Consider the following 51171-nt stretch of genomic DNA (forward strand, 5'->3'; position numbering starts at 1 on the left):
GAATTGTTGAGAAATAAGCATTAACCTCGGCAGCAAATGCACTAGCAAAAGAAAGCAGTGGGGGAAGTGAAGGCCAACGGCCCGTGGGCTGTTCTGGGCTCAGAGGAGAGTGAGGAGGGCACAGGATGCTGCCACTGCTCGTGGTGGCACAGCTCTGGCTCACAGCAGCTCCAGAACAAGGCAGAGGAATAAATGTCGTTGAGGCATTTGCAGAGATGCCTATCCAGAACCCTGGCAAGGTTGGTCAGTTCTTTTCAGTTAAAGCAGCACCTGAAACTCTCAGAGAAAAGACCCAGAAGCAACAGTAGTACATCCCTTTATTAACATTCCTGCTTCTCTTATCCAGAAATAGAAAAAAATAGTGGGTTTACTTAAACTGTGTGAAGAGTCGGGCCATCTCTGTTACCAGACGAGCTGCTGCGTTTTACTGTGGCATCTTGCCTGAAGTACCTTCAGTTGTTGCATTCTCTTAACCCTCCTGAGTTGCACATTAGTGTTATTTAATTTGCTCCCCAACCTCATCGTGTACCTGAGGAGCCTAGAACACACAAACACAGCCGCATATCCATGAGACCATGCTGCCCTTACACTTGCATTTGCAACCTTCCTCTTGGTTCACTTGTGTCAGCTGCCAGGGGTCCCAGCCCTGAAACATCCCCCTCCCTGGGCTGCCACAAGATGTTCTAGAAGAGTGGTAATATTTCAAATTCTTCTCCCACCTCATTCTTGACTAATGTCCTTACAGGCTGCTCTACTAAATTCTTTTGTTTCCCTCTTCCCTCCCTGAGGGCAGCTGTTGTCAGCCACTGTAAGAGCACATAAAATATCTTAAAATCACTGACCTTTGTGTCTCTGGGGTTGTCCCTGGGTGAGGGTTTCAGCTAGGGGTAACATCCCTGGGGATGGGAATAAGACTGCAAGAACAGACGTGCACACACTTACTGCTGAAATTGTGCAGTGGAGACGTAGCTCTGAGCTGTGACTCTGTCCATGTCCTCAGTAGATGGAGGCTTCTCATGGAGTCTTTCCTCCCCTTGCTGTAGCTTTGATAAACTCAGATGGCTCTATGCAACACCAGAGGGATTTAAAAAAAAAAAAAATCACAAAACTAGCCCCTGGGACACGTCCTGTGGGGAGGGGGCATGCATGCAGGAAAAGATACATGGCAGCTTTGGGGAGAAAAATGTTCTCCATCTGAAAGTTGATTTTCCTTCTGTCCTTTCCAAAAAAACAGGATTGAGGAATACATACTTCTTTTCAGAGTTGGGACTGCAAGCATGGTGGCTAGTAATGTTTACAGCTAGCCAAAGGGCCTTTCCCTCTCTTGTAGAAGTGATTTTTTTTTTTTTTTTTTTAAATAAATTTTTAGAAGTACTTGCACAGGCTTACCCCAGATACGGAACACCAAAGTCTGCTGGAAACCTTTTTGTAAAGTAAAAGGAAGCTACATAATCTTCCTTCTTGCTGTAGATGCAGCCTATGACCCAACAGATTGTTGTAAAATGTGTTTGTTTTCCATACAGCTGTTTCTGTTTAACATTTGGGCAAATGTCCAGCTCACAAGTTTATACCACTGCTAAGACACACTGACCTCACCCTGCTGCCAGCTCTGCTAGCGTAGTGTATGACCTTGCCTGAACAAGCTTTCATTTGATGTTTTGGGTGTAATTAGTGATTTTTCTTTATAGGTCTAGCTTTTGCTATTCCTGTGATGTTAAAAATAGTATCCTGTGGAGAAACAGCTTTTATAAGTAACAGTGGGGACAACTGTGACTCCTTTTGTATTATTCAACTTGGGAAATATAATCAGCAGTTTCTAAGAATATAGGAAAGAATAAAGCCTACCTTTTCACTAGCGCTGTTGCCATTGGAAAGCTCAGAACTATCCCTTTGAGTGGCTGAAAATTCCTTGCTTGTTGTTCACACGAATGAGGAGAGAGAGAAGTCCTGTGAGAAGAGGTCTGTGCTCGGTGCAGGGGGGTAACAGCAAAGGCCGAGATCTTACCTGTCCAAGCTCTCCTCTGCTGCATTTGTATCCATCTGCGGTTTCTTCAGCTTGAGCATGACAAGGACCTTATTGCAACCCTGAACGTAGACAGGGGAAGTTGGGCCTGTTAAAGGGCTTGTGTGTAACCAGAGACACTTTTGCACAAGAATTTGAATGCAAGGAACAAACTGTCAGCATAAGGCCTTGGCAGTTAAACACAAACCTCACCAGTCCATTGCTTTCTTTGCTCCCTTAGCTCAGAGAACTCACCCTGCTCTATCTCAAATTTGTCATGAAATCCCTGAAGGTAATAGCCAACCAAAGCCAGTAAGAGTTTCTGTTTTCAGGCATATTCCGTTTAATCTTACTGTAGTCCTGGGTAAGTAAGACTGAGCTTGGGTGGGGGCATCTAAGCTGTGCTGTTGCTGACCAGACCGCTGTATCCTGGCCAGGGACCTGCCTTCCTTCTCTGTAATGAAAGCCAGGTGCTGCAGAAGCAGCAGAACTTGTCTCTGCGCTGCTCATAAAACCCTACAGGGAGATTCCACGTAGATACAGCTGCCAGCCCTCCTCTGCCGCGCACTCAGGGCTGGCCAACTTGGAGCAGCACAGTCGGAAGGCGCAGGTCTCCCATCCCACGCCCAGCTCAAGCTGATTGATCTCCCTGGAGATGCTGAATTCCCCAGTTTAAGTCAGGTTTTGAGGCGGTCCCAGCAACAGGACTGCACGCAAACTGTCTGGCTTCAGCGTATGCGTTTGGCAAGTCATAGTTTCAAGCTGAACTGAAAAGGAAAGATTTGTTCCTCTTTGGTGCTCATTTCTGGCACGTAAAAATGGTATGAACTTTGTGGAGTTTTAAAGGTATGTATTTCTGCTTCTCTGCATGAGAAGATCTTAAGTTTCTCAGTTTGGAAGAGCAGCAACAGTAAGCTCTGAAGAAAGCTGATGATGGGATAGATCACAAACCAGGCTGGCCTTAAATAATGCTTTTAAAAAGGAGAAGGTAGGTCCCTTGCACCCGAACTCCTACGCTACGCTCAGCGTTAGGCGCTCCTGCAGGTTTGTGTTGTGGAAGGATGTCTGTACCTGCCAAATGTTTATTTAAAGTGAAAAATCAAATACTGCATGCTCTTAAGTGGTTACGGCCCAGCTGTTTAAGGCTCTTTGCTATTGATGTAGCTTAGAACTCCTTCTCTTATCTTGAATTAAATGAGGCACTGACAGAAGTGTTTACTTACCTGTCTGAAGAGGTCTCCGAGCTTAAGTTCTTGACTGGGTATCGCTTCAAAGGCTGCTTTGACTTCTGAATAGGTGTAATTTATAATAGCCAAAAACACGTTCTGCACAGAAAGGATGCAGTTAGATATTTGTTTCTGGAAACTGCGTTTATATTACGCTAGGGCTGTTGTTTTGGGGCTGTTCTATGCTAGGGTACCTAACTAATGGAACTGAAGGACTTTTCTGGGTGCAGATGTGCTTCTAATGCAGTTAAATTATCTGATAATCTTAGGGTCTTAGAGAATATTTTTGGGAGACAAATAATTTATTTCCTATCTGCAGTATCAACTAAAAGGCCCAGTTCTTTGGAGGTAACGCATTTCCTGTTGTCTACTTGTAGCTTTTTCAAATGGTGTTTCAATCTGAAGTAATTAATGAAACCATCAACCTAACTGATAAAGCCAACAGTCCCATCAAAGTCTCTCTTTAACCTTCCTACCTGACAAGGCTGACATTACAGAGTTTGGAAGAGCACCCAATTAAGTTTTCAGAAATTAAAATCTCAACAAATGGGTGGTTCAACAGAGCGAAAGGTGCAATGTGCTTGTTTTGTGGTCCAAAAGCCCCTTTCGTGGCTGTTTGGAGGAAGGGAGAGCAGCGCAGTGTCTTGCCCGCTGGGAACTCCTGCAAAAGGGTTCGGACTGTCGCTCTGCCCAGGTGTGCTGAGGGGCAGCCAGGGCCAGCCCACTGCCACCCTGGGGTGGAAAACACTGTCTCACAGCACTGTGCCACAGTTCTTCTCTACTGCTTAGGCAAAAGGGTAAGTATTTTAAGATGGTACCTACCAGCAACACGAAGAACACAAAGAATACAAATGTGATGAAGTAAATAGGTCCAAGGACTCTGTTTGCCGATTCTATGGTGTGAAAATTAAAATCTCCCAGCACAATACGAAACTGTGTAAAGCTGGGAGTAAAAAAAATACCAGAATGAGGTTGACTGGCTTCTCCTAAAGAGAAGTATTATAAACATTATTTTAAAAAAGCAATAGGTGCAATTGAGAGTGATTCACCATTACTTAAGTCACTGAAATCAAAAGGCAAGCCAGGATAATATAGCAATGGTAAATTGGGCATTTAGCATATATTTGTGAATTTGAAAGTACAAAGGAATTTTTAAGTGGCTTGTATGAGAAAATACTTTCATTTCGGATAAATTACCTGTTTGTTTTTTTTTTTTTTAACGTTATTTCCCTTCTGTTCAAGCTCCATGATCCCTTATCTTAGTACAGAAGGTAACAGTATAGGTCCCTATGTGCCCTTATAGGGGATTTTATTCCTAGCTAAGACAAATAAATACTTATTTCTCTGTATTGCAGCATCTTGGAACTATCTCACATTTTCCTGGTTTAGAAGTGCCTTAATTTTACATGAAAAGCTGATTTCAAACAACCTGGCACACTAAATCTCTCCAAAGTTGTAAGAAACATAGCCATGGGCCAAATGCACACTGCAGGTGACAGGTTAGGGTTGCTACAGGGTGTGAGGAGCTGGCACCTGGAATTGATCTGATGTTGCAACAGTGAGTGGCTGAAAAAATTCTGGGGAAGAAAGTAACAGAGCCAGCAGATGGGATCTGGGGACTCTTGGTTGGATGTTTTCTTAGAAGGGCAGCAATTCCTGTTTGCAAACGAGCTCAGCTTGTGCCTTGAGCCTCTTGGGCCTCAAGCAGTTCTGTGGTTTTCATGCTGGGGGCTGTGTCACCTACCCAGTGGCACATCTGCTGGGTAGTTTCCCATTCCAGCTTTTGAAAGAGGCCAGGCCTGCCCGACTGCCCAGGGGCCTGCTTACACACAGCCCAGTCGCATTGAGAGCTGTGGGGACTAACAGTTTATGCTTCCCTGACCTGCTTAATGTATGTGTGGTCTCTTCTGAACATATGAAGGCTTTTGGAAACAGATTGTAGAGCCAACAAAATTGGTTTTACTCTATGAAATAAGCTTAAGTGTTAGAGACCTTAAGTTCTGCTTAGCAGAAACTGGTTTGCACCTGCACCAACTGGGGGTTTTGTATCAAAAAGTTTAGAAAGTAGCATACATGCAGTTTTGGAAACTGGAAAACTCTTCAGCTTGTGACCCGAAGGCCAAATAGCCTAACTGGGCATAGGCAAAGAAAATGGTGAAGAATATGATGGCAAATCCAGTGAGGTCTTTGGCACAGCGAGATAAAGTGGAGGACAGCTGCGTCATGGTTTTGTTAAAGTTTACATATTTAAATATCTGCAAGAGAAAAGAACTTATTGTTATTGGGGGATCAAAATACATTGCAACTTCTGAACAGAATTTCTGGAATGTTGTATGTAATCATAATTTACAGGTTAAGTCTTACCTAGAAATAAGTTGCGTGGTATTTATCTGTAAGGAGAACTGGGATTGGGTGTGTTTCTGGAGAAGAACAATGTTCTGCAGGGCAGATACGCTCATGTGCCAAAGCTAATAGCGTGCAGACAGGACTTTGCTGGCTACAGGTACGTGTATCAGCTCTAGCAGAATCTGGGCCCTCGTCAAGGAGGCCGCAAGCCACCCCACCTTCCTGCGTCCGAGGATTCCCCAACGGGCTGAGCTGGTGAGGAGCTCTCTTTGGGTCTGAAACAAGGCCTGAACAAAAGCCTTGTTCAATGACGGTCATTAATTATAAACACAGTTGTGCTAGTAAATGAACAGTAATCAGTCTGAGGGGAGGGGGATGCAGGGTGGAGGTGCAGCTGGGGTACAGAATGGACATAACGAGGAAGACTGTCCACTGAACTGGTTAACAGCCCCTGCTCCCTAACAGCTTCTTCCTGCAGCCTTGGCCTTGGGAGGTGAGGGAAGGCCAAAAGCCCCTTTCGTTTAAAAGGACATGATTTTCCATGATAGCTTATGTTCAGGTATGTGGGGCATGACATAAAGTGTGATCTCTTCTGGCAGATGCGAGCACCTCCCCTGCCTGTTTCACAGCTGCTTTGTGCTGGGTGTTTTACAAAGCCCTTAGGGGAGAGTGGGCCTGTGCGCAGTGCGGGGCCAGGCAAAGCTGTGGGAGGTTTCACCCAGTCACCGGGAACACCGAGGCCACCCAGACCAAAGTCACTGATGTCTGCTGGGTGCAGACCCCAGCCCGGGCCAGCAGGGTCTAGCAGATTAGGGGCAGTGGCAAGCAGACATGCAGGACTGGTTTGGCCCCAGAGCACCTGGTTAGGAACAAAAGTAGCCACTAATCTTAGAGAAGTTGGCTACTCTGTCCAGAGGTCAGCAAATCTATTTGCAAGTAAGAATGAAATTAAAGGTGTCCCAGCAAAAAGCTCCTTCTGAATCAAGTTCAGACACATTTTGCCTTCCTCTGCAGTTAAAAAGTAGCAACTGTTTTCATAGCTTTTGGATACAAAAGCTATGAATAGCTTCACCTATTACAGCCATGCCGTCTGTATAGGTCAGGCTGTGACCTGGATAACATTGGGTCTAGGAAAAGACTGAGTCTGAGGAGGCTGTTTGGCCATGGTGATTTCCCAGCTGCTCCAATGCAGACAGCTGCCCCTATGCAAAGTCTTTTTTCAGATGGGCTTGGAATTTGTGTGACCCATGTTTATGAGAAGGAGGTAATTTTAAACTCTTCTGGAATCTTATAAACAAAATTCTCTTTTCAGCCCTACCTTTGCAATTCACCCATGAATATGTACAAGTGAACATTCATGCTATGCTTAGAAACATGATTCCTGAGTACAAAAAAAGGGAAAAAAAGCCCAAACCAGTACCTTTATCCAAGCAAAGAAGACATTGATAGCAACCATGTTGTTGTAACGGACTTGCCAGAATGCAAGGAAATAGAAGTCTGGATATACATGGTCATCAGACAGCAGCTCTTCCATTAGCAGGGACACTTCTACAGTGCGGTAGATGTTGAAGGCGATGGCAAGCACAGAGGTCTGAAGGAAAGCAGAAGCAAGTGAAACTGAAGCCCAGCTACAGCCCCTCTCTTCACCCTTGTCACTTTGCACAGGAAAGATTGTACCGGTTTCAAAAGGCCCTTGGTTAGATTTGAAGAACCTGAGCTTTTTGGATGTTTTGTCATAAGCTGTATATATGATAGTACTATTAGCCAAATCATTTGTAATTGTACTGTGGTAATTCTGGGTTTGTGCTATGTAACATGCTGCATACATTCTAATTTTACCGTGTTAGCTCTTTTATGCACTAGTGCTTCACTGCTCTGCAAAGATTAAGGCTAAAACAAACATGGTGGATAATGAGTAGACAGGATATGGAACCGCAGCAAGTTGGCAGCAAAGCTAGAAAAGAGTTTGAGTGTGCTGAACCATGGTGGGCTGTGTGGCTGCCTCAGTGTAGGACATTGGGTGACTGACTCTAACCAGACTTGGGCTGTCGTGGCTCGTTGGCTGTCTATCCAGCGCCAGCCTAGGCTGGCAAGCACAGAGGTGAAAGTCAAGGGGTAGCTCACCCCCAGTAGCAGCAATTCCAGCCAGTTCCAGGCACTTCTGAAATACTCCTTTTTCAGTTCTACCATTTTTATAGCTTCCTGGATTATGAATGTAATGATAAAGAGGCAAAAGACGATTTCACAAGAAGCCAGGAAGTAATCATAATATGTCACATATCTGAGGAGCTTCACAGAGTAGATATGTGAGGAGGTGAGGGCACCCCCAGTAGCAGGGAACTCTGCCACCAACCTGAAAAAAATGGGGAGACCGATGTTAGTTACCATCCCTTTAAATCACCTCAGCCCTTAATTTTCTAATATTAATTATTAAGACATTAATAGTATGTTACTGGAACTCCTACAGCTGTAAGATCTTCTTGTAAGGGCTACACTAAGTCCCCCATGTATTACATAGTAGGGAAGGTTGGGGGAAAAAAGAAGCTCTTGGGATACCCAAGCTATGGGTTGGTTAAAAGCCTTTAAAGAAACTGTGTCTCAAAGAGCAAACGTTCACCCTACCCTGGGTCTTTTCCTTCCACTAGCTGACAAGAGGACTAATAATCCAGTCTTTGACCTTGCAAAAGGCTATGAAATCTATTCCAACAGACAGCAGCAACCAGCTGTACAGACCAGACACCAACTATTCACAAAAAAAAAAAAAAAATTCTGCATCTGCTCCCTGGACTAACTGAATTTCTGCATTTTTATTGAACTACTGTCTTGCCAGCTGCTACCTGAGAAACATGGTTACAGAGGCCTGAGGTGACCAGCTTTTCCTTGTGTCCTCGGGGAAGCATCATGCCTCAGTAAACTGGATTACAGATGTACTAAAGGTAAGAACTCACTTGATTACACAGAAGAGGTTTAAGTTAGCGTTATATGTTGAGAAGTCGATAAATACAACCCTGGTTCCTCTAGTGAGCCAGCTGTTCTGCCTGAGAAATGCCAACTTCTCCATGCTCTCCTGCTTTGATCTAGGTAAGGTGAACATATATCCTCCATTGTTGTACAAGCTCATAGATCCCCAGTACCACGGGGATAGTGAGGAGGCCGAGGTGTATTTCCATCTGTCGGAAATGGGAAAACAAAGCTGTTCAGCTTAGGGAACCTGGACTGAAGGAAGCTTTAACTTTTATTTGATATAATCCTTGTTGTTGTGTTCTTCTGCATCCACAACTGACCATTTAAGTCAGACCTTTAAAAAACCACTTTTCTTTACATGGAGTATGCTTGAGACATACGACCTTAAAATATTCCCATTTCCCTTATTTGCTAAATACTCAGTACATTCACAAAACAGCAATTGGTTATGAATCTGGATTTCACCCAACGTGGGCCAGACAGTTTATCATCTTAAAAACTTTATAGGTAAATGAAATATTTCTGGTTTACATAGTTCATTATTACTGTGGCATGTTCACATGTTCTTTCATTGGGTTAAATGAATGCTAAATGAAGTGTGCGAAGCACGCCTTTTGGCTCTGTTTCCAGAGCATTTTAACATGACTCCAATTTATAAACATGGGATTTAAATTCAGGCCTCATATAATTGAGCATTTCTTCAGAGATGTTGGTGGAGATAGGCCCACTAACATGTGCTCCTGCTGAACTGGGCTCGCTGTTTCCAGTTCTTCCTGTCTCTCTGCTATAGATTTCCCATGCCAAATTCCCATCTATAGCGTTGGCACAAAACCAAATCCATGGTTTATTTCAATGTAAACAAGAGAAAAACTCAACTAATTGCATGCGTGGTTGTTACTAACTGAAGAATACTGGTATTAAGGATTCGGTTAGGTTTTCAAAAACATTTCTGAGCTGAAGGAGGATGACTTACTCGGATCCGTTCCCTAGGCCGAAGTCAGACCTGTCTTCAGCTCGATAATGATAGTCACTGTAACAGTCTTCTATAAAAGTATGGAAATATGGGTAGATGGCGCAAGAGTTGTTGCGTACTTTCAGCTGGCGAATCTGGGCTACGCCCAACAGCAAATTCTCATAGTAAATATAGCTCTTGTTCTGGGGGGTTAACGTTGCGTTGTTGTACCATTTGTCCCAGTAGAGTCCATCCAACAAGGGTCCCTCTGCAAACTATACATACAAGTTTCAAAAGTTTTAAATACCAACATTACCCCACTTTTTAGCATACAAATCTCTACAGGGTTCTCAAGTTACTTACAGCTAGAGTCTAAAGCTAGAATACAAACAATTCCCACCCATATGCTGTCTTATAAATACGATATATTTACATCTTTTCGCTATGAGACAATTCTATTCCCTATGCAATTCTATCAGAGATGTGTAATGGGATTAATTCAGGGTAAGACTATAACATACGTCTGTTTGGGTTTCATTGAAAAATTCTGCTGAATTCTAAACAAATATGTTTAAACACAAACATTATATGTTGTTTTAACAAAATCTGTTATCTTAATCTCTGAAGACCTGCTTTGGGATATTTCTGACTAGGCTTTTAGTCATCTGAATCTACATGAAGAAGTATTTTTTTTGAAGGAGTGGTAAAAAAATCCCTCTTTTTCTAGGTGTTTCTTAGATGCAGGTAAAGAGCATTAAATGTGTGGAGAACATTATTCTGAGTACAAAACAACATACCCCCACGGTCTGAGCATGTATTATGACCATTTCTAGTACATCAGCACGTACATTTTATAGCAAGGGCTCATTATTTTACAGACTTGCAATGACAGACACTGTGATAAGAGGGTGTGTGCAATTCTTCCAAATGAATTGTTATAACTAGGAATTTCCATTTTTAAGGAAGAGTAGGATGAGAAACTTTGCCTTCTGCTGTCACTTGGGCAATGCTGGTAATTTTTGGGAAGTCCTCCACCTAGTATTGGAAACAGAGATAAATGTTTTGCAATTGTCACTGAAATATGATGTAATGTAACAGCACACCAGGTGAACCAAATAGTGCATTTTCCTGGCTGTCCCAGTGGAAATCATAAATGCTTTTTTTTAACACCTGAAAGTCAAAAGAACTGTAAAGCTGAAATCTTTCTGGTTTTATTGAAGCTTTTTTCAGACCAAGCCTAATATTGATAATATGATGCGGCAATTAATTGGCCTATTGTTTTCCTCGACTGATTATTCGTAAGTATCAGTATCATTGTTTGTACCCAGAATTTCTCCAAACACATTTTAAGAAGTTATTTACCTTTCTTCAGCTGAAAGCACAGCTAGCACGTGGTTTTTAGGAGACTGTATTGCTTCGAATTAACACTTGTTTGCTCTCTCAGAAAACATATTTTTAATGAAAGCCTTACCCTCCAGAAATCAGCTCTGCTCCTGATATTGCTGAAACCGCTACTGTCATCCCCAGAGGAGGGCTCCAGGAAGACATAGGACATGACTCTGTTCAGGAAGTACCTTTCCATGTTCACCATGCCAAACGTCACTGGAAAGAAGGGGCAAAGAGGGGATGCTTGAAATCAGAGGATGCCCACAGCTTCTAACCTTGCTTCTCTGCTTCAGCTGTCGTTAAGTCACGCTGCTAGAAGGCAGCAGTCTGAGCAATTTCGACTGAAGTGACACTTTTGGGTGGAAGACAGGAGTAAATACTGAAAGAGGCACAGCCTGCACATTAATTATTTGTTAACAGCCACCTCAGTCATTTGATCGCTTACCTATACAGAGGTTTATCAGGAAAATGATGTAGATGACCAGCTCCCGCAGGGTTGTTTTCAGTTCCACCTCGCTGCTGTAACTGATCCGGGATTCCATGGCACCTGTGGGGGAAATGGCGGCGGGGGCTGAGAGGAGACAGAGGCCAGAGCCCTCCGTCCCCGGCGAGGCCCGCAGCCCCCTGCTGTCCCCCAGGGAGGCTGGGTGACGAGGCCCAGGCAGCACCGTGAGGCCCCGGGGTAACAGCAGCTGAGGGGGAGCCGGGGCCGAGCCCTGAGGGGAGCCAGGGCTGGGGCCTGAGGGGAGCCGGGGCCGGGGCCTGAGGGGAGCCAGGGCCGCCTCACTCACCTCTGCTGCTCAGCCGTGGGTCCACCGCGGGCTCCATAGTGGCCAGACTGGGCCGGGGCAGCTCCCGGCGCTCTCTGCTTTGAATCCCAACGGACCGAGCCTGTCCTGGTTTGGGCCAGGATAGAGGTAACTCCATGGGCTGAAAGGGAAGTAAACAACTGGCCACGTGGCAATTTGCTACCAGCTGAGTTCAAACCACAACAGCTTTTGGCGCCCAATGTGGGGCATGAAGTTTGAGATAATGACAGAATGGGTAACAATGTTGATTTCTTGTCTCCTTAAGATTTTATCACCTAATTTGCATTATGTATTTCCCATGCTGTTGCTCACAGTCCGTGAGAGTTGGGTTAAGATCTTGTTTTTGCTGTACTGTGTGATGCTCATCTATGACAGGGTGCTGTCATCGGCCCTGGGGCTATTTACAATTGTGTTTGAGGAATTCAGGAATTTCAGATACCTTTGGAATGCTGATATTAACATGGTCGTTTTATTGCTAGGAGCTAGTGTGTTCCTGCATGTGGTTCAGGTTTTGTTCAGGGTTAAGCAACTATTTAAGAGTATCACCTGGAAACCTACACCAAGATTGGAGAATTACGAGTGGATGGGAGTGTGGAGTAGCATGGGCAAGTACCTACAACAGTGGGCACCTCCAGTGTATTGGAACTTCACTCCTACACAAGTGCAGAATCCTGAAGAATTAGTAGAATATTTGGAAAAAGTATGTTGTCACCCAGGTAATTTCAGAGAGGCACAGCTCACTGCAACATGCTGGGGCTTAGCCCACGCTTACCGAGTGCTATTAAACACTGTTCAGCACCTTCAAGAGGAAGAGAAGGGCTCTGCACCTGGTAACCAAGTAACAGACAGTGCAACCACTCCAAAGTCCACAACGGAAACTGCAGCCACTACAACCCCGACCACAGGTGCTGCAGCTGAACCAGAGGATCAACCCATGACAGTGTCAGTTGCTCCCATACAGAAGAAGAAATACACAAGAAAATCCCCTCGCAGTGTACAGGGTGATGATGAACCAGGCCCATCACGAGAACAAGAGGAGGAGGCAGAGCCAGGGATAGTCACCCGATCCTTATCCCTGGGTGAGTTGCGAGACATGAGAAAAGATTTCAGTCGCCATCCAGGTGAGCAACTCGTTACCTGGCTGCTCCAGTGCTGGGATAGCGGGGCCAGCAGCGTGGAATTAGAGGGCAAGGAGGCAAGACAGCTAGGATCCCTGTCGAGGGAAGAGGGCATTGACAAAGCCATTGGAAAGAAGACACAAAATCTCAGTCTCTGGAGGCAACTCCTGTCAAGTGTGAGGGAGAGGTATCCCTTCAAGGAAGATTTTGTATGCCGTCCAAGTAAGTGGACCACTATGGAGAGAGATACTCAATACTTGAGGGAGCTAGCTGTGCAGGAAATGGTTTACTATGACCCAGATAATGCCCAGCTACCCACAGATCCAGATGAAGTCCAATGCACCCGTCCCATGTGGTGGAAGTTTATACGGAGCACACCCTCATCATATGCCAATGCATTAGCACTAATGGACTGGAGAGATGAAGAGGGACCAACTGTGGATGAACTGGCTCGCCGACTACGACAATATGAAGAGAGTCTCTCTTCCTCCCTTGTCGCGGCTGTGGAGAAATTATCTCAAGATTTCCAGCAATTTAAAGAGGACATGTCCTACTCCCCACCTGCACGGACTAGAATCTCGGCTATTAGGAGCAGTCGTTTCTCTACTCAAGGAAACTGGTACACACCACGGGGGAAGCTGTGGCATTGCCTGTGTGACTATGGAGAAGACATGAAGTAATGGGATGAAAAACCTACTTACCTCCTATAGAAGCAGGTATGTGAGTTGGAAGGAGGAACAAGTACAAAACAGGGTTCTTTTAGGAGAAATGCCGCTCTGGTTTCCAGTAATCAAGTGCCCAAACAGAGCAGAAAGGTTGACTTTGCTCATGATCCTATGAGAAGAACTTCTGACTTATATTCACAAGAAGTAAGTGATCAAGATGAGACTGAAATCCATGCACACCACACCAACCCATCTGTCATCAGTGGCTATTATGACCAACATTAGAGGGGACCTGCCTTCAGCCAGGTGGAGGACAGGGACAATCGAGTTTATTGGATTCAATGGCCTGGCATGTCTGACCCCTAGCAGTATAAGGCTCTAGTGGACACTGGTGCTCAATGCACCATAATGCTGTCAAATTTTAAAGGAGCAGAACCCATTTGTATTTCAGGAATGACAGGGGGGTCTCAACAGTTGACTGTATTGGAGGTTGAGGTGAGCCTAAGTGGAGAAGAGTGGGAAAAACACCCCATTGTGACTGGCGCAGGCGCCCCATGTATTCTTGGCATAGATTATCTCAGGAGAGGGTACTTCAAGGACCCAAAAGTGTATTGGTGGACTTTCAGTATAGCTGCCTTGGAAAGAGAAGAAATTAAGCAGCTGTCTGTGTTACCTGGTCTCTCAGAGGATCCTTCTGTTGTGGGATTGCTGAGGGTTGAAGAACAACAGGTGCCAATTGCCACTACAACAGTGCACCGACGGCAATATTGCACCAACCAAGACTCTGTAATCCCTATCCATAAACTAATTCATCAGCTAGAGAGCCATCAGCAGATGTTTTGGAAGGATGGCCCATAGACTGAGGGAATGATATCTATGAAACCTGAAAAAAAAAAAGGGGTGGTGATTCCTTAGAATGTATTTGGAACCTGAGCACGATGTCAATGGTATGGAATAAGGTGTGAAGTCAAGACGTTGTTTTTTCTGTTCTGGAAGATGCTCGTGGGGTTTGCTGACTAGCAGCAGGGTTACAGTGCACCCTCCGGGAGGAGTTGAGCCAGTTCCACCCTCACAAGTTTTCCTTTAGCAAGTCCAGTTGCAAAATCTTCATAGATTAAGTTTGTTGGAGTTTGGCAAAATCAGGTTCCATGGTATTTATTATTATTTTGAGCAAGGTGGCTGTGAATAGCAGCATGCAAATCACTTAGATGATTCAAATAAACAGCTTGTTGAGAGTCAACAGTCAGGTAAGTCACAGCCACTCCTTGCTTAAAGGAGCAACGAGGGAAAACATGGTCACCATAACACTTCAAATTATACAGGGCAGCTTTTGGGTCAAGTGTACAAGGAGAAAACACATTGATGTTGCCTCACTGACATGTTTCAGTGGTAAGGGTGTGTCAGCACCTTGTTTACACTAAATAGGTTATAGCTATCAGATGACAAATAGTGGGGGGAGCAGACAGGGGTGGGGACCAGGGGCAGACTAAGTAGGGTAAGAATCCATCTTGGCCAGGCTACAGCTGATGCCAGACACCCATAAGCTGGTTTTAACAGATCAAGGAAGAATCACAGCTGATGTTGGTTATTTAAAATTTTATTTGCCTCTAATTTATTCTCATAAAAACACTCTAGTCTATTTGGTTTTAGTATTCAGACAGTACAGACTTCTGATATTATCAGGAGTGATATTAGAGAAGCAGTACAAACCAATCTACTTTAGCATGTAACCAAGCACAGGTGGAACTAAAACCACCCACACTTGTAAAAACTAATTAGCCTGCTTTCTTGGGCTTTATAGTTAAAATACAATACTCAGTAAATGGTTATAGTCACCAAACCATATAAATAAAATCTAACATAGTAAAATGGGAACAGCTGAATGTGCAAGAGTCAAAGTAAAAATATGTAGATAGGTATTTTGCTAACTAGAGCAATCACCAGTTATCTGCATCTATGTTGTAATTGTCTCTTATAGGTGTGAGTTTTCCTCTTCATTTTCAGTTAAAGTTCATCACTTTCATACAGTCCAGACTGCTCAGCCAAACGCTGAAACTCTCCTTCTGGTGAGAAAGCTTGTTTCACATCCAGTCCTCTTCCATTAAGTGCCAAATACTTGCTAAAAGTTGGTCGAACCCGTAACTGCTTTGGGGCTGGAATGGGCTTGTTTGCATGTGCTGGAAGAGAGAAAAAAGCCTCTTTCAGTGTCTTCCCAGAGTGTGGGAAGACCAATGGTAGAGCAACCCAATTGCTTTTTACCTGCAACATAAATTAGCAAACCACCCTTAGGAAGAATTTAACAGACAAACCCATATCTCAGACACTGGAGATTTATATTCACCCTCCTTCTTGGTATTAATCAAATTGTAATCTTTAAACAGTGCAGATAGCAGATGTAGACAAGGCACAAAGGACACATCACAGTGTCTTGTTACTAAACAAAAGAGTTTTTCCCAGGATAGTTACTTTTTGTCTAGTTCAGTATGTTTGGAAAGAAATCCTCCCAGCAGTCGAAGCTGCATGAGGTTACTCTTGAGGGCCTGCTCTGAGGACAAGTGCCCGTGGCAGCTTCAGCTGTGGCTGTGGCACTGTGATGTGGTACTTACTTGCAACCTCCAGCCTGGCATGGCATGTGGCCACACCTGCTCCGTTGACAGCAGATACGGTATACCAACCAGCATCTTTCTTGTTTGCATTATGAATCAGGAGGCAAATCCTTCCAGTATTGTCATGTAATAAGCTAAAAAAGGAAGGTGTTTATGTGTAAGTGCTTGGAGGGGGAAGGAGAGAAGACATTGAAATCAGAGTCAGTTTACATACTGAGAAAGCCCTAGAATGATTCTTGCAGGGCACTGCAAACTAGACATAATCACTGCATTTGTGTTATTCACATCATGTGTGATTCACATCATGATACCCTTCGGGTGGCATCAAGGCCCTTCTGTAGCCCCATAGCCTCTGAGCATGATGAAGGCATTGCAGGTTTCAGTCCTAAAGCCATGCTTCTCGCTGGGCCTTGTAACTGCTGCTAGAATTCAGAGGGGCATCTGGTCACAGTTTTCTCTCTGTGCCCTCAAAACAAGACTCTGAGCATCGTGCCTGTCCAGTACGTGGTCCTGTTCACCACATCATAACTGAGGGGCAGATCTAACTTTCCAGCTTGCTGCTTTTAGAAACCAGCCAACTCAACTTTGACTTAACAAATACTGGTTATTGTTTTCTAACACACCAACGGCCAGCTCATTAGTAGGATACCTTATTCGGTCTGTATTATATTGTACCATTTCGTTGTTTCTTTTCCAGTAAATCCGAGGTGTTGGGATAGCAGAGATCTGACATTCAAGTCTGGCTGTATCTCCTTCAAAAACCTTTTTGCTTTGTGGCTTGAAGATGAAAGTTGGAGGCATGTGGTGTTCTTTTGCTAAATTGAAGAGGAAAAATAAGGAGGAGTTACTGTAGGTATTGAATGCTAATATCAGGCTTGTTTTTTAAGATTTCAGAATGCTAAATTCAGGAGGGCACATATTTCTTACTGCAACTGCTTAGCCTATAGGCAATTCCCATGAGCATAAGGGTATAGTAGACACAATCCACGTTAGGAGGTGAGTCAATCAATATATATTATCAATCCTGGGAGATTAATAACTCCCAAATTCTGGACATCCCGCTACATCTAAATATCCTGCTAGAAGTGCTTTGAAGAAATGTGGCATCCCAGATGTAGGTCTTAAAATAGTTTGGAAAAGGTAAGGTGTTTGTTATCGTTTGAACCTGAGTATCTGGAGGTCTATCTCTGCTTCTTAATTGTTTTATGTCCCAAACACAGAGGAAGGCATTAGATTACTGAGATTTTCCATGTGTGACCAGGCAATTATCAGTGCTCTCGGTCTTACCAATTACTTCCACTTTTACTGCGAAAGACGATTCTCCTGCACGGTTGACAGCCACACATTCATATGTCCCTGCATCAGATGATTTGACTGCTTCAAAAATAAATGAGTGGAATCCCTTTTCTGACACTATCATTTTATGGAACTGATCTTGATGAACCATCCTTCCATTCTGATACCACATCACATCTGGAGTCGGCAGCCCACTAACCTGTGAAGGAGAGGAAAGCAGTGAAGAGTTAAACAGCTTTAAGACAATAAAAGCCCTTCAATGCTATAGGGAGTTTGATGCTGATAGATGATCAAATCATGATCCTGATGCAAAATTTTACAGTTGTGCCTAGTTTTGAATATTAATGTGGTGCTGCACAGAGAGGAAGGCTTGTGAAATGCCATGGAAAGATGAGCTTTAGCTACAAGACAGTAGATGCTGCTCCTGCAACTCCCTGTTTTTCCCATCTTGTAAGGTAGTTTTGATTAGGCCAAAGATACTCATTGTGGGTTCACAGAGGGGGGGAACTCACCCTTTTAATCCCACAGCTAGCACTGTCAGCAGTGCTGACATCCACACTGTTTTGATTATGTAAATAAACTGTCCTGCAGACATGCTCCAGGTTGTCCATGAGATTCAGAAGTTAAGCAAGTTGCAGCAAGATGTCTAAAGGTCATGCCTAAGTCTGGCAAGAGTTTACTTAAGGAGAGAGATTGGAAATGATTAGGAAAAACCAAGCCAAACCACAATCAGCAGTGAAGTTGCATGTGTGGAAAACCTAGGTTCTTTCTTACCCTAGGGCTGGTACAGTTGCCATGCAGTTTCAGGCCATTCTGGTGTTTTGTTTGTTTGTAATTAAGGCATTTTCTTGCCAGATATTCTGCTGCAGCAAGGGCACAGTTACCTCAGAGAAGAGTCATTAAAGTCAGGCTAGTCCTGAAGAGGCCTTGCTGGACATGCGTCCATGTGTCCACTGAAGTCAGTGGAATCCCAGTATGAAGTACGAGGTTCCCTCTCAAAATGCCTTTTTTCAGCAGGGCCTTAATATTCCCTTTTCCCAGTGAGGTCTAGAAAGTCTTCTGTGGTGGTCCATATTTACCACTATTTAGCTTTAACCACATTCTTATGGAGCTAATTCCATTTACATTTTCCAAGGGAAAATGCTGAAACATTTAGCTATCTCCTATTTTTTGGTTTACATTGCCTGGAGAAACCCTGCACCATCTGCCATTAGTGCTCTGGCTTATTAAAGTGCAAAGGCACTGCAGCTCAGAGACCTCTCTTCATACCACACCCCCCACAGAGCTAATGGAACTGAAAGTGAAAGGCTGGTATTACTTTGAAGTCAAGCCTGCAGAATCGTCCCTCCTCAATGATTATGTCTTCAGGCACTTGTGTAAAACGTGGCTGAAAAAACTTTTCCTGGATTGAGTCGTGTCCACGTTCATCTCCTCTTGAGGATGGTCTGCTCCTAAAAAGTGGATAGAAACAATTAATTGTGGAAAAGTTACCATAGCACAAATGACATCGAAGCACTGATTGCAGCTGGAGTCCCTCCGCATGTTTAGGAATCCAACGCTACAGTTCTGGTTTGTTTTTCAGCTGTAAGACATGGGTTTTGATCAACCACTTCTCTTGCTCAAATTGTTCAACACAGAAGCGTAACATACGAAATCTTCATCTTTGGACTGATATCCAAAAGAATTTCAAGAGCAATGTATGCTTTTTTTATCATGCTATGTTTCATCATTTACATTGTAGGACCTTGCTTTGACTGGAGATTAATCTAGAATACAAACCATATTTGCCCTGCATACATGGAGTCTTTAAACCTCTAGTGTTATGCTTAGAATTGACTGGGTTAAGGTCATAGTTGTCATCAACCATCTGCAAATGGTAGTGGTTTACTTGAAAGGAAATGAATGAATTTAGTAATTACTACTTTCAAAAAAGTGGTAAGTAGTGAAGTAAAACTAACATTGTCTAGAAACGTTTGAAATAAGGTCTCGAAGAGTAGCACAGCACAAGTTTATGCGTTACCTTATGTGTGTTGTAGGAACCTGCAGCCTGATGTTTTCTGCATTCTGGTGCTTGGAAAGAGAAAGAGGAGAGGTGAGTTAAATTAGAGAGACAGTTTTATCTACGAACTGAATGAGAAGCCATTTTAAGTTTGTATACTGATTGCTGCTTAAAAGCAAACTGAATACTTCAGAAGTCATTGGGACAAGAGAAGATAAAGGAACTTGCATCAGGAGCTAATATTCTCTGTTTTCACCCGAGGCTTTGCCATGACAGTGACAAGGACTATTAATAGAATGGCACAACTTCTCATCACTCTACACAGGTGATAGGTGCAGCAGTTCTGTTTGGCACGCAAGGCTTTTGGCCAGCCAGTAACCTTTGTTAGAGGGGTGTAGTGCTACTGGCAGTATCTAAAATGAGAGCTAAGTACAGAGTGTCCTTCCCTATAGCAGGAATAGAAGTGGAATCGCTGGCAAGAACACTGTATTGTGCCCACTTAAATATGGTACCAATAGCAATGGACACATGCTGAGCTGGAAAATATTTTTCTTTCTAGATCACAGCACCAAGTAAGCTCACTGACAACTCCATAATCACATGAGTAAATCTGCTAAAGTACCCAGGATTGATTCCTGCTAGGAACTTGGATGTTTGGAAAATGCAAGCAGAGTTGATTACCAGGGACTCATTTTAGCAATGGGGTCAGATAGAAGAAACACTGCATGGAAATTTCTGGGGTGTTTGCATTGAGCCTTTAGGATGCTTGGTTCCGTGCTCTGTAGCCCAGTCCTATGGAACATTTAAGCCTGGGTTTAGACTTCAAGTACAGAAGCAGTCTTCAGTTCAGGCAAAGCATTACATGAATGAGGGTTTTGCTGGACCGAGCCCAATGTTGAGTCCAAAGTGTAAATGAGCAGATACAAGCAATTCGCAAGTGCTGGACAATTATTATTTGTCTTGTGAGATGATGCTGTAGTGATGAAGTTACTGATAGTTCTAATGCTCTATTATAAGGACTGACTGTGTAGTTAAGTTCCTGAGGAATCAGGAGGCTGAATGAATCAGTGACTACGATATTTAAAAATAAGACTGAACAGTGGGAGTAAGATCTCCCAAACATAAGCCAATTTCTCCTTCCAATACTCCTTTTTATGCAGCATTTCACACATGTGAAAAGTTGTCAGTCATCCTGTTTTGACTGAATGTTTCCTTGTTCTCTGCAAAAGATGAGGCTTCCCTTGCTCTCTGACATCCATAACATTCCCTTCTTGCCTCTTGTTGTCAGGTGATTGTTGGGGAGAAATAGCTCCAATTGCATATTCCTCCCTTGCTGGGATCTTAAGTGTCGCTTGCATTGAAGAGTTTTGCTAACTGCACTCGGGAAGGCGTGTGCCAGCCTCTCTGCGTGCGTGCAGCAGGAGGGATGTTTTCTTTGGCTGCACAGGTACCCAGTGCCACATCACAGACATTTCCACTACCTTTGATCACAGAAGTGTCAAAGAGAGCTTTTAACTGGCCTGAATAACCAACGAATGATGCCAGTCTCCAACTAAAATGCTTTTGAAAATGCCAGTAATAATAGATTCTTGTCTATCAGCATGTGGGCTGCTAAAATAACTGCTTTGCCTTCTCTTAATGGTTGCAGGCCCTTGGAAGGGCTAAAACCCAACTGATCCCACACCAAGGCGCTGCCCTCTTGCAGTCAATGTCACTTATTCCAGTGACAGGTGTAAATCTTGCTGTCCTGGCCAAGTCTGAAGTGGGGCTGTTAGAGAGCGGGTACCTGTCTCCCTCGCTGTGCTGCTCCCTGCCCGTCACAGGCAGGGTGTAACGTGCTGTGCAGCAGCTGTTGTAATTCCTCCCTGGAGAGGTCATTCCTACAGATCAGGCCCAGCAAGGGGATGGTGCTTAAATTTCCCACCTCTGCCACCACCCCCCCCCAAAAAAAAACCCCCCCAAATCCCTACTATACAGAGCTGTGCCAGTGAGACAGAGCTGTGCCAGTGAGAGCTGCCCCATCCCCTCCCCTCCCCTGCATGGGTACCATATAATCCCCATCTCTGCCCTATTCAGGTACAAGCAGGTCACAGCACAATCACTAGGAAATCATTGTTCTAGAGACAGGTCCCCATTTACCTGTGCGTTCTGCATGTTGTCTTCACTTTGTGTTTCCAACACAGATGCAGCATTTACTGGTCCGAGCAGCCTGCGAGCCATTCTTTCTTCATAAGTTAATCGCTTAAAGCAGAGTGGAGAGGAATTCTAGTCAGAAGTCCATTTACTATTTCAGAGCAGCTTGTAAGAGCACATGAATATGCCACAAATTCAGGGTGTTGTCAATGAAAGCAGTGGCTGAATAGAAACACCACGTCTGTTCCAGAGGGTTTGCAGTCTGTGATGCCTACTGAAGTCAGCCTCAATATATACAGTGCTGAAATGCATAAAGATTAAACTGCCTGTTCATCAAAGCCTCTCTAATGCCATCTGTGGCCTTCCACTCCTCCTCTTTCTCTGCTGGGATTATTTATGGGTAACTGATGGCATTATCTCAGAAGCCAGAGTAAGTCCCAGGGCACCTTTCTGTTAGCACTGGGAAAACTTCCCAAGTCATTCAGCTGTGGATTTACTTCAGGAGCTAGAGGCATGATGGATGCTAGCGTCCCCTACTCCTAAAAAAGCAAGGGCCACGCCAGAAGCAGACACAGCCAGAGAGGAGCACCAGTACCCCTGAAAGCACAATGGAAGTTTATGTCAGTGCAACAGCTGCCTTACGAAATGCTGTGTGCTGTCTCGGGAGGAGGTGAAAAGGCGTTTCAGTCACGTAACAGTAAGTTCCTACAATACGGATGCAGCACATGGAAATAACTATGAGCAAAATTAAATTCAAGTTCTGTCGTTCGGGTTGCTTTAGAAGAGTATGTTAGTCCCCTGAGCACCAGAACACCTGACACTTCTTTTCCCACAAAGTTTACCTTAGGTTTGGATTTTGTCATGTGAGGACAAGCTCTGACTGAATTTCACTGTGTACAGAACGTGCGTGGCTACTCCTGGATAAAGGTTTGGGGAGGCTTGTGGGACTTTTCTTTAGAAAAAGAGCAAGAGAGACCTTTTGCAAAACCTGTGAGAGCTTCATATCCCTGAGGTCGTTACAGCTGTATCAAGTGTGGCTGAGATTGACCAGTTGGTTTAGACATTGTTAGAGGACAAGGGGAGGAGGACACAGAGTGGTGATTGCATAAGCCTTATTTTTAGCCTGGTTTCCTATGGGAAGAAAAGCTGGCATGCAATGGCAAGCTTTCTTACAGCAAATAGGGCATTCCTGTTAGGGACACATTAAGTTAGATTTGACCTAATATATTTTTTCTTTCAATATTTAAAATTATATATATATATATGACACAAACCTCTTCCCACTGATGGTAATGGCAAAACTCCTTTCTACTTCAGGGGAAAGAAGATGAAAACTATAAACAGTGGGCTCTTTTTTTTTTTTTTTTTACTAGTCTGTGTCCAGCCAGCAGGAAGATTCCCACATCAGAGACCTGCTTGCTGTAGCTTGCTGTAATGTACTTCCCTACTGGTAGGCAATTTTTTCTCCTAGATTTTGATTTCTTGGTAAAGGAGATTGCATTTTGTCCTTTTGCAGAATAAATAAGTAGGTGCTGAGACTAAAGAGACCTTCTTATAGGAGACAAACTTTATGATAAAGGCTCATGTAATTTCTTTGATTTGTTGTTGTTCATATAAAAAGAAATCAAAGAGTGTGGTGATCACCATGTGTGGTGATGGTGTCTAGAATGAGCTTTCAATTATTGGTACTTCTCCAAGTTTCTAATGATTTGGGGTGGTTTATTAACCCCAGCGTTGAAAGCCAGGGTGAAATCGTGTCTGGAGAACTGAGGGATTCTCCTTGGGTTTCTAGTTGTCTGTGGATGTGATGTTCAGCAGGATCCCCAGCAGAGAGTTCAGGTTTGTGCCACGACTCTAAACATGTCCCTTTCTCCTTACCCTAGCCTTATTAATTTGATTGCATAAATTCAAAGAGAGTTTGAATGGTGTGTGCTGGCCAAGAAGGTGGGGTAAGAGGGAAAGGCAACAGCAGCTCAAAGCCATCTTGCTGCATCAGATGGCTTTCAGAAGTCAATGCCTCCCTTACTGAAGTCAAAGGAGATGCAGACATGTGGTTGCCACAGCAGATGCCTGCAGACAGATTTACAACTCTTGCCACACATCCAGGCCAGCTTTCATCAGGCACTAGCCATGTGCTGCTCCTCTACTGGGAAGGGCCTTCTCAGGGCTGAGCTGGCCCACCAGCACAGCTATTTGTGTTCTAATAGCAAAAATAAGAGGGTGTTGGCAAATGGGAGAGACTGGATGTAAATCTTTCAGAACCACAACTTTTACACCTGCCCTGAGCCATGATTAAAAATGGAGTCACTGCTGGAAGAGATTTTTTTTTTACATTTCTAATGGAAAAATTCAGCCACATCGCACTGAAGGAATATTCTGTTCATAAATGGCTTGAAGAACTCTTGCTGGGATCTGTTGAGGCTCTGAGTAAAGGTGTTTGGGCAGTGTTGCTCCTGCATTTCCTTCTGCTTTCAGCTCAGTTTGGGGGTGCCAGCAGCTGGGGCACTAGAACTAGTCTCTGCATCCCTGCTTGCACTACTGGGAGTCAGAGCAAACTGGTTCTTTAATCAGCAGGTTTCCCTTACCTGGTTCCCATTCTGGAGAAGGTTGTCTTTGCATCGGAGTTTCTTTTCCAAGTCCTGAATGAGGGCCTCTTTTGTTCCTCGAATTTCTTGGTCTGATGTCTTCTGCATAGAGTTGATGCTAGCTTGTTTGTTATACATTGGTTGTGAGTAACTACTCATGCAGGAAGAGAAAACAAAGTTATTCCTGTAGACCTGCTTGACTGTTTGCTACAGCTTCATAGAATACACACAAAAATGGGAACCTGTTACCTAGAAACTGTGATTCAAATGAACCCATAAAGCATTTGGGAGATAGATAGTCTAGGTGGCATAACTGAGTATCAGAAACTTTAGGGGAAGCATCATGGTCTAGCCAAGTCATTGAGTGTCCTCCCACGATGCTTGCAGCCGGTTGCTGTGGGTGGCTGTTCAGCATCCCTGCATCCTGCAGCAGCCCCTGCCCTGACCCAGAGGTGTGCAGTAAGGCTAGCAGTGTCTTGAGGGAGCCACTAACTCCACTGAGCAATGCGAGTCTGTCCAGGAGCATGTTCTCCCTCAAAACCTGCATTCCTTTACAATTTCAATTGTTAAAAAGGCCCTGGGTGCTGCAAATCTACAGCAAGGTCACAAGCTAGTTGATTAGGTATGAACAAATAGCTTATTAGTTGCCCTCTTTTTCCTGGTCCCAGACAGTTACTTCATACAGCATTTCTGTCCAGAAGTTCAATAGCCAGGCTTACCCCAAGCTAGGCTGGGTCTTTAGGAGCCCTTGCTGCAACCCCCCACATAGCCTGATCCTGTAACCCGCAGTCAAGAGACACAATCAAGTCTTGGAGTTAGATAGTAGAACTGATTCTGAAAAGTGCTAGGAACAGAGGACCATCCCTCAAAATGGGTTGCGAAGGTCTACTAGAGGTCACAGCACTCTGTGCTGACAGGATCTAACCCAGTTCATTACATGCAGTGGGACCTCGAATGCTGCAGTTGTATTTAACAATTATTTTTATTCAAAATCCTCTTCCTCCTGTCACTTGGGAATTTGTTCTGCTGATTAGAATAGGGTAGAAGGGTTATAATTCTGTTACATATTCTCATGGCTGCTTGGACTTAAATTGCCCAAGTTATAACTTAAAAACTGTAATAATTTGCCCAACAGATTAATACGTCTCATGTCCCTGTTTGCCCTTTTGTAGGAAGATCAGAAAAATAATTCCTCAACTCACAGGAAGTTGCATTTAAGAGTAGCATACATGAAAAGCATAGTGAGGCACCAAAGCCCTTTGCTATGAAAATAACCCCACACTACATACAAAAAACCCAGTGGTTACTCCAGATGCATACCTGACCCACACGTGCTCCTGCAGTACTTTTAAGAAACATTCCTGAGTGCCCCAGCTAGCCCACTCTGTCTTACCTTTCCTCTTCCCACAATGCTGTCATTCAAAAAAACTCCAGGAACATTCAGATTTCCTGAATACAAACTGACACTTAAACCTGAATTTATACCCAAGCCCCCCTGCCCCTATCACCTTTCTGATCTCTTCGGTTGGGTGTTTGTTACCTATTCTACACTGACTTTCCCCAGGACCTCCAGTTAATATTGGCAGGAATACAAGTTGGTGAGAAGGCAGACCCGTCTCCTTTTGAGATCACGCTGACCTTGGGAGATATTTGGATTGCAGCCCAAAAGTAAAATGATATAATACATATTCAGGAAAGAATTTAGTCTTTGGTCTGAAGGGGTAAAATTTTCAAGTGGCTGCCTTTCTGTTAGCATGTACGATTAATGAAAGCTGTATTGTAGGTGAGCGTAGAGTCCCATCATGATGTTGAACCTGAAAATACTGCTGAGATTTACTAGGAATCCTGAAGTTGTTTATATGTGGGAAATACTACTGCCTTCCCCCCGCCTCCCTGTTCATAAGCCATGTTTGTTGAGAGAAATTAATTTGAGACGGGTGTCCGTCTTCTGAATACCCTTAAATGAGAGATTTCCATCAAATCAAACTAAACTGTTCAAACTGACACCAGAAAACCTGCACAGCAGCCCGTGATGTGACTGCTGTGCACTTTAATTCCTGGTGGATACCCGTCTCTCCCACACAGACACCAAGGGCAAGCGCTCAGCCTCCTGACCCGATTCATGCAGAGTCCTGCCTCGAACATCGGAAGCCAATGGGAGTGGTACCATTGGCTTCAGCCAAGCTGGTGTTTCTCCGGACGGTTGGATTTGGGATGGTCAGTGCATGGGAGAGGCCAGGCCAGAGGAAAGCAAGGGGAGGTTAGAAGCCTGTATATACTTACTGAGGTTCCATAGGAGAAGGAGTTTGGCTGTTATAGTCGGGCTGCGAGGGTAGCACTGAGCACAGGAATGCTGCGGGGGGTTGGTTAGGCATGGATATAAGCCGTTGGCCAGATGATGAGCTAGCAGGAGATTGCGCAGATGCAGGTGTGACGGGATATGTGGATTCCTTAGGGGCACTACAGGAAGGCGAGGAGAGCGTGATTGAAGAGCTCAGCGATGACGAGGAGGAGAATTTCTGCCCGCTTGGGTTACGAGGCTGTATTAGGATGGAGGACTGTTTGATTTGTCTGCTTGTCTCTGTAGAGGCTGCAGGTCCTGGAGGCTGCTGTTGCCCTTGACACACATTCTTAGACTGGATAAAGTGTTTTGGACGTTCGTAGTTAAACATGGTTGGTTGGCACATAGAGGAAACGGATGGGAAATTAGGGACACTCATAGGAGAGGTTTCACGGCTGTCCTGGGTTTTTGTTGGTGATAACTGGCTTTGGATAGGTGGCTGGTAAAAACTAGGTGGTAGGCCACGAAAGCTTTCTTGGCTGGGCTCCTGGATAGAATGGAACCCTTGCCTTGCAGAATAGAGGCTTTCTTGGTGTGGATTTTCCCTTAAGGAAGACAATACAGATAAAATAAATCGTACATCACCATTTGAATCACAAAAATACCGTGTCGTGAGCAGTCATTAACAATCCAAAAAGTGTGAAGTTCAGGCAGCTGACAGTTAAAGCTTGAGCTTAAAATAAGGAGATTTAGGATTGATTAGAACTATTGCAGAACTGTATGAACATTTCAGATGACAATAACACATCACGCACTGTACTACAACTCAGGTGCAGTGCTGCCATAGCTATTTTACCTGCAAGAGCCCAGTAAATTCTAAAAGAAATAGCAATTGTTTTATTGAGACAACCCACCACCTGCATAAGTCTACAGATAATCGTGGTTACTACTGCTAAACAAGGTAATTTGACACATATCATCTTAACTAAAGATCTCTGGATCCTGCAGTTTTGTGCCTGTCAAAACACTAGATGTACTATTACTCCAAGAATTGTCTATTGGTGCTGAGAAATTCCTTACACTACAGGGAAGGATGAAACAGGTTCCACTTTCTTTTAAGCCTAGAACTAAACCTTTGAATTCAAGTATCCTGATTTCTTCTCTGATAGTTTTTGAATTCTGAGCTTTTTATATCCAGTTGAGATTTGGAATTGGAATGCAAAGGACTGTGCTGCTCCCTTTGAAGTGATTTCCCGAGATTTGTTGTTAAGGCTAATAATTGCCAGAATGACGTAGCTGCAGGATAAAGTAGGGCAAGCTGAGCCACTCAGAGGTCCTGCATTTATTTTGCAGTTCCTTGATATCAAAACCCAGGCTTTCCACCAACTCAAAACCCAGGAAACTTTCATTAGAGTGAACTGAGCAAGTTTGTTAAAACCGACAAACAACTTCAGCCCCAGGATAAATAAATAACCCCCCAAAATAAACTTAAAGCTACTAATAAAAAAATGAGCATATAAATCCACACAGTTACATGTGCTGGAAAAAATTGTAATCTTGCCCCACTGAGATCAGCTGTTTCGCTGCTATATATACACAGTATATTGTATTCCTCTCATCGGAGAGCCCGAAGAAGGGCTCCACGAGGTCATAAATTCCCATGGGGGGAGATCCACTGAAGACATCAGTCTTGCTTTAAAGACTCAAAGCTTTCATTTCCTAAAGGTAATTATCAATATTAGTTGTAAATTAGCTGTATGTAAACAGAGGTTTTCTAGTAAAAATTCCCTAACTTTCCCCTTGTCATGCTCTTGGAATTTGAAGCTGGCTCAAGTTTTTGGAGCTCGTCCACACTATGTTCTCATTCACTGGTGCAGAGAACTTGTTGAATCTTGCTTTTGTATCATTTTTTGATCACTGCCTGTGTACAGATTCATTCATGTTACCTACTACAGAAACCAGCATTTACTTCGTTTTCTAGAATATTGCACTCAAACAAGGTACAATGCACAGAGTCACTTGTCACAGCAATGGCTATGTTATATTTTCCTCAAATCATTCCACCTTGATTTGGGTGGGGAAAAAATACCTAAAGAGACTTTTGACTTTAAAAGACAAAAACAATAATAATAGAGACACTTTGCTTTCTAAAAAAATTATTCCTTTTTTTTTTTCCCCCTTGTTGCCTCCCAAGTTACCTTTGACACCTCCTCACCTTAAAGGTACGTTTTCACCTCAGCATTACCCAGCGCGTTGCGATTTCTCATGCCAGCTCCCTAGTCAAAAGTGATGTGGAACAAACCCCAAGCACAGCACCTTACCTACAGCCTAGGAGTTGTCACCTGGGCTCTAACCGGTATTTTGGGAAGGGACCGTCATTCACTGACCCAGACTGTCATAGTAGCCTCTGCGTAGCGTTATAAGACCAGAGGCTTTAATGTGCTGCCAGCAGATGACACCGCGGGCCCTGCCTGTCCCTGCCCACACCACTGTCAGAATAAGAGTCTCCACCAGCGGGGACACTTCATTTAAGGGCCAAAGCCTGGGTTTTGGCAGGTGTCCACGGTCAGCAAATCACCCGGGTGGGCAGTGGTAAAGCCTGCCTGCCCGCCTTGCTGCCTGCCTGGTGCTTCCCCTTCCCCCTGGTGCGTCCCTGCCTTCACCAGGAGAAGGGCTGAGGAACCCGGCAGCTATTGAACAGAAAAGCAAAATGGTTTTGTCCATAACAGCCCTCAGGGAGTGGCGTGGAGGGACTGCTGCAATATGCTTAAGCATTCCTAAACCCCACATCATTATCCCAATGAAATTCCTCTTTAAATTCATTTTCTAAGTGACTGTAGCTTATTGCCTCTGTAGTAACAACACTCTATTTCCACTGTTAAGGCTGTGTGCTTGAAGGAACAGATACTTGAAAGCCAGATATTGTTTAAATGTTAAATGTTGTTTAAACATGTATTATTTATAGATATTTATTTGGATTAAAAGATGCAACTATGGTGTTTTCACCAGAACAGCAACACATCCTGCTAGCAGATTAGGTGATTTGTATCCCTTTAATCAAAGGCTTCAATGCTTAATTACATTTTAAATTAACATTATAGTGTTCTAAGTATCTTAATTATACCTTGGCAAATAATGCATGCTATTGTTTAAAAAAACCCCATACCTCATAATTACTGCAGCTCAGCTGTGTGTGGTCTTTCAGTTGCCTTTTCCCTCCTTTCACTGTACTGGTGTCTTTCAGCACACTGATCTTCAAGAGTTAATCCACATTTAGTGTTTGTATTTAAAGATCAGCCCATGGTTTGTGAACTAATTCTACATAGCAGGTGTTAATTGAGTGCTAATTTATTTAAATTCCTCATGATGAAAGTGTTTAAGGGAGGAAGTGTGTCTCTAGTTGTTAGAGAGATTATTTGCTTTTTAAGTAAAATAAAAATCTGTAGTTTTCACAGAGAGAGTTGAGTACTTAAAAAACGGTAACTGTAGCATGATCATTTGCCCTGTAGGAAGCTGTGAGCATGTTAAAGGTCAGACTCTTTGCTCAGGCAGGCTCCCTGGCTTCCCATTGACTTCAATGAGGGTGCAGTATGCTTGTTTCAGAACTAAAGTTGGCTGCAAGGCATCAATTTAAGGACAGCTTTATGCACTTAAAAGACTGGACATAACTAAGACGACTTGTGTGAAAGAGAAGGAACAGAAAAATGTGAGATCCAGAAGGTAGGAAAAAAAATGAAAGAACTAGAAGGTGGAATGATAAAGGCAGAGGAATAAATCTCATAAGCCTATGCTAGGGTAACTTAATAGTGCTCTGGCCAGCGCTGCGAGGTGTTAGAAACCAGCTTTTCTGTCCTGCTTCGGTTTACTTGCTATGAACGGTGATTCGTTGTGTCCGATTGGGTTCTCCTAGTTTCTTGAGTCATATAGCAAAAAATGCCTAGAAAAAAAGTTAAGAATCTTTTGCTTATTTATTAAGGAATCTTAAAAGCTACCTAAAAGACCTGGCAGTATACTTAGTGCCTGAAGCTTCTTTTTTTGCTTGGATTAAATTCCTTTATTAAAGTTAATAACCAGTATAGATTTTGTTCTGCTTCTTTAAGGCTGTGAGGACACTGTAAGCTGCAGATATAAAGGGCTCGGAAAGGAGTAGCTGGTAGTGACAGTCTTCTAGAATTGCATTTTTTAGCTTTTGCAGAGTGGCTGTTGCTAAGCAATAATTTGGAGAAGTATGAGTACAAGGACTTCATTCATTTTATAGTTATTCCAAGTAATAGCTTTGTTCTGTCATCACTGTCTTTGTTGGTGTTTCTTTTTGTCTCTGGTAATACAGTTGCAACCACATACACTACATGAGAGAGTTATAGGGCTAAATCTGCCTAACAAGACAGTTATTCACTAGAGGTTATTGCTTAGTTTGAGGTAACAGCAACATTTACAATGTTGAGGTCCATTCATAATGATGTTTCAAAGCACATGGCAATAAGACTGTAAGCTTTAAAGATATTTAAATTCTTAGAGATGGGTATATCCAGAAATCTTAATAGTTTCTCTCACTGTATCTTGAGATGTGTAAATGCCTTCCAAAGTCTGCTTCATCATTGCTGTCAATCGAAACCACTCTGCAGCTCTATACACTAGTTATTGTTTTATATAACCCAAATTTTTAAAAGCTATTACATAGCTGATGTTGGTGGTATGTTATATCCCTTCATGCAGGACGTCAGGTACTGCATTTCAATCTAACCAGAACTTTAAAAATAGAAATGCAACCCCAGCTCACTGGTACTGCTGCAAGCAATAAACTTTACAAGTAGTCATCCTAAGCAGCAAGTATCATCTAAAAGAGCTTCCCCGCAGGTTCCTTGTTAGAAATGCCAAATACAGGCTTCGTGCTGCCATTGAGAAATCTGGAGAGGGGTTGGAAAGCTAGTCCTATTCTAAAAGGACAGCTAGAAAATGTCTCCTACTGCCCCCATTCCTTCCAAGAGATAATTACGCCAGACATTTTATAAAAGGTTTTCATTTTTGCTTGGCAGACAACAATCTGCCCTTGTTTAAAGCAGTCATCAGGGAAAGATAACAAGCAATGCAATGTCGGCCTGCGTTAGATGCTGCCAAGCAAGCAGCCTTATCTCCAGGTGTTTGGGCCTGGGGTAGTTGAGCATGAGTTGACTTGAATACAGTGCTGTGTTCACATGCTTGGCTTGTGGTGTTTGAAGGCAACAATAGCACATGCACAGCTTCATGGCAGGCTGCAAGCAAGCTCTTGGCAGCTTTGCAGGGCTGCAGCTCCTAAAGTCCGTACAAGTTAGCTTCGGCCAGGGTTTTGATTCTGCAGTGGGGTTTGCTTAGGGTACTGGGTGATTTCCCTGGAGCAAGCCTGGATTTCATGGAAAGGCTTGAAGCTAAACTGGGAACCTCCTCTTGGCGATCTGCAGGTTATTGAAGCAAACCCATTTTTACTCAGTGTTTTAGCAAAAAAATCCCTGTGCACAGAGAAAGCTATATTGAAGTATGATCTCCCCCGTAGTGAATTTGGAGGAGGGTGTTCAGAATTGTTAAAATAACGGGTTTAGTTAAAGTGACTGAGTACATCCAAAAATAATCTATAACACAGAGAATGCTTTCTGTCAGGGCCAGCCATTTACACACGGTGTAACAGTATCGCTGCAATGCAAGGCTGGCATTCAGCTGAGAGAGGAGCCACACGTCTGCCTCGCGGCGCTCGCCTTGACAAACAGGACAGAGGAAACTCCTCTGTAGTGCTGGGTTTGGACCTCTTAACTGTCACCATCTGAGGTCTTTGTTATGCCTGTAAACACCTGAGAAACCACAAAAATCTGGGATGGAATTGCTAAGATATGTGTTCTAACTTGTTTCTCTGGAACAATTAAACAGGATAAGTAATAATGCAATAGGTACATAGCTACTTGAGAGCTGCATTTGGGACAGAAATTGAATTGAGTCTTGTTATAAGATGGAACACTTTATTCTTGGGGGAAAATCTCCATCTTCTGAGCAGGGAGTGTCCCTACCTTGGCATGGGACGGTTTTCATTCTATCCAGTGGGTCACTGGTTCAGTACTTTTCCTCCACGGAGTGCTTTACAGGTACTGTCTGCACCACACTTACAGAATCTCAAGTTTTATTGCTGTCTTTCAGAGTGAGAAACAGAAACACGAGGTGATGCCACTTGGCCAAGGCTACAGAGGAAGTTGGTGGTGGCAGAATTGTACCTTGATGTTTCCCAGATACTGTGGGCTCTGCTCATGCTCTGCTGTGGGGCCAAAGCTCTTCTAGAGGCTAATTATTTGGGGTGATGCTTTAAAGTTACAGACAGGCACTTCTGAAAATGCCATTAGGCGCTTACCTGAGCCTTTAGATAGTTACATGCTCTGTCAAATCGAGTCTGTGCTGTTCTGTAGCTGGGCTGGTGTTACACATTCCCATTGTCATGTAGGCAAACAGCTGAGGTTACTGCGTGTGCATGTTTCCCTGTCAGGGTATGGGGCACAGCAGCTTTGCAGTTGTATTGCTGGGGTCATTAGAAAGTTCAGCCCCTCAGTATTGTATAAAACTAACCCAGGGATGTAATTTTCTTACCGCAGAGGTGAAGCCTGAGGTGAATTCTCATAAGTTCCATGAAAATCTTCAGCGTCGCTCTTGGAGTTCATCTGGCTGAAGTTTGTGGCTTCTGCTCGACAGCCCAACCCCGGGATGTCTGTGCTGTAGGACAGCAGGCCAGCCGCCTCTCGGTCCTTGGCTCCCGTCTGGCTGTTCCTAGGGAAGGTGGGTTTCTTCATGGTGACTTGCACAGCTGGCCTGCGGGCAGCACCCGCAAAGCCTTCCAGCTCTTTTGCTCCTGAAAGTAGAATTGTCCACAAGTCAGGTAGAAAGCAGTGGTGGCTCACTGGTACAGCATGATGCAGTAACAAGGGAAGGGAAACTGGTATGTCTGTGCAGGTGGATGAGTTCAACCTGCCTGGGGTCTGCGTAGACCAAAACCTGCCCACCTGCATTAGCCAAAGCTGACTTCTCACCAGCGCTGGTGAGCTTTGGTTTACAAGCAAGGTGCTGTTCTGTTTGGAGATGGCTTTCAGCACAAGCCAGACAAGTCCTGTGTTTCAATAACAAGGTATGAATACAGCCAGTGCATTGGGCTAAGCTGGAATTTCTGAAAGGATGAAGCTCAGGGATGAGACTCCTCTGTGAGGGGGACCATCATCTCCACCTTGTCATCCTTCACCCAGGAGGAAGAGCGGGCACAAGCAGAAGTGCAGAACCACTTGCATCCAGCTTTTAGAGGTACCCAAGCAGACTGCATTTTTGGGACACTTCTCTTGAGCCTACAAAAGTATTTGGGTCTGGCTTCTGCTTGGCAAATATCTGTCAGTCTGCCTGATGCTGAGCAGCAGCAAATTCTTTTGTGCTCAGTTGCTTAGCTCAGAAATCCTTGTGCTTACCTGGGGAAACAGAGAGACGTGCACTGGATGCCGCAGATCCAAATTCATTTTCAGCAACACATTTAAATACTCCAGAGTCTTCTGGAAAAGCTTCAGTAATAACCAGGGTACAGACTTCCTCTGAAATAACAAGTTCAGGCATGCTGTTGTACCATAAAAGCCAAATGTTAGCTTGTAGGAACTGGTCCTTGCAGAAGGACTGTTACTTAGTGATGGGGCTTGGCAGCAATAAAGTGCAAAAAAGTGATGTAAAGGGCATAGGAAGTCAAGGGATTCAGAAAGAGCAAAGTTGAAGGAAGAATCTTTCTTCCTGTGACTTTAATGAAACAAGGCACAAATTTTTTGCTAAATTGTGTCTTCTCTTGCACAAGTTTAAACCCCAGAAAAGCTTGTAGGTCAGAATGGTTAACATGTTTTCCCTTAATATATAGGGTAATCTTCACTGGCTGAATGTAAAAGAGATGATACCTTTTTCATTGTGTTGTGAAAAAAATTGGGGCCTTTCAGGTGCTTGTGTCAAAACTAAGAACTTGAAAGCTCTTAGCCTGACACTGAACGCTATCTTCTGGCTACCCTTTGGACATTATTGTTTTATCTTGGATGAGGTGGGAAATACTAAGTGTGGGGTAATCGACTGATGAGACGTCTAACAAAAAACGCGCAGTGTACTTACCAGGAAGTGCTGATGAACAAGCCTCTGCTCAAAATAAGAGAGAAAAGGAATAAATGGTTATAATGCCAGAATGGAAGAAAGAACTTCAGCCCTCGCTCCCTTTCCCACCTCAGCTGTCACCCCGGTTACAAAGGGACCACCTCCTTTTCTGTCCATCAAGGGAAATGCCATCCGGATAGGGGAAGCTCAGGTTTGGCTGGGAAATCTGATGGTACAAACATCTCTCCACTGAGGTGATATAGAAAATGCTCCACTGACTTTGGAGTTATTTACTGGGAATTTGGCCCACTGGAGCTATGACCTCATGCCTGCAAGTATCATAAATTGTTTAAAATGCGCTTATACTTTATTTTTTCCCCCCTGAGTTCATCAGTGGTTATAATATACAGTGACGATCCCTCCATGGCTCAGTAGTACTTTCATTAATAACTAACAGCGTGGCAATCTCCTTCCATTGTGCCTGGTCTGCCCGCGCGTTGCCAGGGGAAGCGCAGGCTCTGTACAGCAGTCTGAGACTTCAGGTCATCTGATACTTGTAAACTTAACTCTGCTTCTGTGAACATGTACCATCTCCTCATTTTTATAGCAGTTCTTGTTCCTGTCTTATCGCTGTCCCAGTGAAATCATCAACAGACATAGTAATACCTACTTTTTCGTAGGATTCGGAAATCGGCAGAGTCTATTATCTGATCATATTCTCTGTACCAGTGAACCTGTAAGGTGGGTGTAGCGCGAATGCGACATTCAAACACCACTAATTGACCCTTTGTAGCTCTTATGTTTTGTAGACCCTGGAGGAGGAAAAATTGGTGTTAAATGGCTGACTATTGAAGCAATTATTACAGAATAATACGCCCCTCAGTGAAGAAGATGATCTCATGCCCATATTTTTATTTTACTTACAATAGTGGATTTAATGCATTTGCAGTGGGTTGGGAGTGGAGGTTTTTTCACCTGTAGACCAGTGCTGCTTAAAAGGCTTTAGCTTATGCATTTAAATAAAGATATAAATGCAGGAAAAACATCTATTCCAGTGGATACAACATGACAAGGGAGGTTACTATGAGAGGTTTCTACTTCAGTCTTTGTAGGAAATAAATGAGATGAATTCATGAAAGTGGTTCTGTCTGTCTGGATCGTTTACCAATTAAGATGTTAGTTTGATAGCATCACTAATGAAGCATGCTGGCTTTTTTTGAATTGTAAATGAACCAGTGTTCCAGCCTCCAAATACCTTCTGATGGAGCAAGAAGACTCAAAATCTAACACTAGTAGTTGCAGAACAAACTACATCATTCAGCCAACCTGTGCTCTTTACCTTTGTAAATACAGGTGTGCTTCCATAGGCAGACCCGGTCAGGCTTGCTGAGGGACTCTGCATCTATAAAGCAAAAAAAAGTGATTTTTATAGCCTGAATTTCTCATATGCAGAAATCCATCTGTGTTGCTGGTACTTTACTTTGAAACAGAAGATGTCAGAGTGTTTTATCTGTTGTTCATGTGCCAGCCTAATAAATACCCTGTGGAGAGTCTCCATTCAAGAGGTCCAAGAGGAAATGCCTCGCTGGACTGTGAACATCAAGTTAGTGTAAAGAGGAGCTGATAACCAGTAAATATGGCTGGTCTTAGAGCTATAAGCCAAGTAGTTGCTCACATCTTGTACAAATCAGTGTTGCTTGCCAGTTGTCCCCTTCTACAGAGATCCCTACCTGGTTTAGTTGATCCCAGGTTTAGCTCTTCTTGGCTTGTGTGGTATATGTGGTAGCTACAATGAGGCAGAATGTAGAGAAATGAACAGAAACTTTGATACTCTGTTTTGACATTCTCCTTTAAAGCTCAGCTGATGCAGAGGTTAGAATAAGGTCTCTAATTAAACAAGAAAGGCAGTTTTAAGACGATCAAATATTTGCAGTGCAAGATATGTCCTTGTTCCATGGTGGAGCGTTGATGTGCACTCATATCCATCTCATTTAGCTTTTGAACCATGTGTCTTGCATATAAACGTGCAACCGAAGTACTTGGGTTTGTTTTGCCATGGCACTGGTCTTTTTTGTAATCTGTCTTTTCTCTGAAATAACCCCAGTTATCAGCTTTTTCCCTCCCAGCCTGCCTTAAGATATGAGTCTGTCTCTACATAGTCTGACTTCGTCAGCTCTTGACCAAATATGTGCTCTAAACCAACTATCTGTTCTGAAGTGAATCTTTGAAGTAGGCTGACAAATGTCTAAGCTGTGTGGCAGCCCCTTGAGCATTTCCAGCCCTGTCACCTGTTCCATCAATTCTTTTAGCAATTCTGGTTAGGAAACGTTCCAAGCCAGAAAGCCCTTTTCCAGAGCTTAGGGTCCAGATCTTGATATCCGTGATGACCCTTGCCTCTTAGTCACTTGCTGAAGATGTGCTTGAGCTGATCCTTGCAAAATATTTCTAGAATACTGTAAATAATAATTTAAAAAATCGTTTTTGAGGGTCAGTAGATAACAGCTGAGTTAAAGTGGTGTAACTGGTGAACTGAACGGCTGCTAGAGATTTCATTGGCTGAGGAACCCATGGTCAACAAAACACAGGTGGCTTTCTGCTTTTTCCTGGTGTGGGGGGAAAAAATAAACAGGGCAGGATGGAGACAGAGACTTTAGAAGGCTCACTATACTTGACCCAATGATGTTTGCACTTACTGTGACATTCCTCTGGCCCTGCCAGGATGCTGAGACTTGCAAGGAGGCTTAGCCTTTGGATTTACCGTCTGAACCTGGAGAGACAATCATAAATCTGTGTTTAGAACTATCTCCTTTTCCTTACAACACAGTGATGACTCTGTTTTGTGAACTGAGCATATGCTGGTTGGAGAGCAAGTGGTATGTGCTAGAGAAAATAGAAGCATCCTTTGTATTTGAGGGTAGGCTCAGGTCACCTCCAGAGCATGGAGGCATTTAACTAAGGTTATTGATACAGACCTTTGTAAAAGTCTCAAGTCACCTGTGAAACCTGGCTCCATGGTGGAGTTAGGGGTTTTCTGCATTTGGACAGAAGAGTCTAAAGAAAATCCTTGTTACTTTAGCTAAAGTGGAAACAGTACCTCATAAACCAGCTGCCAGATGCTTCTTGCATAAGAACTGTAGGATACTGGATTGACACAAAAAAGTAGTTACTGGCAGCTTATTAGCTCACAGTGGTAATAAAGTCTAATCTTTGTTTCCCTTTTACTATGACAAGAGAGATTTTTCTTGGTGGATTACTGCAGGCTAACGATCCTGCTTTCCTGGGCCTGGCTGCATCAGAAAAAATGCTGGTCCTAATAAATAACTTGCAGCAGCAGCAGTGCTGTTGTCGTACGCTCTGCTTCTGGAGTGAACGTTAAAAATGTTCACTGGACTGCGAGACAGCAGCATGTGTCAGACGTGGAGACAGTGTTCCTACGTCTGTCTGCCTTGAGCTACAGCTGCAGGGAAGGAATTGAACCTGGTTTGTCAGCAAGGAGAAGGCATGGAATTAATTGAATTGACTTCTGCTGGCTGTAGGAGCAATATATGTCTCCTGCTGATCTGTTTGGTGTGATGCAACACTCCTGAGTCGCTGACTTGCTAAAGGGTGCCCTGGGATTTGCGTTCCCCATCCATTAAGCCAGCCATTCACCCTCTCCCACTCTTAGCACCTGCGGCGTCAAATTCAGAGCCTTATTCTACATTGTCTGGTAGCTGATGTTGTCACATACTGCCAAATCCTATGTTTGTGTCTGTCTGTGGTCATGCAAACAGTATTTTAAGGTATTGACAGATGGTTACAAAACTGTTGTTTGTTGTTTAGAGATCAGTTGCTAAGGCCACTGTAACTGTCTCCTTGTGAGCTCCTCGCTGGTTGAACCACTGCCTTTGTGGCAGTTTTGCTTTGTGTTTGCAGCCTGCTACAAACCAGAAGTGAGTGGTCATAGCTTGGCAGGTGAGAAATCTCTCCTTAAGGTTACGGGTGAAGCACCCTGACAGTGCTCTAGGTCAGACAATGTATGTGTTTCCTCAGGGTCTGGATCCTATGCTTGCTGCTCCCAGTTCCATATGGTATTGTTTGGTACTTACAGCATTTGTAACATGATAGGTAACTTCAGATTTGGAGTCTTCTAGCTGACTGTCACCCTGTCTTGGAATCACATTTGTACAGATGCAGATGGATGCCTGGTGTAGAGATATGGAGGCACCTCAACAGACTAGGATTTAGTTACCTTGAACATGCCAGTAGCCTACAAAAACACCCATCTCATCAAATAAAATCAGTATATGCATCTGGACTCTTCAGAGGCTTTCCATAACCATTTGGTCCAAATAATTTGTTTGAGATCTGTTACCTATCTCTTCTGTCACTCTCCAAAACAGTCGTAACTGATTACAGTGAAGGATATTTTGCAGTCTAGTTGGATTTGACCGGTGTAGCCATGTGACAACTGCAGGCAGCCCCGTGAGACAATGGGCTGCTGTAAGGCTGTCAGACATCTCTGATGAGAACATCTCACTGCGTGTCTCATCCAAACCTGCAGTATGTTACCCTTGGCCCTGATCCAACAAAGTGGTCACACATGTACTTGGACCACCCATGGCCTTCATATTTCTATCTGTTGCTCTTGAGTTATAAGTATCTCTCAAGCAGTTCAAGGATGGCTCCTGTCCAAGGTTATGTCACGTGCCACCAACAGGGCAGTGCTGTGATGCAAGGACTGCTGGATAATCCCAAGCCCTTGGATGTGGGAGGAGGACCTGGGAAGCCAATGTTTACTGAGCTGCCCTGGGTTTTCACCGCAAAGCAATCCTGGCTGTACTCTGCCACAGATCCCTGGGGTGCTGTTTGCATTGCCTCCTTGTAGTCTACCAGGTAATGATCAGTATAGTCAGTTTTTAGGACTGTAAAATTGGCTGATTTGTTTTTTCTGATTTTCCTCCAAAGAAAAAGGGTGGTGAAAAAATCGGACATGCAGATTGTGAAAGGAGTTCCTAGGCTGACATATCTGCTTTAAAGATTGTTCCACATGGCTGAAACAGCATTAACAAAACCGCATTAGAGGATCTATGCCCTCTTTTTTTCTGTACAACAAAAGACTTAATTCTCCTGTAGACATGCCATCACTCTTGGTTGTTCCACTCTGTTTCCAAGTCCACGATCAGTCTGGAATCAGGCAAGACGTGCACAGAAACAGAAGGCACAGATGTGGCCCTTAGCAAGAGTAAGTGAAGTGGTCAGAGGGGACTGTGGCAGGCTGTGGTTTCAGATCAAAGCTCAGCGAGGTACTCCAGGAAGCTTGCTCGGAAAGGTTGGGCACACCTTATCTGGAGTGAGAGGCAAGATCTTGGGGAGAGGTTGGTCTACTGAACTGTATAAGAACAGCTTCTGACAAGTTTTCAGCCATGATAAAACAGGCTCTGAACTTCAGCACTAAGCAGAAATATCACTAGTTTATGCATTTGTGCTCAAGACAGTTACTCAGTTGGGTGGTGTTAGTCCCTCGATGCCATGATTACTGCTAAGACCTTCTGACATGGCAGACCCCATGGCCAAGGACGAAGGCTGTCAAAGTGCACGTGAAACTGGACTGATGCCATGTAACATGCCCAGCAGTCAGTGTTCACACAGTCAATACACGCAGCTGTATATGCGATGCTGCGGCGAGGAAGGCTAGGCTAATCTCTGGCTGAAGCAGATCCTACTAGTTCAGTTGAGAGGAGACCCCATCACTGGGATGCCTGTCCGTGCTTGGCTGCTGTAGGGGTCTGCTGTTTAAAGCAGAAGCCATCTTTGAAATCCACATTGCTTGCAGCACCCTGGTTTGTAGACAAACTCATCCTTCACATGCATGGTTTATGTTAGGTGCTCTGTTCTTCCCTCCTGTTCTGTGGTCTTCCCATTTCACAGTTTGCTTCTTGTGAGTGTGTTGGATGCTTTCACTGTTAATATTGGATTTGGATGAAGGAGAGTTCAAGGGAATAGATAAAAGGCTTATAAGCTTCATCACTGTAACAGTCACTGTCTTAAACTGCATTTCCTGTTTTTGACTGAGGTCTAATGGCATTGGGGCTTAGGATATTTGGTAAACCAGGAGACTTTCAGGTGTGCTGAACGTGGTGGCTGGTGCTGCTTTAAAGGGAAGAGTGAATTTGGGAGAGTAAATGTACTGAGAGCATTTGGACTCCGGCTGCAATGCTGACCAGTCCTGCTACTACTAATTGGTTTCACATGATTGAAATAGTGGGCTTCTGTGCAAGTGCAAAGCTGTCTTGTGTATGAGGCTGTGTATGTGGCTGTCCAACTTAGCAGTAAAAATGAGAGGTGGTCATTCAGCTTCCAAGAAAATACTGGAAGGTCACTCTGAGATAGATGTTTTCTCTCTGACGTATCTCCTTTTCTTTAAGTTACGAGTGATGCTCCAGGCTTCTTTAACTATCTCTTTTCAGACTCCTGAGATCCTGTTCCTGAGTCCTGCTGAGCTCCACACATGACGTGCCCCTCTGTCCATGTTTGCCTTGCTAAGCACAGATGCTTTCTACAGCAGGTCAGCGGAAATGTCGGCACTGTAAGGCTTACGCCCTTGAAAGAATATATAGCCAAAGTTTTACAAGAATATATAGCCAAGGTTTTACCTTGGTGAGTCATTCTAGCAGTCCTAGTGTCTCATGTAAATGTCAACCTTTACTTAGTGTAACTCTAGATCTTTGTGAAGAGGACGGAATTAGACTCAGCCAAATGAAGAGCCCAAGGACCTTTGCAACCCAACACCAGAATGATTACAAGGTACATACAGATCATGCTGTTGACACAAACCATAATGACGACATTCTAGCATTACCTGAATAGTTGACATGGCTGTAGAATTATGCTGTATGCAACACTAGGACAAATTTAACACAGGGTTAGGAAAGTATTAAAGCTGCATGGAGCCCTTTTGCCAGGTGTTTAGATCATGGAAAACCCATTAAATCTGTTTTAGGAACAAAATGAGCATCTGCTGGATCTGAAATACACTGCATTGTAAAGAGTGTGTGTAGGGGGGGAGGAGTACATGTTAAAATTTACACTTAGAAGTGAGGCAGACCTAGACTGCATTGTCATATTAATGTACCGGCATGTCTTTTATTTAGAGAACAGGCTCAAATAGATATACAGGGTAACAACCTTCAGTCAATCTGAAAGTGATGCATTTTGCAAGCCATCTGCATGTACCTGATGGTGTTACTTGTTTTCATAGAGATGTTCAAGCTTTGGGAGTGTATGCTAGACACTTGGATATCTTGTGACACTACCCTATATGGCTTAACAGTGATATGAACACAGGGCTGCACAGAATGAGGCTTTCCCAAAGGCAGTGGGCTGGAGAAAGCTCTGTCTGGAGCTGTATTTCTTCTGTGCCATATGGCTAAATGGAGGAATTGTCACACTTGAGTAGTGAACTTTTTAGTTGTGAGTTACTTGGTGACATGAATATGTGATTTGAAAGTGGCTTCTCTGTTGCTCCTGGGGGGTGAATAACAAGACTTCTGTAGGAAGTGAGAAAAGAGTGATTTGATTTGTTTCTCTTCCCACGCACCAAGGATCCTGAGATGACCGGTTGGATTGCAGGGGAATTTGGGATAGTTTCAAATTGTGGAACGATTTCTTAAAATGACTGATCTTCAGGTGGGGAAAAGGACAGGTTTGCACCAGCTAAGATATTCTGACAATAAGCAAATAGCTGGAAGAGGTTATTGTAGCCATTGATAAGGTATTTACAGAAACTGCAGGATCCTGATTGGATTTGAAGATTGCTGAGAGTCTAAATTGTAGAAACGCAGCTGAACACCAAGTACATTTCAAAGACCGATTTTTGTAGCATATTTTCAGAACATGTAGCACTGAGGTGCTACAAAGGCTCATTTTCTGTGGATCGGGTTTTTAATGCCTCCCATCAAGAGGGTAGGATATTAGATTTGCATCTCAAAAAATGTGTATGGCACTCCTGTGGGCGTTTCCATACATGCTGTTCAGGAAGGGCAGAAGGGTGCACTGGCTTTCAAGGACAGGCTCCCTCTGGGATTAGCAAAGACTTTCAGGCATGGAGAACAGCATGGCTGCCGAAATGTGTGGACTGTGCTCCATGCTTGGAAGTCTTTGTTAAGTTTAAGATGAGTTTGTTCATTGTACAGAGGAGACTGTTGCAAGGGAAAGAACATCAGCAATCTGAATGTAATGGCATTTGGGCAACAGTAGCCTTAGTATAGGAAAAAGCACAGTACAAAGCTTAATTTTGGAATTAGTTAAGACATGTCCCCGAGGAGATGGTGAGCACTTACAAACACACCCTGTGTATGGCTCACGTGCCTGTGAAGTCTGTGGGATGTTGGTGGCCACGGGCAGCGTGCAGGGGTGCACGTACTCAGGGTGTTGTTGCTCATGGTACACATCCCACTCCAAGTGCAGTGTGAAGAGATGGGGCCTCAACATCTCTCCCTTCAAATCACCTTTCGATTGCCTTGAAGGTCCCTCAATCCAGCCCTTGGACGAGAGCAGAGGTCCCTCCTGGCATGGCTCTGGGGCCGCCTAGCGGGGTGTGCTCCGTGCAGCCCTGCGCAACCCGCTCCGAGAGTCCGTCCGGTCATCCAGCGGCTGGGAACGGCGCGATACCGGGGCTGGGAGTGAATTAATTTTATCCCTTATATTACATGCCTCTTTTGAGTACAGCTGTTTCTCAGGACTGGAAAATCCTGGCTTTCCCTCCCCTTATTTGGATAACAGCTGAACTGCCGACAGATATTGGACACTTGAGTTAAACTGGAGTTCCTAGAACCAAGTGACTAAATCCCCTTTTAAGCACTGACATTAAAAAACGCCTAGAGCTTATTTTAAGAGATGCTAAGCTTCCACTTGAAATCATGAGGCTCCATACTTGTTAAAGTAAGTAGGTTCATGTCAAACAGACATCCTGGTCATTTGTTTCCTTTCCTCCCTACAAAAAAAAAAACCCCAACCCTGCCCCACTTCTTTGCATGCCAGAGCGTTACAGGAATGTGGAAGGATTTTGAGCCCAGACTGCCTGACACAGGAAGACTTCAGATCCCGGGGAGTGTAGTGCATGAAGACTCTGGTGCCCATGGCTGTAGCCTGCAGATGTGGGTAAAGGTGATAACATTGGTGGAGTCCCTGGGCATCCTGACACACCCACTCGCTCTCTGATGCCTGTGCTGGGTGCACCTCTGGCAGTCACATTGCACAGGCACATCCCAGTGGCTGCGTTTGGTGGAGGCTGGGGGTCCTGTATGTGGACCCTAAGGACAAGTGTTCAGTGCATGGAAAGAATTGGTATTTCAGGAACCTGGAAACTGCTATTTCAGTTAGGATGTTATATGGTAACAAAGCTAGGCCAAGTTACTTCCTGAAGTCTCTGGGAAAACACCCACAAGCCTGCTGTCTCATGGATTACTACTTCCTAAGAGCTCTGTGTTGTCAGTGCTGGGGCAGTGCTGAGCTGCTCTGGTCTGGTACAAATCTATGACCCATCTGACTGATCAGTTCCCCTCCTTGTAGCCACACAGAGTCAGGAGCCAGCGGCTCCTCCTGCCTGAAGGAGCCCAGCTGTGCAGTGGGGAGGGGATGAATCAAAGTCCAGCTCTCCCTTTCACTGCTGACTGCTGGAGGATGCTTTCCCCATTGCCCCGTGGATACCTGCAGTGAATAATGAAGCAGAGCCTCAGCCCTAATACATAAGACAACCCACAGTCTCTTCTTTTTTTTTTTTTTTTTTTTAAAGTAGAAAATATCACAGTACGCTATTCAGCCAGCAAGTAAGTTAACCTCTCTGCCTTAGAATACAGTGATGACTCTCCTGTGAGTCATGAGGATTAAGCCAAAGAAGGGAGCGAGCAGTCCAGCCAGCTCGATGCTTCATGGGGGGTACACCTTCCAAGGAGGTGGATATGTCATTCCAGCAGGCTTAGGAGAAGATCGGAATTGTGTGGTCGGTGCATGTAACTGTGTGTGACTCATGGTTTTGCTATCCAACGCTCCAGCAGTGACTTGCTGTTTCTGCTGTCGGTGGCTGTACTGTTACATTTGCACTTTCTGCAGAAGGCAGCACGTTGTGATCTCCGCTGTCCCCAAACCAGACCTGTTACGTGTGTCCCCCCTTCATGAAGAAGGAATTTTTGTGGACAGCACTGTATGAATTGTGACTGCTATAGAATCCAGTGTAGCATGGGATGTTATTACTACACTAATAATTACCAAAATGGAAAAAGAGCCTTTTCTGTCCTAGAGCCTCTTGCTTTTGCTTAGCTGATTTAAATTGTTTTGAATAGGCATAAAGAGAAAGTATATCCTCAGGTGGGAACACATTGAAATGGGATGGCTATAGACTGATAGCAGTAGTGAAGTTGCACTCAGAAGCAAATAGGAACCTGGGGTAGCTTTTTCAGAGCCTGCATAATATTTTTCTCCAGTGCTATGCAAAGCAGCGTGCACCTGCTAGAGCTTCTGTCATCTCCTGTCACACAAGGGTGCCCTGGGTGGTTATCCCACAGCATATCCTGACGGGTGGCCTGATGCTTCTGCCATATAGCCCTGATGTCATCGTAGCTGGTGGATCCAGAGATGAACGTAAGCTCCTGAGCTCGCCTGCCCTCTTCTCCCACTGCACGTGAGGCTCCTGAGCTGCCCGTGCTCTTGCTGTGCGATGGAGAAGGCTGCAGTAGACACGCAGCTGAGTTCCGTGCCCTGACCCTGGCACCTTGTCTTTAGATCTTTAGAGCCATGAGAGCTGCTTCCAGCCTGCGCCCCAGGCAGGGGAGCCCGTGTGCAGGAATAGCAGCACATAATCCTCCATCGTTGCGCTTTATCACCTTGCATCTCTGCCCACAGTGAATTCTAGCCTAAAAATCTTGTCCTGGTTAGCTCCGCCAGCACTGCTCAAGCTGGGCACACGTTCATATGGAGTCACTGCTCTGCCACGGCCTTGTCTGTCCCCGCTCCAGCATGCCGAGCCACTGACACCCGGCGTGGGCAGTGCCAGTGCTTCCACGAGTGGAGCAAAGTCGGTGGGCAAGACCTGAACTTGTACAATTAAACAAAAAACCCAGGATCCCCCCTGGAGACTGTTTGCTTGAGGGGAGTGTTATTTAAAGCTCTCTCGTCTCTGGTTTCCCTGACATGCCAGGAGATGTTTTTAGCTCACTCGCCTCCTGACAGAGGAGCGTCTGTCTGAGTCGCTGGGGAGAGCCGTCGCCGTGTCCCCGCGTTGGTGGTGTGAGGATCTGAGCAGGGGCAGCACGCCAGCGCTCTGCGGTTCCCCCCGGAGCCCTGGGGTTTGTGGTGGGCACGTGAACCGCAGGGTCCAGCCGCTGGTCACCAGAGCTTGGTGCAACCGGCTCCCTCCACACTGCTGCGTGCAGTGCCGTGGGGAGGGCAGCCCTGGGAACTGGGATGAGAGCATCTGAAGGACGGGGTCTTTGGCCTCCTGCTCATACTGGGGCAGGGCTTTTCCCTCTGCTGCCACCTGAGCAGCAGAGTTCTCTCAAGTGACTTAATTTTAAATGATGCTGGAGTAGGATGTTATGCTGTGCACTGTGAGGGGAGCAGAAGGATGCAGCTGGCACTGATGCCAACACAGGGAGGAGATTTTCAGCCATTTTGGCCTTGTGTGGCTCTTGCAAAGGCTGGAGGGCTACTGTGCAGTGGGGCAGAGCTGAGATGTCTTAAATACTCGCTCTCAGTCCCATGTCTAGGCCAGGTCCTATCTCTGGTCTCTTCACCAGAGAAGCTGGAGCAGCTTTTGGCATCTGAAAGAGAGTCTGAGTTTGTTCCAGCAGCTCTGGCTCCACCAGCGGGATTCATGATACTTACCCAAAACTGCTGGGACCCAGAGTGCATCGTATAACCAAGTCTGGAAGACCTGCAGTGGTCATCCCGTTGTACATGATGGAATAACACCATGAAGCTCAAAACAGGGACCTGTTGCACTGTAAAAAAACTATTCCAACCTCAGAGCTTTTACACAGAGCATAAACCATGTGTGCAAAGTGCAAATAATCAGAATATTGCTAAACACTGTAGTTTAGAGGCATGTTTGTGGAACTAAGGCGTAGGCTATGAAGCAATTAAAAGTGCCAATTCCCAAACTCGTCATTATCCAAGTCGCCAAAATTAAGCAGTCACTATACAATCAAAGGAAACTTTTTATGGGGAAATAATTTTACAAAACCCAAGCCGTTTCATAGAAAATTGAGCTGGCAAAAAGTGTGGCATAAAATTAAATAACTTGCACAAATGTTTCTTGAATGAAAAATAAACCTACACCTGGTCTAATGGTAATTTTTTCCCTCTAGGAAGCATCAAGCCTGGACTGTTTAAGCTCTCACAAACACCTCTTACGACAGTGACATGTACCATCCCCTGTGTCCAAGAAGGAGAAAAGGTTAATTTAAATGAATAGCCCTGGCATTTGGGCTTCCACAAAGTACCGTGCGCCTGGTTTATGCTGAGCAGTGAACTCTTCATTGTTGGGGAGCCCACGCGCAGGCTGACAGTGGGCTGTACAGCCCAGACCCCTCCAGGAAATATGATCAGTCTAATTTTAACTACGTGGACAGCATTTGATATGGACGCAGCTGGTGTCATACAAATCTGCGGGCCTGTCAAGCAACCCGAGTGCATCGCTAAAGCAAATATGTTCATTTCCACCCAAAGGCCATCTAGAAAGCCAGGCCCGATTTTAACTTGCACTTAATATAAACCAGAGCTGAAGCTTTTTAACCATAGATGTGCAGTGCCCAAACTCTCAGATTTTAATGTCATTTCATTAGAAAAATGAGGCATGACTGACTTATTTTTCTCACCCCATACTGCATTTCATGCTAGTACATACCTGTTCCTGTTTACAACTGGTGGAAAGGTTTTCTTTTCTGGTCATACTCTCTCTGTTCCCCTCTCGTGAAAAGGTTTTCTACAGTGAAAAGTTTATCTAACGAAAGCCAGCAGTGGTCTGAGCCTAAGCTGCTGGTGGTCTCTTGATCTACTAGACGTCATGCTAATTGCTCAAGAGCATATCCAGGCAGTGATCTCAGTGGGTGCTCGGATTGCTGTCTTTTTGGCAGCTGAGGCAAACTTCCTAGGTAGAAAAACCCTAAAAATACAGCAGGGCTTGAATTTTCTGTCTACTAGGGAGTGACAGAGATAGCATATCTGCTAAACTCCAGCTCAAGCATCCTGTAAGCAAGTTATATTGCTTAATTACTGGAAAGTCTCAGGAAAACAAAAATGTCTAATCTAGTGTGTATCCAGCTGCTCTGGAAACACTTAACCTGCCAGCGTTCGGTGCCGAATGCGGCGGTGTCTGGATGGCTGTGAACTCCAGCTAGTGCTGCAACCGGAGCCTGCAGCAGCCCTGGCAGTCAGCGAGGGGTTGTCCCCTGACAGCTGTAGCCTTTGGAAAGTAGGAAATAATAATATGAATGCATGCGTGCAGTGCAAGGCACAGGAGAGCCAGGGATTTGTCTCTGCCTGCCCTCCCTGCCAAAAAAAAGTTTGCTTCTGTTTAGAGAGCTGCTCAGTAAATACATTTAAAGTGTTATAGGTTAAATAAGCAACAGAAGTAGAGGTGAGTTACAGTTCTTGTTAATAATATTTGTGGTAAGTGGACAAAGTTCCTCTCTCAGGCAGTGAAGACGCATCACTGAATGTTCTTGCTACCTTTTGAGACAACAGCTAGGAATTTCTCTAGGGGATAACACAGTGTTATGGACAAAGCTCTTGGATATCCAAAATCTACTAATTAATACAACTGAAAAGCAAAATATGAAAAGGAAGAGTTGATATCCAGGCAACAGAGGGAATAAAGTTCCTTTCAAGAGGCAGGTCCTACCCTCAGGTTTGCCTCACTCCCCAGTCTGCAGAGCTTGATCCTCAACTGTTTGGTCTTTTGGAACTGGGAGGCCCCAAACTCCCATCCACCCCTGGCCTTTGTTTTCACTACACTCTGGATTCAGCCAAGAGATAATGTGCAAGATGTTTGTTGTGCCATAGGGCCAGGGCTGTGTGTCCTGTACTGCTGGGATAGGAGAAGACAAGACATTACTGCCCCAGCTCTGCCTATTGCTTGAGGTTACGCTGCTGCCCTGTTGCAGGGGACACAAACAGGGTGTCCTGCCTCCTTGGACACTGCAGAGGAATATCCTGGTAATGTGTTTTCATGGCACATGATGGTAGCATTGAGTTAGTTTGCTGAACTTTTGTGGCTGCATATGATGTGCTGTTAGAGAACCAGAGCAGTCTGTGCTGCTGAAAGGTGGAGCAGGGTGAAAGACTAAATCCAAATGCCATGCCTGTGGTTCTGGTTACCTCCATTATGTACAGTTCCTAGTACTATGAAAAGACTGTCACTGAAAGATGCATTATATTTTCTGGCCACTTTCTTCCCTGTAGCATCTCTATCCCTTCTCTTTTTAACACGCCTGTGAGCCATGTTTAGGAGGAGGCTGTGGAGCCCAACTGATGCTCTGCTGCACAACTGAGCCTGCATCTCAGCTGAGCATCTTGTGGACTGTTTGCCTCTTCTCTCAGGCAAAGACGCTAAATGAAGTACTGGTGAACTGGCTGCTTGCAAAATACCTCATTAATGAAGTGAAATGTTCAAGGGGGCAGAGCTCATCATGGCTTCACCCCTTGTACCTGTGCTGTGAAGCCGGGATGCGCTCTGGTTGGCAGTGGGTTCTCTCTTGCTTTGGAAACTACAGTCTTCCTGGGTCTCCTGGGTGCGAGGGTAAGAGATGCTCATGCAGGCAGGAGGGCTGAGCCAAGCATGCTGTGGCGTTGGATGTCCTGGTTTGCCAGGATGCTCAAACGACCACCCTGGCCGAGCTACAAGTAAGAGCAGAGCTCAGTGTGCCAGAAAGGGGAATGCTAGTATCTGAAATAAAAAATCATATCCCTGCCTCTCCTCCCCACCCCCTGAAAAACTCTCATGTAACCTGAGAACATGATAAGTATCCTAGAAATTAAAGTATTACTCACCTCTTTAAGCCATCAGTTTGGTTTTGGGGCTCTTGCTGCCAGCAGCTTGAGTCAGCACTGAGTCCTGAAGTGGAAAGTCTCCTCTCCACCAACTCCCCTCGGAGGACTGAAGGCTGTCTGGGGTGGTGGGTTACATTTCTAATGTTCAGATCCCTGCTTGTGAGTGATGGCATGGCGGGAATGTCAGCTGTATGGGAATAAACTGCAGCAATTTATTCTCTCCAGCCTGTTTGAAAGTCAACAGAGCGGCACCATTAGCTGGAACAAAGCAAGTCCACTGTTGTGAGATACAACAGCGGGCAGATCTGTAGTTGCTTATAAATTATCATGCTAGTAGTCCTGAGTGCTGGAAAGATGCCAGGTCAGGTCGATTGTGACTCTCTACATTGAGAGAGAGCCAAGAAAGAGAAGTGTAGCAAAACTTCATTAGAAGTAGGACCCTCTTATACAGATCTGGAATGTAAAGAATTTTCTATTCACTTGGGATATAAAGAAAACCTGAGCTTCTCCCCTCTCCCCAAATGCAGAGGAATGCAGGGGGATAGTTTGGGTTCGGTGGAGCCAACGTACATCTTGCTGACTTGAACAGTTTCACATTAGCATCCTCCAGACTTGATAGAAGAGCTGTGTAAAGCTCGTGGGAGCTGAAGCAATGTCCAGATGATGGCAGAAGCACAGTGTCGTTATGCACTGAGTTTTCAAGCAAGGTGCATTATTCAGTGAGGTACCATGTAGGGGAGAAGCTGGAGCGAGGGTGTTGCTGAAGTGTAGGGTTGTGGCTGTGCCCAGTGTTAGTGCAGCAAGTTTATGTGGAAATTCCTGTGCTCCAAACTGCTAATTAACAGCATGTTTGGAGGAGTTGATTTGTGCAGGTGCATAGAGGGTAGGAGGAGAGATCCCCAGGCAAAGCTGCCCATCGCTCTGAAAGTGTCTATAAACAAATTGGGTCTTGTCTTCTACCACAGCGGTGCACTTGAAGGCCAAAGGGTTGTTAGACTGTTCAGTCTTGGCATTGTCAGCCTTCATCAGTTTTGTGACCATGAAAATAACCCAGCTGCTTTGAAACTGCTACCCTGCCCAGCAGTCTAAGGTACGCTGAATTAGTTACCTTTTGTGGGGTTCTGCAGGGCTTCCCCAGATTCCCAGTTTGAAAATATGACTTGCAGTTGGGTTTCCTGCAAACATAATCTCCTAAATTTTTCCAGTTACCTGCCTGCTTCATTCATTCTGAGTTCCAAAAGCTGTGTGAAAAGATATAAACTACTTTTGGCTAAAGCATCTCTCCTGGCACTGTTATTAATGGCTGTATCATCTTTTGTGTCACTGCAAATTATATCAAGGCCATGTGGGCCTTAGGATGGGTAGATCCTCTCCTCCAGCACAGACTATGGTGTAGGGATGCTTTGGGAACTGCACCTGCTTCCGTTGGCTGGCTTTTGCTTCACTGGTTCTCATCTGTGCTTGAAGGCCTCTGAGGAAGGGGGCTTGAACTCCAGGAGCGCTGCTCTCCCCCTCCTGTGGGTAAGCCACAAGTCAATGGGATTTACTTGGATCCTCTAGCTAGACAATCTAGCCCGAGGAATTTAAACTATTATTCACCTCTTGATGGCATAATTATCAGATGAACTTTTGACGCTGGCTTGAATGCAGGGGTGGTGGGA

At 44.5% G+C, this 51171-nt stretch overlaps 2 protein-coding genes and 1 long non-coding RNA gene across 6 annotated transcripts; all 3 read right to left on the reverse strand.

Moving 5' to 3' along the window:
* Window positions 1-402: 402 nt before the first annotated feature.
* Window positions 403-11704, reverse strand: PKD2L2 (polycystin 2 like 2, transient receptor potential cation channel). The gene is made up of 14 exons (XM_074883502.1): window positions 11668-11704; window positions 11322-11423; window positions 10962-11092; window positions 9512-9765; window positions 8523-8744; window positions 7699-7927; window positions 6995-7165; window positions 5302-5483; window positions 4051-4171; window positions 3226-3327; window positions 2006-2085; window positions 1846-1912; window positions 943-1064; window positions 403-538 (listed from the first exon to the last, which is right to left on the reverse strand). Exons 1-14 carry the CDS (start codon window positions 11702-11704, stop codon window positions 403-405), a joined length of 1956 nt encoding a protein of 651 aa, XP_074739603.1.
* A 3345-nt stretch (window positions 11705-15049) lies between these two features.
* On the reverse strand, window positions 15050-28792 carry MYOT (myotilin). Of its 4 annotated transcripts, none has more exons than XM_074883913.1 (10): window positions 28690-28787; window positions 26371-26973; window positions 24088-24238; window positions 21509-21610; window positions 19391-19440; window positions 18689-18821; window positions 17362-17569; window positions 16724-16889; window positions 16075-16208; window positions 15050-15645 (listed from the first exon to the last, which is right to left on the reverse strand). In XM_074883913.1, exons 2-10 carry the CDS (start codon window positions 26805-26807, stop codon window positions 15473-15475), a joined length of 1554 nt encoding a protein of 517 aa, XP_074740014.1. In that variant the 5' UTR covers window positions 26808-26973; window positions 28690-28787; the 3' UTR covers window positions 15050-15472. The 4 variants fall into 4 exon arrangements, with proteins under 4 accessions (XP_074740014.1, XP_074740015.1, XP_074740016.1 ...); XM_074883914.1 differs by having other exon boundaries at window positions 28584-28708; XM_074883915.1 differs by lacking the exon at window positions 26371-26973 and having other exon boundaries at window positions 28690-28792.
* Window positions 28793-33882: 5090 nt separating this feature from the next.
* Window positions 33883-35257, reverse strand: LOC141949846 (uncharacterized). The gene is made up of 3 exons (XR_012630863.1): window positions 35154-35257; window positions 34505-34528; window positions 33883-33951 (listed from the first exon to the last, which is right to left on the reverse strand). It is a non-coding gene; the product is annotated as an uncharacterized LOC141949846 (long non-coding RNA).
* Window positions 35258-51171: the final 15914 nt, after the last annotated feature.

The sequence above is a fragment of the Strix uralensis genome, chromosome 14, assembly GCF_047716275.1.
Source record: "Strix uralensis isolate ZFMK-TIS-50842 chromosome 14, bStrUra1, whole genome shotgun sequence".
Lineage (NCBI taxonomy): Eukaryota > Metazoa > Chordata > Aves > Strigiformes > Strigidae > Strix > Strix uralensis.

What these genes read in the sequence shown, in the direction of transcription:
- PKD2L2 (XM_074883502.1), bottom strand. Translation starts at nt 11,704, where the DNA reads ATGGAGCCCGCGGTGGACCCACGGCTGAGCAGCAGAG. An exon ending in TCGGAGACCTCTTCAGACAG is followed by an intron (nt 2,086 to 3,225) that starts GTAAGTAAACAC and finishes GTCTACGTTCAG; the next exon opens with GGTTGCAATAAGGTCCTTGT. An exon ending in TCCACTGCACAATTTCAGCA is followed by an intron (nt 539 to 942) that starts GTAAGTGTGTGC and finishes TGTGTGTTCTAG; the next exon opens with GCTCCTCAGGTACACGATGA.
- MYOT (XM_074883913.1), bottom strand. Translation starts at nt 26,807, where the DNA reads ATGAGTGTCCCTAATTTCCCATCCGTTTCCTCTATGTGCCAACCAACC. An exon ending in CCTTCTCCTATGGAACCTCA is followed by an intron (nt 24,239 to 26,370) that starts GTAAGTATATAC and finishes CTGCATGAGTAG; the next exon opens with TTACTCACAACCAATGTATA. An exon ending in GTTCCTACAACACACATAAG is followed by an intron (nt 18,822 to 19,390) that starts GTAACGCATAAA and finishes TCCACTTTTTAG; the next exon opens with GAGCAGACCATCCTCAAGAG.